Source organism: Oncorhynchus tshawytscha, linkage group LG04, assembly GCF_018296145.1.
Source record: "Oncorhynchus tshawytscha isolate Ot180627B linkage group LG04, Otsh_v2.0, whole genome shotgun sequence".
NCBI lineage: Eukaryota > Metazoa > Chordata > Actinopteri > Salmoniformes > Salmonidae > Oncorhynchus > Oncorhynchus tshawytscha.
This window is the reverse complement of record NC_056432.1, coordinates 37,026,514-37,098,602: the sequence shown is the minus strand read 5'-3', so window position 1 is coordinate 37,098,602 and position 72,089 is coordinate 37,026,514. Positions and strand designations below refer to the sequence as shown.

Genomic DNA, 72,089 nt, shown 5'->3' with positions numbered 1-72,089 from the left:
ACTGTCTACTGTATTTAACTTGTATGTCCTCATTTGCTATTATATACTACATCTGTACAAAGCTAAACCAAATATACCTATGTTTTCCTAGTACATTAGGTTTACAAGACATAATCGAACTATCACTGTTTTCAAACTGAAGCGAGACTTAAAATGTCTGACTGCATAATGTTGGAAGAAAGGTAAGGCAAACTGGGGACACTTCGTTTAGTCAATCATAGGCAAACATCACCCCATTGTAGAAACACAGACAGTTAACTACTGTAACTGTAGCTACATTATACAGAAAGTTATGTAATACTATGACAGTGGATACAATGCATTGTTCCTGGAAAGTTCATGTTTATAAATCCATAGATCCATATCCATATCCAATCCAAGTCCATAAATACCCTGGAAGGCCACCAGATGTCTTCATTGAGTCAATATTATAAGTTTGACTGGATGTAGCAAAAGGGCCTCAAGTCAATGAATTGCAACATGTTGGCTACTCTGTAGTCTCAGTGGTTGGGGAAAACAGATAGTACACTGAGAAATAAACCATGAATCATAGACACAGGAAATACGTTTCCCAGCACAATAGTCTAGTGTGTGAGTGTTGAGGCTGCCAATGACAAACATTTGGTACATTGTCCCCCCAAAAAAGGTCATCAAACCCCCTACAACCCACCCCCGTTTCCCCCATATCATTGATAGTCAGTTTAACACTGATAGAGGAAAAAATATATATATACACTTAAAAAAAAAACACTGATGGAGGAGATGAAAGTTAATAATAGTCCAATAGCAAAGCCCTGGCCAGCATAGAACACAGCTGGAATACCAAGTCTCCGTGCAGAGTGGCAATGTGCAGAAAGCTCCAGACTTCATTACACTCTACAGAAGTGCACCCACCAGAGCTCCTGGTTGAGCTGCGGCTGCTTACAGTACAGTACAGAACAGTAGTGTTTATTCCTGCTGAGGTGTGGCTCACCCCAGCTGTAATGAACATGGGTGGGAGTAGGAGGGGGAAGAAAAGGTTGGGGGCCACCCCTGGGGGATGCAGACACACACGTAGCCCATTGCCACACAGCTAGTCCACATGGCAGTGTGACTTCAGCACAGCTTCCTCAGGACAATTGGACTCTGGGGCTCTGCCCAAAAGCGTGCCAGCTATCTCCATGATCAGCACGGGCTGTGGGGCAGAGATCTGGCTGGATGGAGGGCAGCGTCCTTGACCCTACGCCACACCTTCCCCTGTCCCCATTACAGGCAATTAGTACATTTCCTCCCATGTAAATACCCACGTTTGATGGTTCCTCACATCTCACAGCTCCCTCCCTCTTTCTCTCTTGCTCTGCCTCTCTCTCTATCCACCTCTCTCCATGTTGCTCTCTTTCTCGCGTTCTGCCACTCTCTCTTGTATGAAACATATCTGCTCTTCTTTATCTGTGAATCTAGCATTTCTTCTCTTGTGCTTTGCCTATGAACATGGATAGATAATTACACAAAATGACAGCTGGAAAGAACACCCACAAACCCACACATGACCTGATATGGGCCTGAGGGATTCAGAGGGAGGGATATGATGGGAGCTATCCCACGTCAGAGCAAAGGCATGGCAGGATGACACATCGAAGCACCCTTTCCAGCATTATTTCAAACTCATCTGTAATGTCTAACCTATGCATAGCAATTTCTCAGTTATGACTAAGTATGTACCACATCCAGGAAAAAAAAGTGTTGCCACAAACTCTGGCATGAGCACAATGGGTAAAATACGTATTTTTATAATAGTCTTGACAAGGCAATCGATGCGTAATTACGAAGCATGTTTTGAGAGCCGTGTCATTTTGTAATGTGAGAAGTAGCCAGAGAAAGCACAGATTTTTCCACATTCATGTCCTATCATCAGCACAAACACTTAAGACTTCCTATTTCAACATGCTTCTTAGACTTTGGCATTAGTTGACAGTGGCCAGACTCATATTTTCAGCGGTTTCTGTAAATATTCAATTAGTGAGCTCCCACACTGAGGCTTGAATGCCAGCCTGTTGATGTCCAGTGTCTAGTAATTGGTTAGGGTCCTTGCCTTCTGGTCTGAGACTATTTATAGATGACCTCTGCTCTCATCTATCACGAGATGACAGAGGTCACGGATCTCATAGTTTACTTCCCAAAACATTGCAGTGCATTTGTCATTAGTATGGTAATGCCAAATAACTGTGTATATGGTTGTGAATAACTTGGTATATGGTATAGGACTCTTCAAGAAAAGTGGGTCGATGTGACTTAACTTTTCATATTTTGCAATTAATGAGTTTTTGACCTCAAGGTCAAATTGGTAGTGCTTATATTTGTCCTCTTTCACACATCTACAAGTGTGTGGTGAGAAATGGACATGTGTTTTTTGCACATCCCACTCCCCCTGCCCTCAGAGACTGGGGTCATGGCCAGGGATCAGCCATTATTGACAGCAAAAATGGAGCAATTAGGATTAAGTGCCTTTTTCAGGGGCAGATCGACAGATTTTTCAACTAGTCAGCTCGGGGATTCAAACTAGCAACCTTTCAGTTATTGGTCCAACACGCTAACCACTAGGTTACTTGTCTTTGATTAATGGTTTTGTCAAATCCAAATTTTATGTGTTTTGGTGAACTAATCCTGGTGTAAATATTTCATTTTGTGTAATTATCTATCTCATAGGAAAAGCACAAGTTAGCAGCAGAGAGAGAATAAATATTAGATGCATAGATAAAGAAAACAGAGAGGTTTTGTAAAAGAGAGAGAGAGAGCGAGGTAGAGTAAGAGAGAGAGAGAGTAGGGCCATGTCCTTTTATACAGTGGTGTAAAGTACTTAAATAAAAATGCTTTAAAGTTTTTTGGATAACTATACTTTACTATTTACTGTATATTTTTGACAACTTTTACTTTTTACTCCATATGTTTTCTCTGATACCCAAAAGTACTCGTTACATTTTAAATGCTTAACAGGACAGGAAAATGGTCCAATTCACAAACTTATCAAAAGAACATCCCTGGTCATCCCTACTGCCTCTGATCTGGCGGACCCATTAAAGAAAAGTGCTTCGTTTGTAAATGATGTCAGAGTGTTGTTGTGTGCCCCAGGCTATCCGGAAAGGATTTTTTTTTTAAGAAAATTGTGCTGTCTGGTTTGCTTAATACAAGTAATGTGAAATTATTTATACTTTTACATTGGATACTTAAGTTTAGTTTAGCAATTACCTTAACTTTTGATACTTAAGTATATTTAAAACCAAATACTTTTATTATTTTACTTAAGTATTATTTTACTGGATGACTTACATTTTTATGTGAGTCATTTTCTGTTAAGGTATCTTTACTTTTACTCAAGTATGACAATTGGGTACTTTTTCCACCACTGTTTTTATACTCTGTGTTATGTATTTCGTTTATCACAGGGTTTAAACTGGTAGTATGCTTGTCTCCTGGCAGTTTAAGGCATGTGGCATGCTGCTTGGGAAAGCCAATAGCTCCTCCATGTTTCTACTTATCTGTGTGTGTCCCTCCTCAATGTGTTGACATGGGTTACACTAGCTCTCTCAAAGAGGGAGACACCATGCCAACACAGTCTGGCATACAGTCAACTGGCCCTTGCACTGTGTCAGTGTTCTGGGTACTTTTTAGCTGGATACGGTATAGAGGTCGACCGATTATGATTTTTCAACGACCAAAAAAAGCCGATACCGATTAATCTGACAATTTTTAAAAATGTATTTGTAATAATGACAATTACAACAATATTGAATGAACACTTATTTGAACTTAATATAATACATCAATAAAAATCCATTTAGCCTCAAATAAATAATTAAACATGTTCAATTTGGTTTAAATAATGCAAAAACAAAGTGTTGGAGAAGTAAAAGTGCAATATGTGCCATGTAAAAAAGCTAACGTTTGAGTTCTTTGCTCAGAACATGAGAACATGTGAAAGTTGGGTGGTTCCTTTTAACATGAGACTTCAATATTCCAAGGTAAGAGGTTTTAGGTTGTAGTTAATATAGTATTTATAAGACTATTTCTCTCGATACCATTTGTATTTCATATACCTTTGACTATTGGATGTTCTTATAGGCACTATAAGAGTATACTGTAGTATACTATAGTATTCCATCCCTCTCCTGGCCCTTACCTGGGCTCGAACCAGGAACACATCGACAACAGCCACACTCAAAGCAGCATTACCCATCACTCCACAAAAGCAGAGCAAGGGGAATAACTACTCCAAGTCTCAGAGCAAGTGACGTCTGAAACGCTATTAGCGCGCACCACGCTAACTAGCTAGCCATTTCACATCGGTTAGACCAGCCATTAGGCTGATAGGCTTGAAGTCATAAACAGCGATGCGCTTGCGAAGAGCTGCTGGCAAAACGCACAAAAGTGCTGTTTGAATGAATGCTTACGAGCCTGCTGCTGCCTACCATCGCTCAGTCAGACTGCTCTATCAGCTCATAGACTTAATTATAACATAACACACAGAAATACAAGCCTTTTTTCATTAATATGGTCAAATCCGGAAACCGTCATTTACAAAGAAAAAACTATTATTTCAGTGAAATACGGAACCGTTTGGTATTTTATCTAATTGGTGGCATCCCTAAGTCTAAATATTATTGTTACATTGCACAACCTTCAATGTTATGTCATAATTACGTAAAATTCTGGCAAATTAGTTCGCAATGAGCCAGGCTGCCCAAACTGTTGCATATACCCTGACTCTGCGTGCAATGAACGTAAGAGAAGTGACACAATATCACCTGGTTAATATTGCCTGCTAACCAGGATTTCTTTTAGCTACATATGCAGGTTTAAAAATATATACTTCTGTGTATTGATTTTAAGAAAGGCATTGGTGTTTATGGTTAGGTACAGTCGTCCAACGATTGCTTTTTTCGCAAATGGGCTTTTGTTAAATCATCCCCCAGCGTTTCAGCGATTATATGCAACGCAGGACACGCTAGATAAATTAGTAATATCATCAACCATGTGTAGTTACAACTAGTGATTATGATTGATTGATTGTTTTTCATAAGATAAGTTTAATTCTAGCTAGCAATTCTAGCTGGCTCCTGGTGGAGTGCAATGAGAGACAGGTGGTTAAGAGCGTTGGACTAGTTAACTGTAAGGTTGCAAGATTGAATCCCCCAAGATGACAAGGTGAAAATCTGTCGTTCTGCCCCTGAACAAGGAAGTTAACCCACCGTTCCTAGGCCGTCATTGAAAATAAAAAATATGTTCTAAACTGAATTGCCTAGTTAAATAATAGGCATAAAAATAAATACAAATTTAATATTTTTTTTAATCGGCAAAATCAGAGCCCCAAAATACCAATTTCCGATTGTTATGAAAACTTGAAATCGGCCCTAATTAATTGGCCATTCCGATTAATCGGTCGACCTCTAGTAGGGTAGGCCTACAACTACATCCCACTACTACAGCCTACTACAGTACATAGCTACTGGATCCTCAAAAATGTCTACAGCTGCACCATTGCATCACCGCCTGGTATGGCAACTGCTCAGCATCAGGCGCCATTGATGTGCTGTAAGGCGCTACAGCACATCAATGGGGCAAGCTTCCTGACATCCAGGACCTCTATACATGGCGGTGTAAGAGGAAGGCCCAAGAAATTGTCAAAGACTCGTCACCTAAGTCATAGACTGTTCTCTCTGCTACCGTACCGGAGCACCAAGTCTAGGATCAAAAGCCCCCTCCCCTCCCTGTTGCTACTCACTGTTTATTATCTATGCATAGTCACTTTACAAATTACCTCAACGAACCTGTACCACCACACATTGACTCGGTACCGGCAAGAAAAAGTACGTGAACCCTTTGGAATTACCTGGATTTATGCATAAATGTGTCATAAAATTTGATCTTTGTCTAAGTCACAGCCATAGCTAAACACATTGTGCTTAAACTAATACACAAATTATTGTATTTTTCTTGTCTATGTCGAATACATCATTTACAGGACGGCCGGCAGGCTCAGGGTCAGGTCAGGCAAAGGTACAGGACGGCCGGCAGGCTCAGGGTCAGGTCAGGCAAAGGTACAGGACGGCCGGCAGGCTCAGGGTCAGGTCAGGCAAAGGTACAGGACGGCCGGCAGGCTCAGGGTCAGGTCAGGCAAAGGTACAGGACGGCCGGCAGGCTCAGGGTCAGGTCAAAGGTAAACGGCCGGCAGGCTCAGGGTCAGGTCAGGCAAAGGTACAGGACGGCCGGCAGGCTCAGGGTCAGGTCAGGTACAGGAAGGCTCAGGGTCAGGTCAGGCAAAGGTACAGGACGGCCGGCAGGCTCAGGGTCAGGTCAGGCAAAGGTACAGGACGGCCGGCAGGCTCAGGGTCAGGTCAGGCAAAGGTACAGGACGGCCGGCAGGCTCGGGGTCAGGGCGGGCAGAAAAGGTAAAAACCGGGAGAAACAGGAACAATCAAGAGACAGGAACAGAGGGAAAAATGCTGGTAGGCTTGACGAAACAAAACGAACTGTACACAGACAGCACAGGTATTAATACACAGGGGATAATGGGGAAGATGGGCGACACCTGGAGGGGGTTGGAAACAGAAAACAAAGGGCTGTGAGAAATGGGTTTACATCTAGACACATGTAAAATAGGAAGTATACGGAAGGTACGAGGCAACAGAGGACGAAGAGCAGAGGTGCTAATGATCTTGGAGCAGGGGAGAATGGTCTTGGCTTCCGGAGGTGTAGCCGCGGGGCTATAGCGGCGTGCCATTCAGGCTTGACATTCTTGGGTACCGGTCGGTGTTGCAGAAACAAAGTGGCCTGGGCCTTACTGAACCACTCCTGGAGTTCCTGGTACTTTGCGGGAATGGCGGAGAGGTCCGGGGCAGGAAGACGTCCCGAGGCAGGCAGAGCTAACTGCAGGCAATGGGTGTGGCAGAACGGGCTCCAGCCCACAATGGCACCAGTAGACCAGTCAATAAAGGGATTGTGTCACTGGAGCCAAGAGAATCCCAATACCATGGGAACCTGCAGACACTCAATTAGCAGGAATTGGATAATCTGGCTGTGGTTCCCGACACTCGTAGGTGGATTGGTTGGTTTGGTTACCCGGCCTATAGAGCGCCCGTCCAGCGCTCTAACACCCATGGGAATGGAGCGGGGTTGAGTGGGGAAGCCCAGCTCAGACGCCAGGGTAATGTCCATAAGAATCATATCGGCCCCCGAGTCGATAAGCATCTGTAGAAACTTGGACTTGTCGCCCCACAGCAGTGTGGCATAGAGAGGGGGGCGAGTAAGGGGAGAAGAACAATTATCTTTCAGACCCACTAGAGTACTCATTCCCATAAATGAGCTAGGTCTCTTGAAGGGACAGGTAGACACATAATGACCGGCAGTACCGCAATACAGACAACTCTGGGTGTTAAGTCTGCGGTCGCTCGGGAAGAGGTAAATCGTCAGTCTTCGGAGGCTCTTGGAGGAACTCGGGTAAGCACGGATCCTCTCGGGGACGTAGACGCCGGGGACTTCCGGAGTTCATCAGATCCAAGGTGGGATCCTTGAGTGAGTGATTGGGACCGCAATCAGAACTCTTCTCCCTCTTACGTTCCCGTAGCCGTCATTTTCAAGCTGCTACAGCTTGTGGAATTTGATAGGGTTTGACTAAGTATGACATTCACATTTGGATGATTTGGGCGAGGTCCAAGCTCCTCACCACCCTCTCCTGCACCTTCATCTTCGCCTGCCTGTCTGCTCTCTCTCTCTCTCTGTCTGTCATTGCCTCAAACTCACTCTCCCTGCTTGATTGTATTATCTGAAATACACACGAAAAGGCATACTTAAGAGGAATATCTCAGCTTAAATGAACATTAGGACTAGACTGCTGTGATGTCATTATTCGGTCTAAACCATCAATATGTGCTCCTTTTCTCACTCACCTCCATGTCACCTGCTCTCCCTGTCCTGTCGGCATCCTCGTGCTCTCTCTCTCCCTCTCTCTCTCACTTTACTCTAAAGCACCAGAGTGAACATGAAATAAATATTATCAGTAAACAAGTGGTGTTTCTTGCCATGATGTTCAGGAATGGATTACTAACCATTTCTGATCTGAATGGCAATAATTATTATATCAAGAAACATTGACTCATCTCTTCTACTACTATATACCTCTAACAGCTGACTGGTAATCATTTTCTCACTGCTCTCAACTTACTTTTCTTCTTTTCTGGGGCTGCCCAGAAAAATTGACGAATGTCACTGCCACCCTTCCTCTTGCTCATAATGACACTCACTGTGAATAAAAGCTGACTGTAATAAAACTGCTTGCACTTTAATCAAACAACCACTAATAATGCTATTTATCATAATCAAGTACAGCTATACAGTATACTATACGAATATGCAATAAATGAAAGCTACTACTGTCTACATAAATTACACATGCAGCGCAACATAAACGATTGACACTTTACTCAGACTTCACCTGGGCTTTCTGACAAATATAACGTAATACAGACATTAACGTTAGTTGAATACGCGGGGGAGCACCATTGTTGGTCGCTGGATGAATGTGTGGCTAATTAACTTTCCAGGTAAGTTAGCTATGATAGCTAACCTTAGTGATGGTTGATTGATTAGCACTCGCAAATCGGCCCGTTTTCACCAAAAACGTTTGTTTCCACTACATACATTTACTGAAACTTTTTAACTAAATATGACTTATTTCCACAATTACAGTTCCGGCGCAAAATGACGTGTTGACGTTAAAACTATCACAATCGACAGTGATATAGCCTACGTAACACTCATGAAAGTAATGAAATAGAGTGACAGTACAGTGTTTGACACTGATTGTACCTAGCCACAGCAGTCGAGCAACGGCTTCTGCTGGAGTATGGCCACTTCACTTGGACAAACCACACGCAGAACTGCAGTACACCGTAATACTGGAACCGGTAGTAATAATAATGGCAATTTGTTAAGTTTAGTTATGATTATGAACATTTGCTAATGGTTATTTCAGACGGCGGTGCGTGGTTGCCTGTCGTAGCATAGCAAAAAAAAATATAGATTTCTATTTTTTTATATCAATATATTGTGGGGGACATTTATAGCATATTTTAATATTGGGCTGTAGTAATATATATTATAATTACGGCCCTGTTTCACAGTAAGGTCTACCTACATCTGTTCTATTCAGCGCATGTGACAAATAACATTTGATTTAATTTGATTGACTACTACAGCCTACTACTACAGCCTACTACTACAGCCTACTACTACATCATACTACTACAGCCTACTACTACATCCTACTACTACATCCTACTACTACAGCCTACTACTACATCCTACTACCACATCATACTACTACAGCCTACTACTACAGCCTACTACTACATCCTACTACCACATCATACTACTACAGCCTACTACTACAGCCTACTACTACATCCTACTACCACATCATACTACTACAGCCTACTACTACATCCTACTACTACATCCTACTACTACAGCCTACTACTACATCCTACTACCACATCATACTACTACAGCCTACTACTACAGCCTACTACTACATCCTACTACCACATCATACTACTACAGCCTACTACTACATCCTACTACCACATCATACTACTACAGCCTACTACTACATCCTACTACTACATCCTACTACTACAGCCTACTACTACATCCTACTACTACAGCCTACTACTACAGCCTACTGCTACGTCCTGCTGCTACATCCTACTACTACATCCTATTACTACATCATCCTACTACTACATCCTACTACTACATCCTACTACTACAGCCTACTACTACATCCTACTACAACATCATACAACTACATCCCACTACTATATCCCACTGCTACATCCTACTACTACATCCTACTACTACATCTTACTACATCATCCTACTACATCCTACTACTACAGCCTACTACTACATCCTACTACAACATCATACAACTACATCCCACTACTATATCCCACTGCTACATCCTACTACTACAGCCTACTACTACATCCAACTACTACAGTCTACTACTATATCCCACTGCTACATCCTACTACTACAGGCTACTACCACATCCTACTACTACATCCTACTACTACATCCAACTACTACAGTCTACTGCTATATCCTACTGCTACATCCTACTACTACATCCTACTACCACATCATACTACTACAGCCTACTACTACATCCTACTACTACAGCCTACTACTACAGCCTACTACTACAGCCTACTACTACAGCCTACTACTACATCCTACTACTACATCATACTACTACAGCCTACTACTACATCCTACTACTACAGCCTACTACTACAGCCTACTGCTACGTCCTGCTGCTACATCCTACTACTACATCCTATTACTACATCATCCTACTACTACATCCTACTACTACAGCCTACTACTACATCCTACTACAACATCATACAACTACATCCCACTACTATATCCCACTGCTACATCCTACTACTACATCCTACTACTACATCTTACTACATCATCCTAATACTACAGCCTACTACTACATCCTACTACAACATCATACAACTACATCCCACTACTATATCCCACTGCTACATCCTACTACTACAGGCTACTACCACATCCTACTACTACATCCTACTACTACATCCAACTACTACAGTCTACTGCTATATCCTACTGCTACATTCTACTTCTACAGCCTACTACCATGCCCTACTGCTACATCCTACTACTGCATTCTACTACTGCATTCTACTTCTACATCCTACTACTGCATTCTACTACTACATCCTACTACTGCATTCTACTACTACATCCTACTACTGCATTCTACTACTACATCCTACTACTGCATTCTACAACTACATCCTACTACTACAGCCTAATACTACAGTGTAATACTACATCATACTACTACATCCTACTACTACAGCCTACTACTACAGCCTACTGCTACGTCCTGCTGCTACATCCTACTACTACATCCTATTACTACATCATCCTACTACTACATCCTACTACTACATCCTACTACTACAGCCTACTACTACATCCTACTACAACATCATACAACTACATCCCACTACTATATCCCACTGCTACATCCTACTACTACATCCTACTACTACATCTTACTACATCATCCTACTACTACAGCCTACTACTACATCCTACTACTACAGCCTACTACTACATCCTACTACAACATCATACAACTACATCCCACTACTATATCCCACTGCTACATCCTACTACTACAGCCTACTACTACATCCAACTACTACAGTCTACTACTATATCCCACTGCTACATCCTACTACTACAGGCTACTACCACATCCTACTACTACATCCAACTACTACAGTCTACTGCTATATCCTACTGCTACATTCTACTACTATAGCCTACTACCACGCCCTACTACTACATCCTACTACTGCATTCTACTACTGCATTCTACTACTACATCCTACTACTGCATTCTACTACTACATCCTACTACTGCATTCTACTACTACATCCTACTACTGCATTCTACTACTGCATTCTACTACTACATCCTACTACTGCATTCTACTACTACATCCTACTACTACAGCCTAATACTACAGTGTAATACTACATCCTACTACTACATCCTACTACTATGTCCTACTACTACAGCCTACTACTACAGCCTACTACTACATCATACTACTACATCCCACTACTGTATCCCACTGCTACATCCTACTACATCCTGCTACTACTACAGCCTACTACTACAGTCTACCAAGTAAAAGTCATGCATCTTTACACAGTGTTTTGGGGCACATGCTTTTTATTTACATTCACTATGTGTAGTGTCAACATTCCTTGGCACTGCTGCTGCTGTTGTTGATATAAGTCCATCAGGCATGTTTTTGGAAGAGCATTGGAAGTGAAGGAAACATGTTTATAGTTCATTTTTCTCCATTTTTTTAAGCGCTCAAAAAAAGGTAAAGAACAGGTTTTCCATCCAAAGCAGCTGTCTGCATCTGCAGTTTGTTATAGCGAGCAGCAGGCAGATCATCAGGAAGACCATCCATTGTGTTCATTAGCTGGGCTTCCAGTCAGTTTCCTACTGTGTTTGTGTGACGTGTGTAAACTATGGCCTGTGAGCTGATACTATGGTACACAACAGTCCTAACCTCAGAGTTATGCATCCTAGTCATACCCCCAGCCCGGAAAGCCCCCCCAGCTAGCACATAATGTTCTGAGAACCATATGTTTCTTAAAGCCTGGTGAGAGCATGGTTGTCCTATGGTTATTTTGCATACAACCTTCCCACAACTTTCTGAGAATGGTGCAGGATAATTCCTTGGCTTTAGCACATTCTCAGCACATATAAGGAACTTAACATAAAAAACGTTGTTTTTTTCTTCTTGGTATTTCAATAGAACGTTTCCTAATAGTTCAAACATGGCATGCTAGCTCCAGCCTGGATTATAGGTTTGAATCGCACTGATGACGTGTCACAATAGAAAATAAATGTGTTTGCATGATTAATACCTCAGGAAATTCATTTCCATGTGTCCTATCTGTGCTTGGAGTTCTAAAACGTTAACCCAAAATAAGTTACCAGTGTTATTAAAAGTGAGAAACGTTAAGGAAATTATTCAAAAGCCTCCGAACAACCTATAATTTCCATTCTCAGAACGCTAATAAAACCTTTCCCAGGAAAACTTTCAAATAACCAGAGTAAAATATTATCAGAACCTCCCTGCAACATAAAAATAAAAGTTGCCAGAACAGGCAACATTTTCACTTCTGTTCTCAGAACGTTTAAAAATCTTTCAGTTTTACTGGTCAGGAAACCAAAAACATACATTCCCGCAATTTACAAGGAACCAAATGTGCTAACTGGGCTCTTTTCTAAAGATAATTAGGCCTAGTAGGGAGGTTCAGTTTTGCAACCTGTTTATAGTTGCCGGGCCAGGAGAGAAATGAATTATGGTTTCCGATACAGATATTATTATGATAATATATGTACAATAGTCCTTTTTTAAAGTATTCATTGTATGAAAATATAATGATTTGTGAAGCCTATGCACACTAAGTTTAAGTTTCGCCTCTTCAGTATTTTACAAAAGGATTCACAAACGAACCACAACAACAGGTAACAAAATATAATATTCATAAAATATTTATAAATTAAAGACATATTCTACAATATGGTCAGGGTATGTACTGTATGTTCACCCTCTGTATGCATATCCATGTTGTACAATTTTACATAATCACCTACTTGTCATAGTAAAATCAATAAATTAATCAATAAATAGGCTTTCACGTTACCCAAGCAGCAGAGAACTGTATTACATTTGTATTACAAGAACACAGAACAACAAGAGAGGACTCCACACAGGACTCTCAGGGGATGGGAGGGGAGACATGAAGTGCCATACTCTCCACTCATCTTCTCAGCCTGTCCATGATAACAGGCCAAATATATGGAAATCTTTTCCTTAAACGTGAAGGATTTCAGGGCCAGGGGGAGAGGGATGTATGGAAGGTAAAGACACAAAGGGAGGGAGAGGAGGTTGGAGGGGCCACATGGTGGGGGTAGGTCAGTGAGTTGAGCCTGTAGAATCTGTTTCTATTAGTAACCATGGAATCTTGACAGGCCATCCCCCCCTCCGCTCCCCCAGCACCTCCAGTCCTGAGTGGTGGAGCACATGTTTCTCACCGCCAACACCTCCTTATCGGCACGGTGCGGAGGAGTGGGAGAAAGTGGCTCGCACGGCATGTGACTGACTCTGAGGCCGATGTGGGAAGGTGGGTGAGGGCTCGAGGGAGATAACCCAGCCCACCCTAACTGCTGCCCTGACCTCAGCCCACTGTCCTAAATGCCAGGGGGAGGTGGTGGGGATGAGGATGAGGGCAGGCCCCTTACCAGAAGTCCAGTCCAGTCAGGTTTGTATTTCCCTTGGGAGGCCTGTTGCTGTTAGGGAGACATGCTAAATGAGGTGTGGATTAGTGTTAGCGTCTAGGGAGGGGGAAAACAGAGATAAGTGGAGAGGAAGACAGGAGATCGATGTCAGTGGAGAGCTAACTGTGGAGAACCCTATGTGGTCCCACCAGCTAAGCCTATTGGACATCACTGTATGGCTGGTTGCTGTATTGTCAGACCCCTTTGAGAGACCTAAGGATAGTTTATTTTTAAAGGTCCAAACTTTTTTCCTCAAATTTTTTAGCAAATTCCAAATGTGTTACTTAGCTTCAAATGGCATCCAACTGATTCTATTACAGAATTATGAATTGGTATCATAGATATTTTACTGTACAAAACAAAATATACATTTTCCTGAAATACAAAATATACATACACAATGTACAAACTGTTTAGTTTAGATCCATCTTATATACACATACATGTCATAGCTGTTTTTCTTGTCAACTGTTCTCAACGGTGATTCTAGATTCATTTCAGAGTCCATCTATTCTAATACCAATCTTGCTTTAAAAATGTAGTCTTTGCTTTGTTCCATCCTCACCCTGTCATTTCTCTTCACGAATGTCTCTCTCCGTGTCCATATGAACAGCAGGGTAGACTAGCTATCTGCAGCCACACTCTGCCACCACCATGCCCTCAAACTTATACTTGTACGTGACTACTCCGGTGTCATCCATGTAAAGCAGGGAGATGGGATCCAGCTTGGTGGGCACACAGCAGGCCCGCGTCACCTTCTGTGGGCTCTTCATGCTCACCAGTGTCTGGACGATGGCGTGCTTGGTGGGCGTCACGTGTTTGGTCAGCGGGTATGTGCAGATGCCACTGCACTCAAAGGCCTCGTACCCGGCAGGCGCTAGGATCCAGCTGTCCCAGCCGATGTCTTTAAACTCCACGTACAGCGACTGCTTCTTACACTGGTTGACCTTGGCGTTACGGCGGTATCTGGAGGCCGTGTCATAGATCAGATTGGAGCGCATCTGGAGCAGGGCCTCTTCGTCCTGCTCCTTCTCCTCTTCCTCATCTTCCTGGCCCCCTGCCCGGCCCAGCTCCCCCCACAGCCTATTCAGCTCCAGGTCACCCTGAAGCACCGCTTCCGAGGTCTCGTGTCCAATCATCTCGTTCAGCTCCCGCTTGTCATCGCGGTGATCACCGCTCTGGTCGTCGGAGAAGATAATCATCAGGGGTTTGTGTCTGTCATCTGGGCTGGTGTCTATCTCCATGTCTCCCATGAATATCCTCCTCCCCTCTCCTTCTCCCTCACCGTCTGCTAGTGTCGGCCCTCTTTCCCCCTCAGAAGTCAGGCTTGCTATGTGGACCTCCAGCCTGTGGGTGGTGCTGTACTCTGACTTGCGCCAGTGTTGGACGGCAGCAGTTAGGTCAAAGGCCTCCCAGCCGTTATCAGTACCATAGACCTGCCGTGATGCCAGCTCTACTAACTCCTCCCGTCCTCCACCTCTTCCTACTGCTCCTCCTCTCTCGGTGTCCTTCGCTGTTCTGTTGTCCTCTCCTGTTCCGTCCTGCTGCTCCAGCTCGTAGATGGTCACCTTGCGGTCGACCCCAGCGTAGAGGTTGCGATCGGTCTGGACCAAAGTATAGAGACGCAGCTCTGCGGCGGTGATACGCTCATTGTGGGGTATGGATACGTTGAAGAGCAGAGGGTGTTGTCTCACCCCTCTACTACCCAAACTGCAGGGAGACGAGTCTGGGGGAGAGGAATACACAGAGATAAAGGCTGTTAATTAATCAGTAGTTCTCCATGTTGATGTTTTGAATACACTGCAGAATTGATAGTACAATAAAAGCCAAGATTTTGTCCAAAACACTTCCGAGGCAATTGTAGCATCCCAATTAACATTAAACTAGATCAAGTTGAATGAATATATTATTGTAAAAAAATCTAAATGAATAATGAGAAATTCACAGTTTCATATTCTTGTCCAAATAAATAAACAACTTTTTAAAAATTTGCAGGGCAGACTCTCAAAAATGTAAGGTGCTACAGTATTTGTAAGATGAAGAACAAACGTAAATGAAAATGCATAAATTATACTTAATTGTTTTTACACTATGCATGTTGACCTTCTACAGGTACATTTTGATACGTAATACATTTCTGATGAACAGTTCTGATATTAATACTCTCATTACACAGGGATAAAGGGCTTACAGTACTTTAATTAAAAAAATTCCAAAGCAAAGAACACCACAGCATAATGTGAAGCTAGTACGGCATAAGGATACAGAGTACAGTCTAGTGGCTCTCTACCTTCGTTCTTGAAGCTGCGGATGATGTTGGCGGTGGGCATGGCGGTGTGGTCGTTGGCGAAGCGGTTGTACAGCTCCATCATGTACTCGGGCGGCTCCACACGGACACTGCCAGGTGCCTGGGCAGGAGGGCCCAGGCCAGACAAATTGAAGGTCCGGAGGCTCTCCAGCAGGCTCTGCATGTCCACGTCCCTGTCCTGCTCCAACAGAGATGGGTCTATGACGCCCCCGTGGCCGTCTCCCAGACCTGGAGCAGGGCGATGTCTCTCTGGGGCCAGGGAGATGGGGCTGCCCTGCCCAGACAGGGGCCACATCAGGAGCAGCAAGGGGAGCAGGGGGAAGGGGGTCCTGGTGATAGAGGTAGCCTCTAACCTGGAGAGCCCATTGTCCGCCATGGAGAGGAGTGCTACTGTTCTTGTGTTGTATGGTATATCCACAGGGACTATCCAATGTTGAGATTAAACAGAATTATATCTATCAAATGTGTTAATCCAATGGTCCACTGGAGGTTGGATTCAGCTTGATGAAGGGTGAGAAACAACAACCGTGTTTTTCTCTTGCTGATCCGGGTGGTTGTCGGTTCTCTGGTGACTCAAAAGGTTCGGTTGACCCTTGGAGTTGACCAGTGAGGAGGTCTGTGTTCTGTAGCTCTCCCCGTGTGTTCCTCTTGCTGTGTGTGGAACCCTGATAAACGACTCTCATTCCAGATCTCACGCCATTTATCCTAATGCACACCTTTTGATGTTGTTTTCTAAAGAGTTGGAGTCCCAGCTAGAGGGTGGCTTTGCTGTGTCCAAAGGAGGCATCCCTTGTGTTTTTTCTCTCAGTTTCTCCCTCTGTTCTCTCTCTTCTCTCTCTCTCTCTCTCTCTCTCTCTCTCTAGCTCTCTTTCTTTCTGTCTGTTATCTATGATATGGTAAGCTCTGCATTTCTCAGTGTTTGTGTCCCTGTGTTTGTGTGTCCCTGTGTGCGTGTGAGTGTGTGTGTGTGTGTGTGTGTGTGTCTGTGTGTGTTATCTCACCACTTCCTTAATGAGGACTTTGTAAACAACGTCCTGTAGCCTGTTCCTTGTAAAAGGGATATTTTGTTTTGTGTCGGAGCACCAGGCAAAGACGAGATTGTTCATGTGTTTATTTGTTTGGTAAATGGGGGAACTGCAGAAACAGGAATTTGCTCCATTGACCATTTGTTTTTGACAAATCCATAAAGGGTCTATTGATGTTGAATGCTACATGATATGTCTGTTGGACAGTGCCTTCCCAAATTAAATTGAAATGTAATGAGGTGTGAGATGTAATGGGCAGTGATGAGAAATTATGGACTTCTGCAAGTCTGGAGAACACATAACAAACCAATTGAGATCAGCTGATGAGAACAGCACTGCGCAGATGACCGTGCATTTCATTAGTATTTTATGACATAAGTTGTAATATTTAAAAATAAAAACTTGAAAAGCAATATTTCAGTTGGAGAAAAAAAGTTATATTATGAGAGCAAGAATTTAAATTGTCTTCGTCTGTTGTGGAAACAAAGGCGACCACACAACACAACTTTTCCATAATCTACTCATTACCCACTTGTGTTTCAAAGTTTGCAGCACTTAAGTGCACTTCCTCTTTTCGTTGGCGAACACGTTGCAGATGTCACTGGAGTGTTTCAAATGGATTATCTCTGTCTGAATGTCTGACCAAGAGGCCCAACTGCCTATTGAATGCACAGGAGCCAAGACGTACAGTTTCCAGTGTGCTCTGTGCTATGCCATCACATGTCCGTCAGACATCAGTACAGTGGTTCTGAGGTCAGCTTTAGTCCAGATTCCACAGCCCAGAATGGAGTGCAGGAGGGAGAGGGCTTTGCAAGAGCAGACTCCATGCTTTGTAAGGGCAGACTAGTCTCCTTGCATTCCACTGTGATTAGGGAGACAGCATGGAGTCAAAGGTGACAATGGAACTAGAACCTGGATGGCTCAAGCTAGAACACATCTCCACTGACCAATGACCAGAGGAGTAATCTACACTAACCTCCCCTTTAAAGTCACGTGCCAACTCTCTCTTTTCTTTCCCTCTCTTTTTAAGATGAACGTACGAACTGTATTTTAATGAGGGATTCCAAAACCTGAGAATCCCCTCAATACCTCATCATAACACCTCGTCATCTCAGATTTGCCGTTAAAGATGGACTCCGCTAGATTCATTAATCTTACCGCCAGTTCCAGATTCTCAATTCGGACGTATAATTTAACTGCACTTTTAGAATCTGTATGGCTGCTACTGTTTGTTTCCACATGAATTCAGGGGTCCTCATTCCCGAGTCTCTGACAGTGACCTGCAAAGATACATTCTTGATAGTGAGGAGGAGATGACATGGGAAGGAACAGGATCTCCCCCCCCCTGTTACCCATCCTCCAGGGTGACAGTTGACAGACGTGCTGTTATCTCCCCTGCGGTCCCTTTTACGCAATGCCTCCTTTGTACACCGCCAGTCCCCATCTCTCTTCAATCTTCCTGCAATGCTGAAGAATGCTTGATAACACCAGTGTCCCACTTTCACTAGCTCCCTGTTTTTCTCACAAGCACAGACATGCCCGAACAAACGTGCTCCCACACGCACACACACAGAATGCACAAACAGACATGCACACACGCACACGCACACACATACGCACACATTCCAGCCATTTTCCCACTGGCCTTACACTATCTTTCTTCTGACCCCTTCAGTGTGTGACGACATTCTCTTTGGCCCTGATCTCATTCATTCTTTCTGTCTCTCTCACTCTATCTCACGTGCATATTTACACATATCACATGCAATCCCCCTTAAAAGGTTGTAGTTCAACCATAATAATGACAAACTGTGCAGATTGTTGGTCAGTCAACTTAATCTGTTGTTCTTTATTCATTTGCTTATCAAAGAAATTTAAACATGATTCGGACCTTAACAATTGAGCCGACATGCGCAGCGTTTTACCATGAATGCGATCTCCGCGAAAGTTGGCAAAATGCCTTTAAAAACCGTATTGTTGGCTGTCCAGCGCGCTGCGCTATGAATTGAATCCGCATCCATACTAATACAGTACATTATAGTCCAAGTGTCCTGGACATGATCTTAACCTGGACACTATGCACCAATAGCTATTGCATTTACATGCTGTAAGTTATCCAACAATAGAAGTGTAACAGCCCCTGCATGGTCAGCAACCATCAGCATTTTATATGATAATACACACATCACGTCCATAATCAGCTACACCAAGCAAAGGCCATTTACATACATTTGCAGAAATCCTCATTGTATGTCTATGAATGTGAAGTGTAGTCAACATCTGCTTTAGATAAAGAGTTTATACATGGTTTTTCCCACCAAACAAACTTGACAAGCTAGCAACATTTTTCAGGTCCCAGCCAGGGTTACAGCTCTGGCCAAGACACTGACTCTCTACCTCTCTCTCCCTTGTTAATAGATCTCTATGTTAAATATCCATATACTGTATTGAGGGATCTCTTTGATAACTTAAGGGTAAAGGCAGTTCTGGGTTCTAGGTTGGCCCTCGTGGTTCTCTGGTGGGGAACTACTGGATCTAGGTTGGCCCCTTTGTGGTTCTAAGTTGGTCTTCCTGGTTCTCTGGAGAGGAACTGCTGTATCTCCTGGTCCAGCTCCTGGTTGCGTCTCTGGGCCTCGTCTCGGCTGCGTTCTGCGTTCCTCAGCCGGATCTCCAGAGCGGACACACAGCGCTTCTCTGTATCCAGGGCTGACTGCAGCTCCGCTACTGTGGCATTCAGCTCTCTGTTCCTCTGCTGCAGGCTGCATGGGAGGGGAGAGGAGAGGGAGAGAGATTGCATTTATGAATGCAGAGTACAGTACACTTGTGTTGACATCGTGTCCTTTCCAATAAAATAGTATTCCGCATCCTAAAGGACACCCTATTCCCTATAGCCCTAGTCAAAGTAGTGCACTATATAGGGAGTAGATTGTCATTTGGGAAAGAGGCAGTATTCCATAATACAGACCTGGTAACGAGGTGCTCTGTGTCTCCCCGTCTGTCCTCCTGCTGTTCAACCTTACTGTCTGGTTGCTGGGCTGAAGATGAAACCCCAGCTCTTCTGGCCTCTGTCTCCTTCTCAGGGGTCGCTGGCTGAGACTTCCGCTGGGGGTCCCTGCTGGGTTTGGAATAGGGGACTGTGATGTCATCATAGGTGACTGTGATGTCACTTCCTCTCCTGGCCGTCCCTCTGTCCTCCCCGTCCTTCTTCTGGACCTCTCCGAACAGAGAGGTCCTCTGTAGGTCCAGGATCTTAAAGATGTCCTCTGAGAGAGTCTTCTCCCCTTTCTCCCCTTTCTCCTCGCTGCACTCATTGATGTGGCTCCAGCACTTTATGGCCTCCAGCTTGCCGGCCATCCCGGGGACTGGGCAGTTCAGGGTGGGCAGGGTCTGGGTGCGTTTGCGGGGGCTCCCGGACCAGGGGTCCAAGGCTGAGGATGAAGAGTGGGCGTGGGGCTGCTGGGGCCCTGCCTGGGGGATGGAGATGGTCACTGGATCTGGCTCCAGTGTGTCTGTGTCCTCTTCCTCCTCTGGAGACTCGGACAGAGACCCCTCACACTGCAGGGACAGACAGAATGGATTTAGACCACAGCACTAAAATGAGAGAGAGATATCAATTTCTTCCCCAAAACATTCTGAAATTGAATCAAGCTTTATTTAAAGTGTTCTTACACACTGCAACACACATTAACATTTACAGAAGTGTAGCTATGCAATGCTTACTGATATAATAATGTATCATAATATACACTGAGTATACATTGAGAGGGTGAATGGTCAAGACACAAGATCTAAGTGCCTTTGAGCAGGGCATGGTAGTAAGTGTCAGATGCACCAGTTTGTGTCAAGAACTGCAACGCTGTTGGGTTTTTCGCTCTCAAATTGTCCCGTGTGTATCAAGAAGGTGTTCCTAATGTTTGGTGTACTCAATGGATTACTCCTTTAATTGTGCATGTCTTGTACCACGTTCCCGGTATGAAATAAGAGAAGAACCTCTATAAGGTTGCGTCCCAAATAGTACCCTATTCCCTTTATAGTGCACCGCTTTTGACCAGAGCCCTATGGGCTGCGTTGAAAATGATTGTGTGATGTTGTTACCTCAGCAGACTCCCAGCCCACAAAGCTGCGTGGAGCGCTGTTCTTCTTCTTGTCACTCTTCTCGATGGGGGGTGAAGGAGCCACGTCTTTAGACGGCGGGAACAGAGCCTCGTGCTGCCTGATCATCACTGTCATCAGCTTCTGGATCTGAGGAGTACCTGTGAGGAGAGACACAGCCAAGCGCACAGTCGGTTCATACAAAAGACAGATCTGAGGGAACGAGGATACAGGGAACGAGGATACAGAAACCATTTGTTGACATAAATGATACCGTATCTATGCATCTTCATTTCATAAATAATCAAAGTGTACAGTAAGGTCAGTTTGTCATTGCGTCAAGCAGCAGTATGTCAAAATAAACGAATGACTTTCAAAATAAAGGCATAGGCCTACTGCGTGCTGATAATGACAATTACACCCCGTTACAGCATGCACTAAAGGCCTTTTCACACCAGGGTTGGGGTCAAAACCATTTCAATTCCAGTCAATTCAGGAAGTACACTGAAATTCAAATTCTTTCCAATGTTTTTCAATGAGGAAATGCTGGAATTCAAATTTGGTTTACTTTCTGAATTGACTGGAATTAAAATGGAATTAACGTCAACCCGGGTTTCACACTGCAATTTCTTAGCCCAAGTGGTCTGGTCTCACCCTTCATCATGGTGATGGGGTCCTCAATCTGGGGCTTGAGCAGGTTAATCCCAATGACCGTGGCCAGGTTTTCAACACTCATCTTGTTCACCTTGGAGTTCTGCTGCACTTCGAATAAGAACCTTCACAGACGCAGTTCACAGTTTAGACAGCAAAGTCACACAGGGTGAGTACCAAATTATACCTTATAACGTGCCCTAGTTAGGACTTAGAATCACTCACCATGCAGATGCTTTTATTTTTTGGGGTCAAACACAAAATGCTGTATGAGCAAAAGCTGTAGACTAATCATTACAGGGTAGTAATCAAATTGCTTTTCAAATGTTTCAATAGAAGCTCGTTCGTCAATAGGTTCTATGATACGTCATTGAATTGAATATTCCCTACCCTGATGTGTGATTGTGGAAGTATAAGCTCACCTGCATATGTAGCTGAGGAGGTTGTAGTTGGCTCTAGGAAGGAGGCTGATCTGCTTCTCCAGTCTCTCACGACCCTGGGTGGAAAGTGAGTTGGAATATACAAAGTTCAACTAACGCACTCTTACTCAGCAGGCCTGCATGTAGTCATTTTGGCACAGTTGATAGAAATAAAGCGAAATTACAAATGATTGTGAGAAGAAAAAAAAATGCCCATGAACATTTGGCTACGGTCATCATTAATTAAAGGAAGTCACAACACTTTGATTCAGTACATGCTCATTTTAGCACCGTGGACAGATATAGAGCTAAATCACAAATTGTAGCCTAGAGGAAATGTTTATTTATAAGAATATTTGTCTAACTTCTTTATTGAAGTAAATATTAGTTCCTACTGCAGCACTGTTGGGGTCCAGCATGGGGCTGCAGTCCAGGAAGTCTTGGTACTGTGTCCAAGGCACCACCGGCTCAGGCAGCTCCCGCAGGTACAGCTTGAGCAGCGACGCCACCGTGTGGACATCTGTGTCACTGCAGGGCACAAAACAGTCAGAAACAGTACACGAGCACACCCACACACAGTCGTACGTGCACACACATACATGCATACCCATGCACATGCACACACACACACACACACACACAAACAAAAACATACAGTTGTGCTGAGTGTATTTCTATTTTTGTGTTGAATCCAGCTACAAATCAGTTTGTCCCCCTTTTCAACAAATGTGTCACAATAGAGAGTTCCATGTGGGGAGAAGGTTCTTATAAAACTGTCTTTCTCTGTCTACTAGGACAGGATGTGGTGTAAGCCACAGAGCACTAACAGCAGAAAAGTGTATCAGGCATCTCTGTACTATCATCCTCACTGCATCTCTCTCATCTTACTATGCAACCTTTAGAAAAGAAGCCAACGGGATTTCAGTTTGTATAAAAAGGGCGTAATAATTGTCTGTTTGTACGTTAGCGCCCTTGAACGTTCCTTCAAACGCTCTTATGTAAGTTAGCTTAGCTTAGTTTAGCGCTGAGGCGTCTCACATTGGGAAGGAAGGTCTCTCTCCGGCATTGAACGCGTCCCTAAACTGTTTGACTGTGTTGTCTTGTCCCGGCAGTCTGAAGATGCCTTCCTCGCTTAGTCCGTGTTCTCTGATGAACTCTGCACACTTTTGCACCAGGATGGGCACCATGTGGGGGCCAAATCGCTGCTCGTAGGTTACCGTATCACCCAGGCCCTTGCCAAATATTGCTGAGAGGGAAGGAGAGCGGTTAGAGTAAGTCACAGACCAAACTGGAGAATCAGAGACAGGGTTTTTCAAGTTTGTGGCTAGCTCCTCATGGGTTGCGGCTTTATGTCATGGGCCCGAGGACAATTCGAAAAAGAGTCCTTGAACCAAAAGTCAAGAAAATAAGTTCAGATGACTAGAGACCCGCTTTTTCCTGACCATGTGACCTGACCAGGAAAAACCTATTCTGGGTCCTAGTTACATGTTTTGTTCCTGGTCAGGTCCCTTGGTCAGGGAAAACTCTTGTCCTTTAATGTCAGCAGACTATCTGTACCTCCACTAGAGGGTGCTCCAACCACCCTGCGCAGCGTGCGGACCCACTCCTCCATCTCACTGTGGGAGTTGGCCATGAGGACGTACGGGTGCCGCTCCCGATCACCACTGCTGCCTGGAATACAGAGAGGGTATGACTCTCCAACATACTGGGATACATCATACATAGATTGAAAGGTATATCTTTCATTCCTCTCTCAACAGAGAGACAAGAGAGAGACATGGTGAGGTGGAGGGCGAGAGAGAGACATGGTGAGATGGAGGGCGAGAGAGAGACATGGTGAGATGGAGGGCGAGTGAGAGACATGGTGAGATGGAGGGCGAGAGAGAGACATGGTGAGATGGAGGACGAGAGAGAGACATGGTGAGATGGAGGACTAGAGAGAGACATGAAGAGATGGAGGACAAGAGAGAGACAAGGTGAGATGGAGGACTAGAGAGAGACATGGTGAGATGGAGGACTAGAGAGAGACATGGGGAGTTGGAGGACTAGAGAGAGACATGGTGAGATGGAGGACTAGAGAGCGACATGGTGAGATGGAGGGAAAGAGAGAGACATGGTGAGATGGAGGACTAGAGAGAGACATGGTGAGATGGAGGACTAGAGAGAGACATGGTGAGATGGAGGACTAGAGAGAGACATGGTGAGATGGAGGACTAGAGAGAGACATGGTGAGATGGAGGACTAGAGAGAGACATGGTGAGATGGAGGACTAGAGAGAGACATGGTGAGTTGGAGGACAAGAGAGAGACATGGTGAGATGGAGGACAAGAGAGAGACATGGTGAGATGGAGGACAAGAAAGAGACATGGTGAGATGGAGGGCAAGAGAGATACATGGTGAGATGGAGGACAAGAGAGATACATGGTGAGATGGAGGACTAGAGAGAAACATGGTGAGATGGAGGGCAAGACAGAGACATGGTGAGATGGAGGACAAGAAAGAGACATGGTGAGATGGAGGGCAAGAGAGATACATGGTGAGATGGAGGACAAGAGAGATACATGGTGAGATGGAGGACTAGAGAGAAACATGGTGAGATGGAGGGCAAGAGAGAGAGACATGGTGAGATGAGGCCAAGAGAGAGACATGGTGAGATGGAGGGAAAGAGAGAGAGAACACACAGAGAGAGAGAGAAAGAGAGAGAGAACTAAGAATTAACAAAAAAACTGAGCAAACTAGAATGCTATTTGGCCCTACACAGAGGCAGAATACCTGACCACTGTGACTGACCCAAAATTAAGGAAAGCTTTGACTATGTACAGACTCAGTGAGCATAACCTTGCTATTGAGAAAGGCCACCGTAGGCAGACATGGCTCTCAAGAGAAGACAGGCTATGTGCTCACTGCCCAAAAAATGAGGTGGAAACTGAACGGCACTTCCTAACCTCCTGCCCAATGTATGACCATATTAGAGAGACATATTTCCCTCAGATTACACAGATCCACAAAGAATTCGAAAACAAATCCAATTTTGATAAACTCCCATATCTACTGGGTGAAATTCCACAGTGTGCCATCACAGCAGCAAGATTTGTGACCTGTTGCCACGAGAAAAGGGCAACCAGTGAAGAACAAACACCATTGTAAATACAACCTATATTTATGCTTATTTATTTTATCTTGTGTCCTTTAACCATTTGTACATTGTTAAAACACTGTATATATATAATATGACATTTGTAATGTCTTTATTGTTTTGAAACTTCTCTATGTGTAATGTTTACTGTTAATTTTTAATGTTTATTTCACTTTATATATTCACTTTATATATTATCTACCTCATTTGCTTTGGCAATGTTAACACATGTTTCCCATGCCAATAAAGCCCTTGAATTGAATTGAATTGAGAACACAGAGAGAGAGAGAGAATGAGCGAGAGAGAGAGAGCGAGCGAGCGAGCGAGACAGAGACAGAGTCAGAGACAGAGACAGACTGAGACCGTCTTCTGCTTACGTGGTATAATCTCAAAGAGGAATTTCCCTGGATCATCTTGATTCTGTGGGAGTTCGTTGACTTTACTGAACCTCAGCTGGATTACACCCTGGAGACAGAGAGACAGACTGTCACTGACATCTTAGTAAACAACACATACATGTCTAGGCTACAGGAAACACAGGGAAGGACTTCAATAAAGATGGAAACATGCTAACTGATAATTGACAGCAGTAGTGTTGTTTGGATGCTTGAAGGTTTTCCTAACCACATGACCAGATCAGGAAAAGCCAAAGTTAAAGGCTATAACTACAGCCCAGACCGATCTGCCTTCTTCTCTACCCCATCTCTCACCTGGACAGTTCCCTCCTTTTCGTCTTTATGGTAGGTCAGTGTGCTTCCTCTCAGCACAAAGTAGCGCAGCTGCCAGTTCTTTACGATGGACCTCTGCTTCTTCAGCCAGCCAGCCTTCAGAGGCCTCTCCATGGACCTCCTGGTGGAGCCGGGCGAGCCTAACCCTGGGCTGCCCTCTCCAGGCATCACACTCCTAGACCGCGCTGCCGCGGAGTGGAAACAAACAGAACAGCCGTACTGTTAACGAGAGCCTTATTAAGAGACACTTCAGTAAACACAGCCAGGATGTCAACAAGGCTCTCAACATCCGTCAAGTCAGGTCTTCCTCTTTTATTAGTTTGAACACGCATCAATCTGACTTGCGGCAGATAGAAGTGGTGGCCTGGCAAGAAACAGGCCGCCCCTGTCTGACCTGCCAAGCTTCCTGTTTAAGGTGCATGCTTCTAGATTCTAGTCGTGATTGTTCAATGGTAGGAAAATAGTGACCTACAAATACACTGTGCCTTCAACAATCATGTACAATAGACTACAGGGAAGGGCAACACAGGAACAATAACACAGTACATGGTCTCAACTAGGCCTAAATGTAGACACGGTTGAGTCATTTGTCCTTTACTAACAGGCCAGTCATTGCTCAACAACATGATGACTTACTGTCTAAGTTGTCTGTGGATAATCTCAGAAGAGAGCATGAGAGAGATAAACGGAAGAGTATGAAGGCTGGAGTATGAACGGCTGGAGATGGGGGTCGAGTTGTAGGCCACGTGGCACACGATGGAGAGAGAAAATCACGCATGGATTGGCACGCAGGGTGGTACTGTAGCTCGCCGGACAGATGGTGTGATTGGGATTGAGAGCGTTCGCTCACTTGTTGTGTAATTCACCGTGATCTCCCAGGCCAGATGAAAGAAGAGAAGAAGACGAGCCTGGCTATATAAACAGGAAGTGACTGCATCGATGGGGGAATGACTTTGAACGCAGACCCTTTGGTCTGTTTTAACAGCATCATCCCTTGAAGAGGGCCATGTCAAAGGACTCTGGACGAACCTCTGGCCCACACACAGTGAAGTATGAGACGCCACGAAAAAAGGAAAGCCGGACACAGACCCTTGAGGACATTTTCAACTGGACGCGGGACCTCCTAGACCCAGAAGTCCCAATGGAGGCATGAATAAGATGTTCAACTTCTCAATCAAACGGAGCTTGTTGCAAGAATGCCAGCTCTTTCACGTCAGTGGGAATAGTGAGGGGTTGAAAGTGCGTGGCCGTGGCACAATCCTATTGAGTGTACAAAGAGTCAGCAGAAATACATGTAGTTCCAAATAAGGATCTCAGTTACATGAATATTTAACCCCTAGAGACCAGTCCTAAATGGCACACTATTCCCTATGCAGTGCACTACTTTTGACCAGAGCTTTATGGGCCCTGGTCAAAAGTAGGGTACTAAATAGGGAATAGCGTTCTAACTTCAGCAGTTGAAATGACAAAACACACTGGCCCCATTCAGTTGCATGACTATACATATTCATTCTGTGTACATATTTCTTATCCCTATATAATGCCATTGACATGTATGGCTTTTGATCCTCTGATGAACAATTGAGGGTAGCCATGCCGTAGATAAAATGTGTGTACAGTGTACAGGTGTAAGAGAAATTATAGAAGTCATCAGGCCTTCTCAAACAGTCAGTCTCATACACAAACACACACACACACACACACACACACACACACACACACACACACGAGTCTGCAGAGTCACAGCTACTGTTCTGACATTTCATCAACTTCCTGCTGAAAGTACCCAAAGGGCACATAGAAAATGAGAAACGCCTTGCTGCCAGAACTATAGCACTACATTTTCTTGAGATGAGGACTGGGGTTAAGTTCTCAGGGTTGTGAGTAACTGACTGGTAAAGTATACCGTGTGATAAATTAAGCAACCATAGAAGTCAATCAATCAATCAATCAATGTATAAAGCCCTTCTTACATCAGCTGATATCAAAGTGATGTACAGAAACCCAGCCTAAAACCCCAAACAGCAAGCAATGCAGGTGTAGAAGCACGGTGGCTAGGAAAAACTCCCTAGAAAGGCCGGAAACATAGGAAGAAACCTAGAGAGGAACCAGGCTATGAGGGGTGGCCCTCGTAGCATAAGAAGTCACTTCTTTTCATAGAAATAACAAGAAACTTGTCTCCCAGCAATGCTGATGTGTATCCACTAAACTACATAAACCTGTTCATCATAAATAGAAGTATCCACACTGTTTTCACTGACAGGTTGAGGACAACTGCACCATTCCACTAATAGTTTCAGCATGAAGTCATGACATTGCCATATAAGGCTATAACGGCTATATATGTATTCACATGCACTCATGCACTGTTTTGTTAAGTTATAGGTGCACCACACCTGCTGTAATCAGGTGCATGATCCTTCTGTAAGCCAGGGCCCTGGACCACAAACACAGCTTAACACAGAAATATAACCAAGTATAAGAACAACAGTCTAAATAAAACACTCTCAGTATGCCGCTGGCACACACAGCGCCACAGTCAACCTCATGTCTAGGGATGGCTGGGTTACTTTGTAAATGTAATCCATTATAGTTACTAGTTAGTTAGCTGTCCAAAATTGTAATCACTGACGTAACTTTTGGATTTACCCAAACTCAGTAACGTAATCTGATTACTTTCAGTTATTTTGGATTACTTTCCTTTTAAAAAGCATTAGAAGAAGACAGAAGGGATCCATCAAATGCATTCGGTGTGTCATCATAGTAGTCTCTGACTTGGGGTCATACCCACTCAGATGGATCAAATTTAAAGGTCTAATGCAGCTGTTTTTATCTCATTATCAAATCATTTCTGGGTAACAATTAAGTACCTTAATGTGATTGTTTTAAATTAAACTGGTCAAAAATAAACAAAAGTAGCTTCTTAGGAAAGAGCCATTTCTCAAGCAAGAATTTTGCACGGACTCTGGGAATGGTCAGAGTGGGGAGGGGAAAACTGAACATTTGCTGTTATTGGCAGAGGTTTAGAACTCTCTTATTGGTCTAGTAGCTAATGTACTCCCTGGTGATATCACCAGGCAAGCCAAAACTCCATCCCACCAAAACAGGCTGAAATTGTAAGCGCTTCTTTTCTACATTCTCACAATTTCACAGCAATTGTTATTATTCCAACCACAAAGTGTTGAAATATAACTTTAGAAAATCCTATTTTTGACTGCACTGGGCCGTTAAACCCACAGGTCCAGTCTCTATACCTCTTCATAGACGCATGTAACACACATGCACTAGTGTACAATGCAACTGATGATACAACAACACATTTTCCTATTTACGCAAATGCAATGACTCCCAAGAATAGCTAAATGTTTAGGATAACATCCAGTAACTTACCTATTCTAGATGTTTCAGCTTTGAGGGTACTGAAGTCCCAGTTCCGAGGTAGCTTGAGAGACATTATTCCTCCTTCATAGAAAAGATCAGTATCTCACTTCACAACACACACACACACACACTCACACACACACTCACATATATACACACAGCACACACATATGTATGAGGGGTTTTGCTGTAGATCTCCAGTCTGTCTGTCACACTAAAACCTCTCTGTATCTGACTTCCTACTTCCTGTATAGCTGCTAATCTATCTTTTCATATATTTTTTTCAACATGTCAAAACACGTTCTTTCATGTTCCCTCTACTTCCCTCTAGATACATGTTCTGCTAATCTAATACTTCGCCGCACTGTAAATACCCCCTCTCCAGGTAGGTATATCATAGCAAGTGCTCTACAATAGAAGGTTTCAAACGACGAACCATTCACCAGTGTCACTTAACCACTGGTCTCCCTTTATTCTCTCTCAGGAGGAAGTGGGTTTTGTTTCTGGGTTGCAGTCTCTTCAAGCTGTGGCAATGTCGCTTAATGGCAACATGCAGCCTACGGTATGTGTTCACAGCCATACATTTCAATGAGATTTTTTAACATCTAAAATTGTAACATTGTGGCTTGCTGTTGGTGATTTGGTGATTTATTTTAGAAGTTGTGCACTGATTAATATACTACAAAACTGCCCCAATGAGAACCACAGCCCAACACACTCTGAGGAAAACTATAGTCAGGGGTGCAAGTAGACTATGGTGTTCCTGCCTCATTCAAAGATACAGCATTCATTCTTAAAAGTCTAAGCTATTGCGGGGGGTTCCAAGCTGACATATAGCATTGTTTTAAGATGGTCATACTATAAATCATTTAGCTACTTGATTTGACATTTTAGGATTTGATAAAATATTGAATTTGGCCTTTACTACTGTAGCCCAGAGAAACTCATTGAATAACATATTCATTAATGGCAAAAGACAGTCAAAAAATACACAATAAGGAACACGGTTTTGAAGTTTTGTCCTATATCTAGGAGATATAAAAAGATCAGAAAAATAAAATATATATATATATATATATATATATATATATATATATATATATATATATATATACACAGTACCAGTCAAATGTTTGGATGTTTGCACCTACTCATTCAAGGGTTTTTCTTTATTTTTTACTATTTTCTACATTGTAGAATAATAGTGAAGACATCAAAACTATGAAATAACACACATTAAATCATGTAGTAATCAAAGAAGTGTTAAGCAAATCGAAATATATTTTAGATTTTAGATTCTTCAAAGTAGCCAACCTTTGCCTTGATGACAGCTTTGCACACTCTTGGCATTCTCTTAACCAGCTTCACCTGGAATGCTATTCCAACAGTCTTGAAGGAGTTCCCACATATGCTAAGCACTTGTTCGCATACCGCCCCAAAAGATACACAGATGACATAATCTCAACCGCCCTTTCTCACCTGGACAAAAGGAACACCTATGTGAGAATGCTGTTCATCGACTACAGCTCTGCGTTCAACACCATAGTGCCCACGAAGCTCATCACTAAGCTAAGGACTCTGGGACTAAACATCTCCCTCTACAACTGGATCCTGGACTTTGACGGGCCGACCCCCAGGTGGTAAGAGTAGGCAACAATAAGTCTGCCACGCTGATCCTTAACACTGGGGCCCCTCAGGGGTGTGTACTTAGTCCCCTCCTGTATTCCCTGTTCACCCACAACTGCGTGGTCAAACACAACTCCAACACCATCATTAAGTTTGGGGCCAAGCTTCCTGCCATCCAGGACCTATATAATAGGCAGTACAGAAGAAAGCCCATAAAATTGTCAGAGACTCCAGTCACCCAAGTTATAAACTGTTTTCTCTGCTACTGCATGGCAAGCGGTACTGGAGCTCCAAGTCTAGGACCAAAAGGCTCCTCAACAGCTTCTACTCCCAAGCAATTAGACTGCTGAACAACACATAAAAACCGCCATCGGACAATTTACATTGACCCCCTCGTACACTGCTGCTACTCGCTGTTTGTTTGTTACCTTCACTTCGCCCCCACCTACATGTACAGATCACCTCAACTAGCCTGTACCCCTGCACACTGACTCGGTACCGGTGCCCCCTGTATATAGCCTCGTTATTGTTATTGTGTTCATTTTTATTATTACTTTTTATTTTAGCCTACTTGGTAAATATTTTCTTCTTCTTGAACTGCACTGTTGGCATTTCACGGTAAAGTCTTCACTTGTTGTATTCGGCGCATGTGGCAAATCAGGTTTGATTTGATTTGATTTGTTGGCTGCTCTTACATCCCTCTGCGGTCCAACTCATCCCAAACCATCTCAATTGGGTCGAGGTTGGGTGATTGTGGAGGCCAGGTCATCTGAACAGCACTCCATCCCTCTCCTTCTTGATCAAATAGCATTTACACAGCCTGGAGTTGTGCAGGGTCATTGTCCTGTTGAAAAACAAATGATTGTCCCACTAAGCGCAACCCAGATGGGATGGTGTTTTGCTGCAGAATGCTGTGATAGACATGCTGGTTAAGTGTGCCTTGAATTCTAAATAAATCACAGACAATCTCACCAGCAGAGCACTCCCACACTATCACACCTCTTCCTCCATGCTTCACAGTGGGAATCACTCATGCAGAGATCATCCGTTCACATACTCTGTGTCTCACAAAGACAGGGCGGTTGGAACCAACAATCTCCAATTTGGACTCTTTCCACTAGTTTCCTTCCACTTTCCACTAGTTTCTTTCCACTTTCCACTAGTCTAATGTCCATTGCTCATGTTTCTTGGCCCAAGCAAGTCTCTTATTATTATTGGTGTCCTTTAGTAGTGGTTTCTTTGCAACAATTCGACCATGAAAGCCTGATTCACGCAGTCTCCTCTGAACAGTTGATGTTGAGATGTGTCTGTTACTTGAACTCTGTGAAGCATTTATTCGGGCTGCAATTTTTAAGCCTGGTAACTCTAATGAACTTATCCACTGCAGCAGAGGTAACTCTGGGTCTTTGTTTCTTGTGGTGGTTCTCATGAGAGCCAGTTTCATAACGCTTGATGTTTTTTTGCGACTGCACTTGAAGAACATTTTCCGCATTGACTGATCTTCATGTCTTAAAGTAATGTTGGCCTATCGTTTCTCTTTGCTTATTTAAGCTGTTCTTGCCATAATATATACTTGGTCTTGTACCAAAGAGGGCTATCTTCTGTATACCACTCCTACCTTGTCACATCACAAATGATTGGCTCAAACGCAATAAGAAGGAAAGAAATTCCAGAAATTTGATTTTAACAAGGCACACCTGTTAATTGAAATGCATTCCAGGTCACTACCTCATGAAGCTGGTTGAGAAAATGTCAATAGTGTGCAAAGCTGTCATCAAGGCAAAGGGTGACTACTAAGGGTTTCCCCTTTCCATAGAGTGGTCATAATAGTAGTAGATAATAATATATTTTTCGGGATGTCTCACGGCTCTAGCTCTGCCTCCTTTCATCGCAGATGCGGAAGTGCGACATCGGTGGATGCAGTGGATTGAGACGCCTCCGACGACAAAGGGGAGATTCTTTTATTATGTTTCTTAGATTGATGCACCAATGCGTCAATCGACTCTAGAGGGCTAATGATAACTGGAACTGTTAGCAGATAAGAAAACGGGGAAGTTCAGAGGTACAGGGAAGAACACACAGATCATGCCATTTAACATGAACAGGGTATTTACTGAAAGGCAAAGCACATTTTCTGGCATTATCAAGAATGTACAACTTCAAACGGTTTCCTAAATCAAATACAATTTAACACAAATCATTACACAATATACAATGATAATGATAACAAAACATAGAAATCATAAAATATCAATATCTATCACAGCAAAAGCAAAACAACACCCACAGGAGGGGTATATGCGACGTGTGAACAGCAAAACATAGCAGGTACAGTTGAAGTCGGAAGTTTACATACACTTAGGTTGGAGTCATTAAAACTTGTTTTTCAACCACTCCACAAATTTCTTGTTAACAAACTATAGTTTTGGCAAGTCGGTTAGGACATCTACTTTGTGCATGACACAAGTCATTTTTCCAACAATTGTTTACAGACAGATTATTTCACTTGTAATTCACTGTATCACAATTCCAATGGGTCAGAAGTTTAGGTAACTAAGTTGACTGTGCTTTTAAACAGCTTGGCAAATTCTAGAAAATGTTGTCATGGCTTTAGAAGCTTCTGATAGGCTAATTGCCATAATTTGAGTCAATTGGAGGTGTACCTGTGGATGTATTTCAAAGCCTACCTTCAAACTCAGTGCCTCTTTGCTTGACATCATGGGAAAATCAAAAGAAATCAGCCAAGTCCTAATAAAACAAACATTGTAGACCTCCACAAGTCTGGTTCATCCTTGGGAGCAATTTCCAAATGCCTGAAGGTACCACGTTCATCTGTACAAACAATAGTACGCAAGTATAAACACCACGAGACCACGCAGCCGTCATACCGCTCAGGGAGGAAACGCGTTCTGTCTCCTAGAGATTAATGTACTTTGGTGTGAAAAGTGCAAATCAATCCCAGAACAACAGCAAAGGACCTTGTGAAGATGTTGGAGGAAACAGGTACAAAAGTATGGTTTGCAACTGCACATGGGGACAAAGATCATACTTTTTGGAGAAATGTTCTTTGGTCTGTTGAAACAAAAATAGAACTGTTTGGCCATAATGACCATCATTGTGTTTGCAAGCCGAAGAACACCATCCAAAACGTGAAGCATGGGGGTGGCAGCATCATGTTGTGGGGGTGCTTTGCTGCAGGAGGGACTGGTGCACTTCACAAAATAGATGGCATTATGAGGGAAAAAATGTTGTGGATATATTGAAGCAGCATCTCAAGATATCAGTCAGGAAGTTAAAGCTTGGTCGCAAATGGGTCTTCCAAATGGACAATGACGCCAAGCATACTTCCAAAGTTGTGGCAAAATGGCTTAAGGACAACAAAGTCCAGGTATTGGAGTGGCCATCACAAAGCCCTGACCTCAATCCCATAGAAAATTTGTGGGCAGAACTGAAAAAGTGTGTGCCTCCAAGAGGCCTACAAACCTGACTCAGTTGCACCAGCTCTGTCAGGAGGAATGGGCCAAAATTCACCCAACTTATTGTGGGAAGCTTGTGGAAGGCTACCTGGAACGTTTGACCCAAATTAAACCATTTAAAGGCAATGCTACTAAATACTAATTGAGTGTATGTAAACTTCTGACCCACTGGGAATGTGATGAAAGAAATAAAAGCTGAAATAAATCACTTTACTATTATTCTGACATTTCACATTCTAAAAAAAAGGGGTGATCCTAACTGACCTAAAACAGGGATTTTTTTTACTGGGATTAAATGTCAGGAATTGTGAAAAACTGAGTTCAAATGTATTTGGCTCAGGTGTATGTAAACTTCCGACTTCAATAGTATGCATACACGTTCCATAATGTCCTGGCTAGCTTGGTAAGATTCATACACTACTAAAATAGAACTGTGTGATAGGAAATTGCACAATGATAGCCTATTTCATGAGCTGCATAAAATAGGTATGCTCAATATTATGATTCACCTATTGCTGAGGGAAATTGTCATTTATGTAAGAGCAAGTCGCTAAGGATGAATAATGATGCCCATTTCCCCCTATAAGTGATTTCCTTTCAACCTTCAGGAGATGGAATGCATCGAACTGCAGTGATGCAGATGGAATAATAACCTTGCTGCTTTTAAGTGCAATACTGGCAGAGGCTCAAAAAAATAGGCCAAAGAGGACTCTCAATTAAGAAAAAGCTATTTTAGCCTTTAGCGCACTCTAGTGGCAGCTATCCGTAATACAGACATGGTACTGGCACAGTACTGTTAGTACCACCAATGAAGTCCAAGGGAAATGTACCCCCTTCTCACTAGTTGGGTTCTGACTTTACTTCTATTAATACCTCCCTTAACTACACATCATGAGACATCGCAATAGGTTCCCTTTCTTGAGCGCATCACACAGATAGCACATACTCAGTAAGTACTTCTATAGACAGACAACACCAGCCAATATCAGGAAATACAAGACTAGCTAATGCACCAGATACCACAGCAATAAGAGAGAAAATAGCAACACGCGTATTTGAACAAAGTCTCTCCTCTAGTCCTATATTACCTGAATATTTCTCTGAACATTAGCTAAATGTGTGAGTTATGTAAATGTACAAAACAGAAGAATATAGAGAATATAATTTCTAAACTGCTGGATTTGGATGATATAATAATAATAATATAGAAAAACAAAGGTAAGTTTAATACCAGTACACTAGAGTATACAATTCACAGAATAACAATAACAGGCAAGGTAGAGAAGACTGACATAACATCAAATAATTATCACAACAATGTATAGGGGGAAAAAATCATGTAACATGTGGGTACTGTGTGTTTAAAGTAGGCATTTCAAGGAGTAGAGCTGCATGGTTTTTGGAGTGTATAGAGGTCTCCCTCTGTCGAGGGGCTTTCCATATCAGTGGAGACAGATGAGATGGAAGGTGAGGATGTGAAGCACAGAGACATAATGGTAGTGGAGGTGTAGAGTAATGCAGACGATTGCCCAATACGAAACATACCTCATTGTCTTTTTAGTCACCGGATTCCCTATTATCCCTCCTTCCTGTAAGTATAGGATCCTACACGGACTTTTCACAGCCTACATTTATACTTGATATTGCTTTGTTTCTTTTCCTGTTTACATTCACGGAATAAAACGTGATACTTATGATTCTCAATCGTACATAAAACATTTTACTGACAGAAACGGAGGTACCTTTTCAATATTTTTGTAGCTAGTGATTGTTCAAGTTCAAGATGCATGAGGCTTGGCTTGATATAATTAGACCTAGGCTACTCCAAATAGAATGTATCAGTCTACAACATGGGGCCAATCCCGAGTTACTGTACACATATGGCATCAATTGATGATCGACTGGTTATACAGTAAATCAGCATTGGGCCCTATGTGATCAGTCAGAGTGAAATATAATCTGTATGTGGGTCAGTCAGCCTGCAACACACCCATCTATTCAATTAAAAACATCAAATCCTAATATTCATAGATAGATGAGCCTCGGGCCGTATTCGTAAAGCATCTCAGAGTCGGAGTGCTGATCTAGAATTTTGTCCTCGCTGTTCATATAATTTTATCCACTATGATCTTAAAGGCTTATCTGATCCTAGATCAGACTGCACTACTACTCTGAGACGCATAAAGATGTAGAAATTGCTTCACCATTTCCTGGTTGCTAAAATGCTAATAGTTCGCCTAATTTCAGTTTATGTTGCAAAACAAGCAAGTATAGTGTAGTAAAAAATCATTGTACCATCTAAACCGCTGTGAAATATATTTTCCATAAACAAAAATATTGTATTTTCAGTTGTTTGAAGCTGGTTTACAAAACTTAAAGTAAAAGACCCAAAAACAAAACTTAAGAACGCGAAGAATAGAAATAGATAGAACATATCTACCGCTTCTTAGACGTACTTTCAATGAGAATTAGACCTATGACTCACATTTCGATGTGAATATGGTTGGGTCGCCCAAAAAGTTACATATTGTAGCTTTAAAGAATACAGGCCCTAGTTTCCCCACTAACACCATTAATGTCATATCACACTCAGATTGGTCTATAGACTGGTCCTTGTAAATGAACACTTGACACCAGGTACAACCAAGGAGAAGAGCTTAACCATTTATGTTCATGTGACCACAAAAGCCCCTTGGTGGTGATCTCACAATGGCAACCAGGAGGAAATACATCAACAGCATCTGTAGCTTTACAATATATTCTTAGTTCATCTGGTGAGATTGATTATGAAATTGGTGTTACTACTGTTCTCGACCCACAGGAGGGGTGTGTAACCATGAGCACTATCTGTGAGCCTGGGGATGCACCCCAAATGGCACCCTATTCCCTTTATAGTCCACTACTTTTGACCAGGGCCCACAGTGCTCTGGTCAAAAGCAGTACAGTATATAGGGAATAGGCTGCCATTTGGGACACACTGCCAGAGTTTGTACTATCAGGCTGTGGTAGTGTGGTCTGAGAGGGAGCAGACTTGGCAGTGCAAAAATCGTTAGCATGAAATGCTAGCAAAGTGATTATGTGACTCCATTACTGTCCCATAGCTTTGGAAACTGTATACAGCATGATTCATTCACTCCACCAGCCTGGCACTTCCTATATAACACTCTATAACAGCTGAAAACAAGTGTGTCTGCCTCTTAGAAGATTAAAACATATTTTTTTTAAAGTATGGTGGTCATTTGTAACTATTCTTCAATTACAAAAGCTGATGTAAACATGGACGGTGTCCCATCTCACTCATTCCTATGAGAACCTCAACAATGGCCATCAGAGCCAGAAATACATGGCGCATATAGAGAGAAAGAGATACAGTATATATACACTGAACAAAAACGCAACATGTAAAGTGTTGGTCACATTTTTCATGAGCTGAAATAAATGATCCCATAAATGTTCCATATGCACAAAAAGCTTATTTTTCTCAAACTTTGTGCACTAATGTGTTTACATCGCTGTTAGTGATAATTTATCCACCTGACAGGTGTGGCATATCAAGAAGCTGATTAAACAGCATGATCATTACACAGATGCACCTTGTACTGGGGACAATATAAAGCCACTAAAATGTGCAGTTTTGTCAAACAACACAATTCCACAGACCCAGTTTTGATGGAGTGTGCAATTGGCATGCTGACTACAGGAATGTCCAACAGAGTAGTTGGCAGATAATTGAAGGTTAATTTCTATACCATAAGCCACCCTCCAACATCATTTTAGATCATTTGGCAGTACATCCAACCGGCCTCACAACCGCAGACCACGCCAGCCCAGGACCTCCACCTGTGGGAGCGTCTGTGTGGAAAAACACATTCTGATTGGCTGGACCTGGCTCCCCAGTGGGTGGGTCCTACAGTATGCCCTCCCATGGCTGCACCCCTACCCAGTCATGCAAAAACCATAGACTATGGCCTAATGAATTTTTATAAATTGACTGATTTCCTTCTATTAAGTGTAACTCAGTAAAATCTTTGAAAGTGTTAACTTCATATTTCTTTTCAAAACAGCTTTGGCTGTCATCCACCATGAACTGATCTTTGATAACGGAACTTGATTGGCAAATAAATAACCATTGCTAAAACCCTAACATATCAATCCCACACAAAAATAATCATTTTACATAAAACCTCTTACATTAAGGCAGACAACTGTGTAGTAAACTATCAGAAATGGCAATTAAATATTTTGTGAAATACCAACTAGTCTTCCTATACTATTCATTTGTCATTTTACAACTGTGTACTCCATCCAGTGCAGGAAACAGTTTGACCTTGACCTCCATTCCGTAACACTAATGACATACTCAATAATCCGGTCAAATCCCTAGTGGTGTTTTGTTCCTAATATAGACAGTCCACTTCCTCTAATGGTTCTACCCCCACATGACATCACACACACCATTTGGCTGGATGTGAACGAAGCTGCAGGTGAAGCATGAGTGGCTACAATGACACCCTTTATAGTGCACTACTTTTGACCAGGGAGCCAATAGGGCTCAGATCAAAAGTAGTGTAGTGTATAGGAAATAGAGTGCCATTTGGGAACCAGAGAGACACACACATATGCAGCATGACATATGCCATTAGCAGAGTGAATCTCTGCGGGGTAAAATGCACATAGACAAAACACAGATTTAATGGAAGATACCAATGTAAAAACTTAACCACCAATATTATAAATACAAACAATTATTACAACGAATGAAGTGAATAAAACAGGCAGGGTGACAGGATGAGGACAATACAGTGTGAGTATGTTGAGCAGTGCATTAAAACATATATGTATCATGAAATATTCTCACACACACTAAAGGTATAGAATATCCTGTATACGTGTGGAAATGTACATCTGACCTCATTGTGGTACACAAAGTGACATGACTGTTGTAGATAATATGGCTGACATGACTAAATAAACAGGTACAGTAACTCAGACAACCTGAAACACTGAAGGAAAACAGTTTAGGACACACTGTCAATGTACACATCCTCTGTCACACCCACACAAAATGGAATGACCCAAAGGCTGGAGTTATTTTCTCACACAAGCGCCACACTACTTCTCCCACATCTCCAGGGCTTTCTGGTGCCAGGGGGCTGCCCTCCCGGCCCCAGTAGGGTGACCCCGGCCCTGACCGTGGGGGTCCTAGGCTTCCTCCTCCAGCAGACCCCTCTCTGTCAGGTGGGTCTTAAGCGAGTTGAAGATGTGGAGCTGCTGGTCCAGGCGCAGGGCTAGAAGTTGCTGGACCACCTTGGCAGGGTTAGGGCCCCTGGAGACAGAAGATTACACAACGGATCACATACAGGGCAATATTTTGACAGCACAAAGGGGTCTCCAAGAAAGGCCTGGTTAGTCAAACTGGTTGAGGCTGCAGCTCATGTCTCTATACAATAGCAGATCCACTGGGAGAGAATCACAAATTATAAACTGGGTGGCTGGAGCCCTGAATGCTAATTGGTTGACATCCGTGGTATATCAGACCATATAGCACAGGTATGAAAACCTTTATTTTTACTGTTTTATTTGTATTTATTAAGGCAGCACCTACTCTTTCTGGGGTCCAGCTAAATTAAGGAAGTTCATAAAATTTAAAAAACATTACAATAAATTCACACACTGTGCCATCAGGCCCCTACTTCACCACTACCACATATATACAGTACAAAATCCATGTGTACGTGTCTATGTTTGTGTTGCTTCACAGTCCCCTCTGTTCCAGAAGGTGTTTTTGAAATTTTTTTATCTGTTAAAAAAAGAAATAAAAAAATCTAATTTTACTGCTTGTATGAGTTACTTGATGTGGAATAGAGTTCCATGTAGCCATGGCCCTATTTAGTACTGTGCGCCTTCCATAGTCTGTTCTGGACTTGGGGACTGTGAAGAGACCTCTTGTGGCATGTCTTGTGGGGTATGCATGGGTGTCCGAGCTGTGCGCCAGTAGTTCCAACGATGGTAACCAGTTTATAATAGCAATAAGGCACCTCGGGGGAGTTTGATATGGCATTCAGAAAGTATTCAGACTCCTTGACTTTTTCCACATGTTGTTACATTAACGCCATATTCAAAAACTAAAAACAATTCTACCCCCATAATGACAAAGCAAAAACTGGTTATACATTTTTGCAAATGTATTAAAACATAAAAAAACTGAAATATCACATTTACATAAGTATTCAGACCCTTTACTCAGTACTTTGTTGAAGCACCTTTGGCAGCGATTACAGCCTCGAGTCGTCTTAGGTATGATGCTACAAGCTTGACAGACCTGGATTTGGAGAGTTTCTCCCATTCTTCTCTGCAGATCCTCTCTGTCAGGTTGGATGGGGAGCGTTGCTGCACAGCTTTTTTCAGGTCTCTCCAGAGATATTTGATCGGGTTCAATTCCGGGCTCTGACTGGGCCCCTCAAGGACATTGAGACTTGTCCCAAAGCCACACCTGCATTGTCTTGGCTGTGTGCTTAGAGTCATTGTCCTGTTAGAAGGTGAACCTTCCAGTCTCAGGTCCTGAGCAGGTTTTCATCAAGGATCTCTCTGTACTTTGTTCTGTTCATCTTTCTCTCAATCCTGACTAGTTTCCCAATCCCTGCCGCTGAAAAACATTCCCACAGCATAATGCTGCCACCACCACACTTCATTGTAGGGATGGTGTCAGGTTTTCTCCAGACGTGACGCTTGGCATTCCGGTCAAAAAGTTCAATCTTGGTTTCAACAGACCAGAGAATCTTGCTTCTCATGCCTTTTGACAAACTCCAAGCGGGCTGTCATGTGCCTTATACTAAAGAGTGGCTTCCATCTTGCCACTACCATAAAGGCCTGATTGAGGAACTCTGGAGCTCAGAGTGGACATCTGGTTCTTGGTCAATTCCCTAATGAAAGCCCTTCTCACCCGATTGCTCAGTTTGGCCGGGCGACCAGTACTAAGAAGAGTCTTGGTGGTTCCAAACCTCTTCCATTTAAGAATGATGGAGGCCACTGTGTTCTTGGGGAGCATATACCACACCCCCTCGCGCCGTATTACTTATTTTTATTTTTTAATTTTTTATTTCACCTTTATTTAACCAGGTAGGCTAGTTGAGAACAAGTTCTCATTTGCAACTGCGACCTGGCCAAGATAAAGCATAGCAGTGTGAGCAGACAGCAGAGTTACACATGGAATAAACAATTAACAAGTCAATAACACAGTAGAAAACAAAGGGGGGAGTCTATATACAATGTGTGCGCAAAGGCATGAGGAGGTAGGCGAATAATTACAATTTTGCAGATTAACACTGGAGTGATAAATGATCAGATGGTCATGTACAGGTAGAGATATTGGTGTGCAAAAGAGCAGAAAAGTAAATAAATAAAAACAGTATGGGGATGAGCTAGGTGAAAATGGGTAGGCTATTTACCAATAGACTATGTACAGCTGCAGCGATCGGTTAGCTGCTCAGATAGCAGATGTTTGAAGTTGGTGAGGGAGATAAGTCTCCAACTTCAGTGATTTTTGCAATTCGTTCCAGTCACAGGCAGCAGAGTACTGGAACGAAAGGCGGCCAAATGAGGTGTTGGCTTTAGGGATGATCAGTGAGATACACCTGCTGGAGCGCGTGCTACGGATGGGTGTTGCCATCGTGACCAGTGAACTGAGATAAGGCGGAGCTTTACCTAGCATGGACTTGTAGATGACCTGGAGCCAGTGGGTCTGGCGACGAATATGTAACGAGGGCCAGCCGACTAGAGCATACAGGTCGCAGTGGTGGGTGGTATAAGGTGCTTTAGTGACAAAACGGATGGCACTGTGATAGACTGCATCCAGTTTGCTGAGTAGCGTGTTGGAAGCCATTTTGTAGATGACATCGCCGAAGTCGAGGATCGGTAGGATAGTCAGTTTTACTAGGGTAAGCTTGGCGGCGTGAGTGAAGGAGGCTTTGTTGCGGAATAGAAAGCCGACTCTTGATTTGATTTTCGATTGGAGATGTTTGATATGAGTCTGGAAGGAGAGTTTGCAGTCTAGCCAGACACCTAGGTACTTATAGATGTCCACATATTCAAGGTCGGAACCATCCAGGGTGGTGATGCTAGTCGGGCATGCGGGTGCAGGCAGTGATCGGTTGAAAAGCATGCATTTGGTTTTACTAGCGTTTAAGAGCAGTTGGAGGCCACAGAGGGAGTGTTGTATGGCATTGAAGCTTGTTTGGAGGTTAGATAGCACAGTGTCCAATGACGGGCCGAAAGTATATAGAATGGTGTCGTCTGCGTAGAGGTGGATCAGGGAATCGCCCGCAGCAAGAGCAACATCATTGATATATACAGAGAAAAGAGTCGGCCCGAGAATTGAACCCTGTGGCACCCCCATAGAGACTGCCAGAGGACCGGACAGCATGCCCTCCGATTTGACACACTGAACTCTGTCTGCAAAGTAATTGGTGAACCAGGCAAGGCAGTCATCCGAAAAACCGAGGCTACTGAGTCTGCCGGGTACAGCGGAGGTAAGCCCAGGCACTGGGTGATGATGAGAGAGGTTGTATCTCTGGACATGCTGGTTGTAATGGGTGAGGTCACCGCATGTGTGGGAGGTGGGACAAAGGAGTTATCAGGGGTATGAAGAGTAGAACTAGGGGCTCCATTGTGAACTAGAACAATGATAACTAACCTGAGCAACAGTATACAAGGCATATTGACATTTGAGAGAGACATACAGCAAGGCATACAGTAATCACAGGTGTTGAATTGGGAAAGCTAGCTAAAACAGTAGGTGAGACAACAGCTAATCAGCTAGCACAACAACAGCAGGTAAAATGGCGTTGACTAGGCAACGGGGCTGACAGATAAAACATAAACAAGCAGAATGGAGTACCGTGATTAATGGACAGTCCAGAGTGCATCAGCTATGTAGCCAAGAAATCAGTGTCCAGGGGGCAGCGGTGGATGGGGCAGGGAAGCTGGACTGGCGAGTGTTATCCAGGTTGAAAAAAAGTTAACAATGACTAAATAGCTTGTAGCTAGTTAGCTGGTTAGCTTCTGGAGGTTCTTGAGTGCGTTCTAAAAATTAAAAATAATAGCGATTCCGTATCACATTGGGTGAGGCAGGTTTCCGGAAAGGTATAAACAGATTAAAAATCAAGAAGAGATAGAAAGTAAATATGGGTCCGGTGAGTGTTTGGGACGCAGCGATTCAGACGGTTAGCAGGCCTGTGCTAACAAGCTAACAGTTCGTAGGCCCGGGCTAAACAAGGTAGCAGTTAGCGGACCGGGGCTAGACAAGCTAGCAGGCCGAGTTTAGCAAGCAGGGAGATAGCGAGGGCTAGAGAGTTGGCCTTTGGGGGACGTCGCGATGGGGTGAGTCTGTTTATTCCTCTTCATGCGGTGACATCGATAGACCGGTCGTGGGCCCGGGTATTGTAGCCCAGGAGTATGCTACGGTGGTAGTACAGGTGCGCTGGCCGGGCTAGCTTCACGCTAAGTGGGTGGAAGCGCTAGCCAGGAGTAATCATCCGGGGTTGCGGTTTAGCTAGATAGCTAGTTGTGAAGATCCAGCTGAAAAATGTTCCGTTTGCGGTGGGAATCCGGGGATGAAAAATAAATAGGTCCGTTATGCTCTGGTTAGAGTCGCGTTGTTCGAGCTGGCGAGAGCTTTCCGAGCTAAAGGTTAGCTTAGCTGATGACCGGTTAGCTGAAGACCGCTAGCATAGCTGGTGGTTAGCTGGCTAGCTTCAGTTGAGGGGTTCCGGTTCCGAAGTAAATATAAATACTTTAGGAAAAATAGCTACATTGGGTGAGGCGGGTTGCAGGAGAGTATTTGGAAGCTTAGGTTTAGCAAAATGTTTTTGAAGAGATATGCGAAGAAAAATATGTAAAAAACGAAAAATAGACGATATATACAAGGGACACGACGAGACAGGACGACTTACTGCTACGCCATCTTGGATCTTACTTAAATATAATTCTATATGTTTTCACCTGTTAACACATCAGCATTGTACGCCAAAGCAGTTAATAAGCCTGTGGTGTTCTAGCTAGTTACCTGATGAAGCTGGCGATGTAGACGTTGACGAACGTAGCCATGAGGTACTGGCAGTCGAAGCGGTCCATGATGCCACCGTGGCCGGGAATTGTGTTGGCAAAGTCCTGGAATAACAGGCCAGACGGACATGGTGACATCAGGGCAATAGTGCATCAGAGCAGAGGACAACATAACACACAGCTGGTGCACTGCAGAGACCCTTTGCTCAAGCAAAGTCAAAAGTAAGGCAATGCAGAGACTGCGTGAAACTGCAGTGGATCACAAACTACGGTGAAACAACCAAGTGGTTCCGGAAGCATAGGTCATGAGCACGGCCAACTAAGGCTACGCAATTCTAGTGAGTCCACCGGGCCCAGTGATAACAGTGGTGAGGTGTTCTGACAGTCACCTTGATCTTGAAGGCCCTCTTGAAGCCGCTGGCAAAGAAGCCTCCGAAAGGTCCCATGAGGGAGGCAAAGGCAGACAGGGAGATGCTGTGAATCTGGAATGGGTAGAGGCGCAGTGTGGGCTGGAGACAGAGAGAGAAGAGAGACGTTAAACTGGTCTCACATATGGTCAAACAGTTTAATAGGACAAACAAAATAGGACAAATAAGGAGACATTTAAGGACAAGGAAGGGACACTGTTTTGAAGGCCCTCAGATCAATGTATTGAGTCTGGGTCTCAACTTACTGTTGGGAGTTAGAATAGTAGAATGCATAAAGTGCCATTTCAAAATGTGGTTGTGTATCAACAGTTTCTCTCTTGTCATGTCGGTCACTGATAGCCGACATGGGCTGAGTGACTAACATTTTTTCAGATTGGTAATTTAGTCTAGAGGCCAGCTTTCTAAACTCGTAGTAATCAAGGTCAAATGAAAGCCTGTGGGGCCACCATTGATTTTGTTAGTCAGTCTCACTCAGATATCATATTAAAAACTGCAAATCTCCTCTCTGCCCAATAGCAAAATGTGTATAATTGGAGCAAACTAGCTTTAAAACAGCAACATTCTCTCTCCACCCCATGGCAAAAATGTGTAGACTTGCACAAAATTCACTCTAAAAATGTTTTTTTTTATTTTTTTAATTTTAAAACATTCTCTCTGGGGCACCTTAGACCAGACAGCGATCATAAGCAGAGACCAGCCAATCAGACCGAGAGAGAACAGACTCACCCATCCAGTGAGGGACTCGAGGGCGGCAGGCAGGGCATAGTCCTGCAGCTGGAACAGGTCAGAGGGTTCACAGTCCACCTCAAAACTGTTACGGTCGCTGTTAAACTCCACCGGACACACAAAGAAGCTGTAGCCCGCCATCACATAGGACAACTGGATAGAGCAGGAGAAAGGGAGTAAGATAAGACTAATAGACATTTAAAAACAAACTTTTGCACTTAGTTATGGCAATTTCTTACCAGGATCCCAAACACAACAGTCGAAAAGAATCCACCAATGAAGCCCTCCCAGGTTTTCTTAGGAGACAGCTGCACGGAACACAGTCACGTTAACACATTAAAGAGTGTTCAAAGGTATCCCTTTGGCAAAATGCCACAAGCCTTGGAAGATGCAACATACCCATGACATATTCATAGGATCGCTACGTTGCCTGTTGACCATAGCTGTGTGACTGACAGTGCCAGTCTTGCTAACCTTAATGAGTGGAGTACGTCCAAAGAAGAAGCCAAACATGTAGGCCATGATGTCATTGCAGATCACACAGGAGATGGGCACGATGAACCTAGACAGAGAAGGAGAGAGGAACTGGTATCAACAACTGGGGCATATTCAATGGAGTGTTGTACGTTGTGCATAGAGCAGACAACTATTTACTCTACAAGAGACAGAGCATGTCTCTTCTACACAGTTCATTTCCCTGAATGTTCTGTAACAAGCCCCTGCCATGGCGCAATTACATCAGCTTATAGTATTTTTCACTCTGCAGTCGGCTCTCCCACTAGAGGTCTTCACGGATCCACCGTACCCGAATAACCGAGAACTGGCCTGGGACCCGAGCGGGTCCGGATCCAGAATTCTAAATAAATGTCATGGATCTGGATCGGATCTGATATGATTGTCACTGGTATGTGTAAATTGGACTGACCGTACAGATCTGAACGCGACTGCTGCAGTAGAGAAATGTTATAATGTATGCTGCTGCTATTGCTTTTCATGAGAGTGGAGGGTGGCGCGTGTTGCCGTCCAATCACAAAGCGGTCAATAGGCTACAGTCATAGATCCACCGTGCGTGGCGAAAGTTAGGAGATATCTAATCAATGGAAGACGGAATTAAAATGACAGAATTCAATGTTAAAGGAGGAGGATAGGCTACAATGACGAAAAGCCAACCGGTAGGCTGCTACTTTATATTCTGAATTAAGTTATTTGTAACGGTAGGATGAGATGGTGCATGAACTGCAACCTCAATTAGCCTAACGTCAGCTAGCTTAACTAACTTCTCCCGGTTTGATGCTACTATAGTGCGAGTCGGCTTGTTGCAGTCTCCTCTCTCCATGCCTGCTCCCCAGGATCACTCACAGTACAGCCTCTCCCCAGCATGCTTAGAGCCGCACCTCTCTCGTCGCTCCCTCCTCACAGACTTTATTAGCTCCGGAACTTCTTATGGATAGGCGTTCAGTCAACAGGACAGTTGTAAATCATGTAGCGCCATGTGTCATGATCGCACATTTTAGAGAAACAACAAATGTCGGTACATAGAAGTGTCTTATATCGGCTGAAAGCTTAAATTCTTGTTAATATAACTGCACTGTCCAATTTACAGTAGCTATTACTGCGGAAAAAAACGCCATGCTATTGTTTGAGAGCTCCTAACAACAAAACACTTTTCACGTGATAGGTTTGATAAATTCACCTCCGAGAGTGAAATGTGTACTTAAATCAGAGCAAGATTTCAGAATGTATCATCCCAAGGGTCCCAGAGATAAGTGTCATTTTGTTAGATACAATCCTTTTTCATATCCTAAAAAAGGTCCATATAGCATGGATGACCAATTTTGTATTTCCACTCGTTCAATTTGCAAAGGAATCTGTGAAAATCTAACCCGAAATGTTGTTTCAACCAGTCAAATTACCTTTGTATTTATTTCTGAGAGATCCTAGAACCTGACTTCACTATGTCATTAGGAGTGTAGTATATCCTATAGGACACCATATTTGGTCAGAGAGCGATGCCTTCATGGCGTGCCGATGACACCGGCGTTCTTCACTTGATTGACTGTAAACTTTGTCAAATAAGCACCAATCGGTTCAAACACAGCTAGCTAGATAGCCAATGAGCTGGGCTTCACAGGAGTATGCGACAGCAACCTTGTGCGAGAGCAAGCCTTTCCTTTTGGACAAAAACTGCAAGAATATGGAGAGTTATGAAGTTATGAAAACGGGGTGTTTTGCAAATGCTGAACTTACAATATGGCTACTAATACTGGAAAAGCTAAATCAAAGTATACAGATTTGACGGTATTCTTGCAGAAGAATGTAATATAAATGTGTCCTTCACAATTTTCCAAAATGTACCTGGGTGACTTCACACTAAATGTCATGTAGCTTGCTCATACTTCAAGTTATCAGTCTGAAACTTGGCACATACACTGCTGCCCCCTTGTGGACACCATCGGAATTCTGATGGCTAGATTTGGGACCTTTCTGTTGCATTTCAAAGATGGTGGTAGAAAAAGGCTTTTTTTTTTCCTTTGTATTTTCTTCTACCAGATCTATTGTGTTATATTCTCGTACATTCAATTCACATTTACACAAACTTCAATGCGTTTCCTTTCAAATGGTACCAAGAATATGCATATCCTTGCTTCAGGGCCTGAGCAGGCAGTTCGATTTGGGCGAAAACTTTATAAAAAAAAAAAAGAAAAGAAAAAAGGGGGGCTATCCCTATAAAATTGCTTAAAACATGCATTTTCTACTGTTCCATCACTCAGATGCGATTGGACCAGGTCTGGATCCGACCAGGTCTGTTCAGGAACGGGCCCGTGAAGACCTCTACCTCCCACTTTACAGAACGGAAAGAGTGGGCTGAGTGAAAACACTCCCATGTATTAACCTCTGGGTATGTCCCAAATGACACCCTAGTCCCTATATAGCCCATTTTAGACGCAACCACTGAATTTGCCCTCCCATACAGTGGAAACCAACTAGTGGTCAGAGATCTGATTAGCATTGCTGTTTACAATAGTTATGTTCTCTGTGTGCCATGTGTTGTGGGCTGTGTGTGCGCATGTGAGAGGAAGAGACAGGGACATTCCTTACCAGATCATTCCCTCAAACAGGTTGTGGATGATGAGGTGGGACTGGGTCACAACGATCAGCAGAGTTACGTGAGTCCAGCCAAACTGTCAGGTAGGAAAAACAGAATTACACACACACACACACACACACACATATATATACACACATATATATAAGGTCATGTAGTATAGGATCTCTATAGAAAAGTGATATTAAGGAACCCAAAAGTTGGAATAAAATGATTCAATTACTGTGGTATTTACACATTGGCCACATCTCTGCTTATTTCTAAGTGTTAATGACGTGAATGACATTTGGCAGAGCAATCCTTACTTATAGGCGTGTCATCATTGCTCTGTGGTCTTTGCAACAACACAAACATATCCTAGAACCACTCACATTCAAATCTGGACCTCGAAGCCAGTTTCACTGCTTAAACCCCCCCTCCCATTCTTGTCCACTAATGAGTCTGATTTAGACCTGGGACACCAGGTGGGTGCAATTAATTATCAGGTAGAATAGAAAACCAGCAGTACTCTGGACCTCATCTGACCCTAATGGTCATCTATGAATGTTTGAACATCTTGCCCATGTTCTGTTATAATCTCCACCCCGCACAGCCAGAAGAGGACTGGCCACCCCTCATAGCCTGGTTCCTCTAGGTTTTGTCCTTTCTAGGGATTTTTTCCTAGCCACCGTGCTTCTACATCTGCATTGCTTGCCGTTTGAGGTTTTAGGCTGGGTTTCTGTACAGCACTTTGTGACATTGGCTGATGTAAAATGGGCTTTATAAATAAATGTGATTGGGTAGAATTTAAATACCGCTGTAGACGAAGTCCTCAGGCCAGTCAGTGTGTGGCAGTTTAGCTTCAATGCAGTGTTTAGAGCTCACTCCCTATCACTGATTGATGTGTTACTGCAGTGTACAGTGCATTCGGAAAGTATTCAGACCCCTTAACTTTTTCCACATTTTGTTATATTACAGCCTTATTCTAAAATTGATTAAATACATTGTTTTCCTCATCAATCTACACACAAGGACAGAGCGAAAACAGGTTTAGAAATGTTTGCAAATAAAAAATACCTTATTTACATAAGTACTCAGACCCTTTGCTATGAAACTCATATTTGAGCTCTACAACTTGGAGTCCACCTGTGGTAAATTCAATTGATTGGATATGAATTGGGAAGGCACATACACCGGTCTATAGAAGGTCCCACAGTTGACAGTGCACGTCAGACCAAAAACCAAGCCATCAGGTCGAAGGAATTGTCCGTAGAGCTCAGAGACAGGATTCTGTCAGAGCACAGATTTGGGGAAGGGTAGCAAAACACATCTGCAGTTTTGAAGGTCCCCAAGAACACAGTCTTCTCCATCATTCTTAAAATAGAAGTTTGGAACCACCAAGACTCTTTCTAGAGCTGGCCGCCCGGCCAAACTGAGCAATCGAGGGAGAAGGACCTTGGTCAGGAACGTGACGAAGATCCCTATAGTCACTGACAGAGCTCCAGTTGCTCTGTAGAGATGGGAAAACCTTCCAGAACGACAACCATCGCTGCAGCACTCCACCAATTCAGGCATTTATGGTAAATTGGCCAGACGGAAGCCACTCCAAAAAGGCACCTAAAGGACACTGGACCATGAGAAACAAGATTCTCTGGTCTGATGAACCCAAGATTGAATGCTTTGTCCTGAATGCCAAAGGTCACACCTGGAGGAAAACTGGCACCATCCCTATGGTGAAGCAAAGTGGTGGCAGCATCATGCTGTATGGATGGTTTTCAGTGGCAGTGCCTAGGAAAATAGTCAGGATCAAGGGAAAGATGAACGGAACAAAGTACAGAGAGATCCTTGATGAAAACCTGCTCCAGAGCACTCAGGACCTCAGATTTGGGCAAAAGGTGTACCTTCCAACAAGACAACGACACTAAGCACACAACCAAGACAACACATTAGTGGCTTCGGGACAAGTCTCCAAATTACCTGAAAATAGCTATGCAGCGATGCTCCCCATTCAACATTTGTATTTATTAATGGATCCCCATTACTCTTCCTGTGGTCCAGCAAAATGTAGGCAGTTTATACAATTTTAAAAAGCATTACAATACATTCACAGATTTCCCAACACACCATGTCCCCTCAGGCACCTACTCCACCACTAATCTACAGCACAAAATCCATGTGTACGTGTGTGTATAGCGGGTGTGTTATCGTGTGAGTGTATGCATGTGTCTGTTCCTATGTTGGTGTGGAATCACGGTCCCCGCTGTTCCATAAGGTGTATTTTTATCTTATATCAAAATTTTACTGCTGGCATCATCAGTTACTTGAAGAGACCTCGTGGCATGTCTTGTGGGGTATGTATGGGTAGCCGAGCTGAGCGCCAGTAGTTCAGACAGCTCGGTGTACTCAACATGTCAATACCGCTCATAAATACAAGTAGTGATGAAGTCAATCTCTCCACTTTGAGCCAGGAGAGATTGACATGCATATTATTAGATCTCGGTGTACGTCCAAAGACCAGCCGTGCTGCCTTGTTCTGAGCTAATTGCACTTTTCCTAAGTCCCTTTTTGTGGAACCTGACCACACGACTGAACAGCTGTTCAGGTGTGACAAAACTAGAGCCTGTAGGACCTGCCTTGTTGATAGTGCTGTTAAGAAGGTAGGGCAGCGCTTTATTTCGGACAGACTTCTCCCCATCTTTTAGCTACTGTTGTATCAATATGTTTTGACCATGACAGTATACAATCCAGGGTTACTCTAAGCAGTTTAGTCACCTCAACTTGCTTAATTTCCACGTTTTATTACAAGATTTAGTTGAGGATTAGGGTTTAGTGAATGATTTGTTCCAAATTGTATTTACTACTTACAATGCTTTTAGAAATAAATTAAATTACTTTAACTTCCCTCTAAGACTGGGGGCACACACTTTATAGTAAGTAGGCTTAAATTGAACATATGGCAAATAGGAGTGGCAATATCGTCCGCTATTATCCTCAGTAATTTTCCATCTAAGTTGTCAGACCTCGGTGGCTTGTCATTGTTGATAGACAATGACTTTACGGAATTCAAAATTACAATGCTTGTCTTTCAGAATTTGTTCAGATATACTTGGATTTGTAGTGTCAGTGTTTGTTGCTGGCATGTCATCCCTAAGTTTGCTAATCTTGCCTATGAAAAAAATCATTGAAGTAGTTGGCGATATCAGTTGGTTTTGTGATGAATGAGCCATCTGAGTCAATGAATGATGGAGCTGAGTTTGCCTTTTTTCTCCGAAATGTAATTTAAGGTGCTCCAAAGCTTTTTACTATCATTCTTTGTTATTTCTTTGTTTCATAGTGTAGTTCTTTTTATTCAGTTAAGTCACATGCTTTTGCAATTTGCTTGCCATTTTGTTTGAACAGCCAGCTTATTTGCCATTCCTTTTACCTCTTCCCTCAACCATACAAATGTTCAATACTTCAACAATCCAAGGGGATTTAAGTTGTTTTCACTGACATTTTCTTAATGGGTGCATGCTTAGTAGTTACTGAAATAAACAATTTCATAAATGTGTCAAGTGCAGCGTCTGTTTGCTCCTCATTACACACCACGGACCAACAAATATTTACATCAACATAGGAATCACTACAAAACGTATTGTATGACATCTTATACACTATATTAGGCCCAGCATGATAAACTTTGGTTTTCCTAGATATGGCTACTATATTATGATCACTACAGCCAGTGGATCTGGATACTGCTTTCAAGCACATTTCTGGTTCATAGGCACATGATTACAGTATACAATAGCTGTAGGATCTGCAGAGACATTCAGGGCAGTTAGAGGGACATAAATTAGGTTAGTTACATTGTATCTACCAACGCCCCTGGTGTAATGTACATTTGCTGAAGAATTATGGCAATTCTGCGTCACAAATGGTAGGGATTAGCTGAGCTGGGCTTGGGTCATTGACTCAACACAGCCTTATAACGCTGTGAAAGGATAAAGGAACCCAAATGATTTGGGTGGATCCCATCCTCCTTATAAAATGTGTTTTGTTTCCAAAAGGTATTGAAATTGTCAGAAGTTACACTCACTGAGCTGCAATAATCACATAGCCAGTTGTGAGGAGAAAGAATCCTGCTAAAGCATTCAATGCCACGATTGAGAGGGCACAGGTCCAGATATGATGGATCTTTTGTTAGTGTCTAGCAGAGTCAATCAGCTCTTTTAAAATCCAGTTTCAACTGTTCAGAACTGCCGTTCATAATGTCATTAAAAACCCACATTGACTACGATAGAGTCGATTTCCATGTCCTGACGTAGTACATTCGGGAGCAGCTTAGTAATGTAATTTACTTGAGCTCCGGGATAGGACATTGTTTTTGCACCAGGAGCGGTCACATTTCTTACCATGGAGCTGCCCAAAAATCAGAGCTGGCGAGAAGGACGAGGAAATCTGCCCACTCTCACGGTTCACAGGAGTCGGAAAACCTTTTATGGACGGGCGAGAGGCAGGATAACTTGAGCCCGTTGCAGGCGTCTGACAGATGGAGAAGCCCCGTTCGATCCAGAGCAGGGCTGAAGGTTGTCGACATCGTAGTAGTAGGCACTGCGGCCGCAGACACAGGCACCCGAAGCGATGAAAGTGCAGGAAGCTCAGGCTCCAGGAGAGCGAAACCATTCCTTGTTTGAATCCACTCTGGGCCTCTAGTTGGGAGTTTTAACTGCTTTGCGGGAGGCCGCGGTCTTCGACTTCCACGGCTTGTGACATGTGACCATCGTTGATTGCCTTGCTCCTCTTGCTGTGTTCCTTCAACTGAATGGGGAGCTCCGGGCAACACCGGCAAGTCGGATAACGACAAACAAGGAATCCAACAAGCGTGAACGCCATCCAGCCACCGGCTTAGAAAATGTACACATTCCACTCTGCGTTTTCCCAGTTTCTTACGAAGGCTGGCGACCTGCGTGATCAAGGAAGCAATTGCTGCATTGGAACTATGAGTGATCCGGATTGTCCCAAAACAAAGCATAGTAGATACAGCTCCTACAGCGCTGAAACCATTCATTTATTTCTCCAGACAAAAAAGGGCTCCATTGCAAAACTCATTTAGTACCAACTTCGTTAGCTTGATGGCTAGCAGCTTAGCATCTATCAAGCAGGCTTCAACCTTTGTTAAGCAGAATTCTGGGACAAGACATAGCGGTCCTAGCTGTTAAAAGCTAACCGAGTCTCGGAATCCAAGCAGAGCTTGAGAGGATTTACAGAGAAGAATGTGAGAAACCCTCCAAAAATAGGTGTGCCAAGCTTGTAGCATTATACCCAAGAAGATTTGAGGCTGTAATCGCTGCCAAAGGTGCTTCAACAAAGTACTGAGTAAAGGGTCTGAATACTTGTGTAAATGTGATAGTTATTTTTTTAATATATATTTGCAAACATTTCTAAACAAATAACTGGTTTTGCTTTGTCATTATAGGGTAGACAGGGTAGCCTAGTGGTTAGAGAGCTGGACTAGTAACCGAAAGGTTCTGCCCCTGAACAGGCAGTTAACCCACTGTTCCTAGGCAGTCATTGAAAATAAGAATTTGTTCTTAACTGACTTGCCTAGTTAAATAAAGGTAAAAATAAAATAAAAAAGATTGATGTTTTAATCCATTTAGAATAAGGCTGTAACGTAACAAAATGTTGAACAAGTCAAGGGGTCTGAATACTTTCCGAATGCACTGTGTTTCCTTGCAGCGCTCAGCTCTTTCACCGCCTTACATGGTCAAGCCAGAGCTCAGAACACAAAGCCTCGAGCTGTGTGTGTGAGAGAGACAAAGGCAGCAGATGAAGTGCCTTCAGAAAGTATTCACCCACCTTTTTTCCTCATTTTGTTGTGTAACGAAGTGGGATTCAAATGTATTTAATTGTCATTCTTTGTCAACGATCTACACAAAAAACAAACGTCTAAGTGGAAGAAAAACGCAAATATATCTTCACTAGATAACTATTCAACCCCCTGAGTCAATACATATTAGAATCACCTTTGGCAGCAATTACAGCTGAGAGTCTTTCTGGGTAAGTCTAAGAGATCTCCACACCTGGATTGTGAAACATTTGGCGAGCAAAATTCTTCAAGCTCTGTCAAATTGGTTGCCGATCATTGCTAGACAACCATTTTTTTTAGGTCTTTCCATACATTTTCAAGCAGAGTTAAGTCAAAACTAACTTGGTCTGTGATTAGCATCATTCAGTTTCCTATTTCCAGTCCTTAATGATTACAAGCATACCCTTAACATGATGCAGCCACGACTATGCTTGAAAATAGTGGTACTCAGTAATGTGTTGTATTGGATTTGCACCAAACATAAGACTTTGTATTCAGGACAAAATGTGAAATGCTTTGCCACATTTTTTGCAGTATTACTTTAGTGCCTTGTTGTAAACAGGAAGCATGTTTTGAAATATGTTTTATTCCGTACATGTTTCCTTTTCACTCTGTCAATTAGGTTAGTATTGTGGTCATTTAACTAACTGTTTTAGAGTCCCCATTGGCCGCGTCTCGAGTGGCGCAGCAGTCCAAGGCAAAAACCATAGAAATCACAGGAGTATAACAAAGTCATAAAACAGCAAATTAAAAACATTGACAGGTCAAGGAATCAGCCTCAACTATTTATTAAACACCAATCAGGGCAAGTTATTCCAGTTTAAAAGTATTTTGTAAGGTGCTCCAAACCGATGGAACAGAGTACATAAAAGCCCTTTTACCAAATTCAGTTTGGACATTTGGAACAGTTAGCAGGATTAAAGTCCTGAGAACGAAGAGAGTACCACCACATTTCTGGAGAATAAAAAGGTCCCCATAAAATGGTAGTAAACCCAAAATGGCTTTGTAAATAAAAGTATACCATTGACTACAAGTGACTACAAGTGACTAGTGAAGACCAGCCAAGCCTGGTATATAAAGTGCAGTGGTGCGTAATGGTTTTACAGTTTAAAATAAATCTCACTGCTCCATGGTAAAGGGTGTCAATTGATCTCAAACACTGAGCAGAAGCAATTATATATAAAATATCACCATAAGTCTAGTATAGGGATAAATGTAGCTGATACTAGCCGCCTCCTGACTCAAGACATTTCAGCTTTTAATTAGTACAATTTTCTAAAAACAATTCCACTTTGACATTATGGGGTAATGTGTGTAAGCCAGCGAAAAAAATTAGATAAATTAAATACATTTTAAATTCAGGTTGTAACAACAAAATGTGGAGAAAGTCTAGGGGTATGAATACTTTCTGAAGTTACAGTAGATCTGGGGTTCCCAAAAATGTTCCCTCAGGCCCCCCTTACAGCATTGGGGAACCTTGTGCATTCTGCTATTACAACTTTCAACAGTAAGTTGAAAGTAGGAATGTGGTGGAGAGAAGAACCCTTACTGTGGATGAGGCCCTGGTCTTATGTCCTGGAACGGACCCAGAACACTGTTGGAGGGCTTACACGTTTTTAGGCCGGGCCACATCAATAACATAATAGTAGCCAAGAGGAAGAAGGCTCATATAATACAGAACACACAAACACTATGCCCAGTACACTACACATGCATACAAACTCACCATGTAGAACTGCAGGCGATAGTGTTTCTTCACCAGGCTCAGCACAAACATGCAGAAACCTGCAAAAAAAACAAAGAAGAGGGGAAACAAGTCAACAAAGCATTTGTGTCACCCTGTTTTTAGTAGTTATTGTCATTCTTTGCTTTCAAACTGAGGACCGGTAACTGCATCCTTGTATATCATCCTGAAAACTCAATCTTCAGTGACGCATAAATGCCAATTTGGTTCTGTTTTCCGAGGTTAAAAGCCTGCCAAAGTCAGTAACAGATAAAAAGACAATCACGTGAATGTGCAGCATCGAACTCTTCATTTCTTACAGTTCCAAGAATTCTATTCTTGCCCAAAGCACAGTAAGAAGACAGCCTTCTGAGTAAGAGGCTTTTACTGAATCAAACAAATTAGATCAAGCCAATGTGACTATAATCCAGTTAGGACAACTTGGACATCTGAATATTGGATGGCAAGACATCCATCCAATTCACATTATTTGGTTAGATGGGCTTCATCAGAGAAGAACAAAGCTAGCCTGGTCCCAGATCCGTGTGTGCAGTCTTGCCAACTTTATGGTCATTGTGGCGGCCACGTCACAAACAGATCTGGGACCAGGCTAGAACAAAGCACACAGTGTTCTGCTAGTGTATCTTTATAGAACTAGCTGACCCTGTGAGCTCATTCTATATTATCTGGCAGTGGGGAGATGTCCCGATTACCTTAAAAGCCTTTTCCTATCAGCATTTCCACAGTAAACGACCTGGCCTGGTTTTAATATGTACCCAAAGGGAGGAGTGAATGAAGGAGGGGTGGGTATTTACTTTCCTCTCACCTTGAGGCACGGAGTCGAGGTGTGATCATGCAGTCTAAAACAGCCGTTAGCAAGTCAAGTGCTGCCTGTCTACCACATCCTGCTGCCATTAACTGCCATACTGCTGCACCAACTGACTGAAAGCGGGAGGAGCAAGTGAAGCACAGTGGATCTTCCGTTTGAGACTTGTACCAAACCCGTAGTCAGGTAAAAACTGATAGAAATTGCAGAAGCTCCAATAGTGACTAAAGCAACACTAAAAGTTGAAGAAGACTGCCCGTCTCCCTCCCTCCTGTCTCACTCAATACTCCCTGAAAGCATATATCCATATATCCTGCCTGGCCAGATCAGTGATCAGGAAGGAAAACACAAGAACTTGAGCCACAGCCTCACCAGTGAGGTACATGGCAAAGGAGATGAGGCGGTGGTATTTGCTGAGGATGCGCAACGGCTCCTCCCTCTGCACCAGATTAGAGAAGTAGTCCGTCACCGTCTCGCCGTAGAAGAAATAGTTCACACACAGTAGGAAGTACCTGAGGGGGAGGATGAGGAGGGGAAGGAGGTAGGGGAGGTCAGAACTGTTGCAACACAGAACACAGATCAACTGCACTATGCACTCCAGTCTAGAAAAGTCTGGTGTAAAGGCGAACTTTGGGGTTTGCATGCATCTGAAGCCATTAAGGGACATTATGGGTTCAATATTTACATCAATAATGTTAAGAGCTTTTCACAACATAGTGCAATGTGAATGGCAGGAGACCACAATCATACTACAAATACCATCCCCACTACGTTGGTTAAAAAACTACACTTCTATATACTCAATTTGATCAGCTAACAAACATGATATAGTCTATCTGCTGATTGGTTTAATAAGCTAGATAAACACTAAAGTGGGTAAACATTACCAAGACCAACCAATCTCAGGAAGTCTGCAATGAAATAAAACATGCAATTCATTATTTTGGGTGGCCAAATGGTTAGTTGCAGTTTAACCTTAAACACAGACATAGAACTGTGTGTGTGTGTGTGTGTGTCTCACCAGCTCAACGTTCTGAACCAGGGCAGGTGGTAGGAGTGGTACACACTGTAACCGATGTGGATGATTTCTTGGAAGCATTTGATCTGCACACACAGCACCTGGGCAAAGACAGATAATCCAATATTACTGCAAATATACAACAGGTCTGTAATAAATTACTGAGGTTTGCTGATGACTGTCTGAGTGTTGGTATCATCTACATGGAATTCCCCTACCACACATTTGATATCGCTCTGACAACAGCATCTGGTCTGTGTATGATTCCTCATTGCTCAAAACCATCTAATTTAATCATACACATTTGGACATGTCTTGTGCTATGACCATTTAGAGTTTTTTTGTGTTCTCGATTTAGTTCCTGCAGTGTCTGGAATATGGCTGCATGCTTTCTCCTTCCCAACAAGCCCAACAGACCATTAAAGCAGAGCAAAGAAAAGCATGTTATTTCCACTGACTTACACTCTGAACCTGAAACTATTAAAGGAAAGACCCAATTAAATCCCTCACCCAACGCTTTGTTTCTGCAGATCTGTAAGGTGTGTTAACAACATGGTAGAAGCGCCACCGATGTACTGCTTTTACCTATCCTGAACCTACTGATCTGGAAACGGCAAGGAGCGGGGTAGGGAGCGATTTGGGATCGGCTAACAAACTGGACTGACAGAAGGCTTAGGGAGGGAGGAGGAGCACTCACAATCAGCATGAGCACCATGGGGCCCAGGTAGATGATGAAGAAGAAGAAGGAGATCATGGCCAGAGTCAGGATCCCTCGCACCCACCAGTTCTTCCATCTGAGAACACACAGTTAATACCCGTATGCGGTGTTTAATAGATTGTGAAATTAACACAGTGAAATGAAGAGGGGAACAATAAGCATCCAAAATATTTGTTGACCAACACATTCCTAAAGAATGTCAATACAGGCCGACACAGATCAATAGGAGTTCTATTGAGTATTTCAGGTGCGGTTTCATAAGCATTCAATTATCCATGACTGAACAGCAGGATGTTGTTAGGAAGGAGGAGCAAACAGAAGACAGTACAAAAAAAATGCTAGGCTTCGTGTGTCCCAAATGGCACCCTATTCCCTATAAAGTGGCACTACTTTTAACCCGAACCCTGTGGGACTCAGGCACCGTGTGTTGTGAAACTATGATCTTTCCCTTGCTCTAAACAATTCCCAAACTGGATGTTGAGATTACCATGAGAAGATCGTAAATAGAAATCTGTTACTTTGGTAGTGTTTACCGTGAGGACAGTCCAGACAGGGCTTTGTTGAGGACTTCGGGGGTGTCATCAGCAGGGACAGGCACCCCCGGGGGTCCTGTATCAGGCTTGCTCTCACTGTCAGACGCCCCATCCTTCTCTGCTTTCCCCTCACTCTCAGATCCCTAGAGAGAGACAGACAGACGGGGAGAGAGTGAGTCAGACAATGTAAATAAACACAGCTAGCTACCTATGAGGAATGCTCTCCCACTTCCTTTCTAGCTCTATTTTTTTGGTCAATGAATAAAAACATTGCAAGGAATCTTGTAGAGCTTTCCTGATTTGGTGTTAGGATATTCTGCATGATAAATGTAGGTCTGATAGCGACAGAGAAATCAATATATTTCAGTGTCTGTCTGCCCCTTGATGCTCAGAGCTTTTGTTGTGAAACTGCATTAATCTGGATGACCCTCTACTTTTCCGTGGTAACAGTCACCAAAATGTGTTATCAGGAGACAGCAGACTGCTGTAAAGTCCTCCTTGTCGCTCCCCCCTGGGCGCTACCAAAGTAACACTTTTGTCTAACCTCCTAATAACACAACAGATAGCTGTTAGCCTACACTATTTCTATCTTGGTTGCAAACACACACACACAGCAGTAGTCATCAAGCTGATGGATCCTCCAGGCTCGCTGGTTTCCATGGAGACCATATCAAGTCAGTCAGGATGCCTTGGTTAAAAATAGCCCCTCCTTTCACACAAACAACACTCCCGCTACTGAAGAGACCATTTTCATGCTTCCTGTGTAGGAAAGAGTACCACTACACTCTTCCCCGTTTCACATCAGAATCAAAAGATTTATTCAACCATGTTAAGTAAGTAATGTAGGCCTATGCTATTTCTACCTTGTCTTTTGACTCCTGTCAATCATGCAAGCTTAGGCCTACTCTTCTAAATTTGACTCATATGGTTTCAACAACAACAAAATTAAGGGTGCAGATGACAGACAAATTGTTTTCCATGGAAAGTTGCATCTGCAGTCAGGGAACTCCTACAGTGACATATGACTACACCGAACCATAGACAGCACAGCACCACAGCTCTATACCACTAGCACAACACAGCTGCATGAGGCCTGCCTGACAGTTGTTAACACTATCCTTCTCTTCAGCAGTCAAACCCAGATTGGGGGTAATGTCAATTACTGATCAAAAACCACAATGCAAGGCCCTATGCCAAGCCACCCAGGACTACATTCTACTGAAGCAGGAATGCAAGGCGAAGTGTAGGGACACTGGAAATCTAATAAAGCCCCAAAGTGGAACTGTGTCAAATTAGAGAACAGGCAATACACACCAAAGCTGGACACTATCTATTTTTATTAGAACTTATGAACACCCTTGACTTTAACATATAACTAATGTTTCTTTCTTCAAAAGAGCCCAGAACTGGCATCAAATCACATTTTATTTGTCACATGCGCCAAATACAACAGGTGTAGACCTTACAGTCAAATGCTTACTTACAAGCCCTTAATCAACAATGCAGTTCAGAAAATATATATATTAAAAAATGAAACAAATAATTAAAGAGCAGCAGTAAAATAACAATGAAGAGGCCATATACAGGGGGTACCGGTACAGAGTCAATGTGCGGGGGCACCGGTTAGTTGAGTTATTAAAGTGACTTATGTATAGACTTATACATAGATAATAACAGAGTAGCGGCAGCGTAAAGGGGGGCAATGCAAATAGTCTGGGTAGCCATTTGATTAGATGTTCAGCAGTCTTATGGCTTTGGGGTAGAAGCTGTTTAGAAGCCTCTTGGACCTAGACTTGGCGCTCCGGTACCGCTTGCCATACAGTAGCAGAGAGAACAGTTTATGACTAGGATGGCTGGAGTCTGACATTTTTTAGGGCCTTCCTCTGACACCGCCTGGTATAGAGTTCCTGGATGGCAGGAAGCTTGGCCCCAGAAATGTACTGGGCCGTACGCACTACCCTCTGTAGTGCCTTGCGGTCGGAGGCCAAGCAGTTTCCTGGTTGCTCTCGATGGTGCAGCTGTAGAACCTTTTGAGGATCTGATGACCCACGGCAAATCTTTTCAGTCTCCTGGGGGCGAATAGGTTTTGTTGTGCCCTCTTCACGACTGTCTTGGTGTGCTTGAACCATGTTAGTTTGTTGGTGCACACTAGCTAAGTTGAGGCAGTCGTGGAAGTCTATTTGTATGTGGCTACAAATGTGTATGTGGGTTGTCCTTCCTGCAGAGTTGATTGGCCTTTTCATTTCAGCCTAGCTAACTTATGAGTTGAAATCCAACACATACATTGGAAAAACTAGGCAGAGTTTATGACTAAATTGAAGGTCGTTCCACCTCAAAAAGGATTGACACCCACCATCAGATTGTTCTGAAATAGTTTCTGTTGATAGAAAGTAAACCGATAAGATTATCATTCCAGCAACATTATTTTGTTTAAATATAATTTGATCAAGTGCATTGATTTCTCAGAGATCAAATTATATTTAAACAAAATAATCTTGCGTGAATACTAATCGTACCTGTTTCTAACTACAGAAACGATTTCAGAACCATCTGAGATGGTGGGTGTTATGGCCTGCTGAAATGACATAGAACGATCTTCGATTTAATCAATTGAATACCTAACTTTAGCTGCCCTCTTTGACCTGGCAACACAGGCAAACGTTAACGTTAGATAAGATAGCTAAACAGCTAACCACTGAAGTAAACGAGTGCCTTTCATGTTAGAACTAATGTTAGCAGCAAAGCAGCATCCATATCATGTTAACATTTTATCTATGTTTTGATAGCAAGCTAGCGCAAATGTATTAATTGCAGACGTGGCTGGTCAACTAGCTAACTTGCATTTTACACTAGATATAGTTAACTAGCTAAAACATGTGCTATAATTACTATATCATAATGTGTGGAAGGGTCTCGCTGCATCATGTGCATGTAGCGGATGTTTCTCTTCCCTTGGCTAGCTAGCTAGCGGTCTGTCCAAACGGCAGTCCATAAACACTCCGTACCTTGTCTTCGGATTGTTGATGTTGTAGGTCGTTTTCCGTCGTTCCGCGGTGCCGTAGCTCTGTCATTTGTGCAACTCTTGTCCAGGCTACTACAGAGGAGTGTATGTTACGGCTTGCTAGCTATTTTATTACCTTTGCTAGCTTGCTAAATAACAAATACGCCCGTTTGGTTCGACAGAAATGATTATTTGCCCCAGATGATGCACGTTCCTTTCACTGCGTTGCCCCTCCCACAAAGTCGTTTCCCGAAGTTGCATTCTGTATCGCGACGTTTTGTAACGTTGCTTTGCAATTGGTGCGAAACACTCTTTAAAATCCACTTTCTCTTGTCTGTTCTAATCTAGACTTGAATGAATTCCAGAGTTGGTCTGCTGGTTGTGGTTTTTGGGTTGCGTATTTCATATACATTAATGTATATATCACTCTGCTGGTAGTGGGTTAATTTATATCTAATCTATCCCGGCTGACCTTGGAGGCATTTTGAAAATGATATATTTTTGTTTTGCAATTGGAATTTTTCACGCTATGTGGCAGCAAAGGCCCACAAATGTATTGAATGAGTACTGTGTAAGTGTGCATGTGTGTGTGTGTGTGTGTGTGTGTGCCTCTCCCTCCCCAGGAGCACAGGGATGTGTTCAGCCCTGTGGCGTGATAGGGGCACAGAGCTGTATAAATAATTAATGGCTTCCTGCAGAGTCAGAGTGAAGGGAGAGCAGCACTGCAGACAAAACATAATTCTACGTTTTTAAGCTTCCCAGGGCGTTTCCCCTCTTTTCTCCTCTTAATAGTCAATGTGTCATCTATGTGTCATCCACAGAGCTTCAAAGTCTGAAAAGTAGGCTAATAAATAACTACAATTTCTACAAAAACATCCGTGCTCATGTGAAATAGGTCTACTGTGAAGTAATGTCTTTTGTTTGTTACTTCATTTGATTCTTGCGTAAGTCCATTGAGACCCCTCTCACCACTGTAGCCCATGCTGGAGCACAGCACTGAGATGTATGACTCATCAAATACCCCTGTAGTGCTGAAAGAGATAAACCAATCTATAGCGATACAGGTGTGCAGCATGTTACATTTCATTTTTGGATTATGACTGCAGTGTTGTGTATGTGATCTGTGGTATGTGGCGTTGCTTCCCCTGCAATTTGTGGCACCCGACTTTGCCCAGTCATGCTATATTACGTATTGGGTGCACGGTGGTGTGATGGCTTGCTCTACTGAATTTGGCTGGGATTCCTCAGGAGCTCCAACACGACTGCAGGGCTCTGGGACATCTGCAATGCAGAAGTCTATATAAATAGCGGTGGAGAAAGGGTGCCAGAGAAACTGAAAGAGAGGGGGTGAGAGAGAGAGTGTGAGAGAGAGAGAGAGAGAGAGAAAGAAAGAAAGAAAGAAAGAAAGAAAGAAAGAAAGAAAGAAAGAAAAGAGAGGAAGGGAGAGAGAGAGAGCAAGAGATAGAGAGAAAGAAAGAAAGAAAGAGTGAGGCTGAGAGGGTGTGAAAGAGGAGCCGCTGAATTGTGGATACATGAAAACAATTATTGTGCAGAAAAAGCAGAAACACTTGGAGGAACACATTTTTGCTGTAATTTTACCCTCAATTTGCCCATTTTCGTTTTTGACCTGCTGTTTTCTCCATCATCAATATGTTGCTAAAGAAAAGTTAAGAAAGCCCTTGGATGATTTGAGAAGCCAAAAAGCAGGACTCATCAGTGGATAAAACTGCCCTAAGGGGCAGACTGAAAGACTGTTAAGTTGGTAACTTCGCTTAGATATAATCAGCTTCACCTGCCACATGTGCTAATGAATTCTGTAGTACAGGAGTATGCAAAAACCACAACTAAGCCCAATAAGAGATTGTATTTGAAAATAACAATAATTTAATACCTTGATTACATTAAGACACGATCACATATGTCTATTTGTGAGACTACTTGGTAACAGATTTCCTAAATGTAAGTAATTATTTTAGCTGAATTCCTGGTGGTTTTACAGTCTTTTTTACTTTGGGGGGGCGGCATAAAAAAAAAAAACCTGCAGGGCCGCTGTTGCGGCCCATTGTAACGCTTGTCTTTGTCCTCCTCAGGCGAGGAGTAAGAAATGTCAGACCAATGAGCAGCGTGGTAGGTGTCCATATTGTATTTAATACGAATACTGAACACTTGAACAAAAACAATAAAAAGACAAAAACGAACAGTCCTGAACGGTGAAGCAAAACACAGAACAGAAAATAATCACCCACAACTCAAAGGTGAAACCAGGCTACCTAAGTATGGTTCTCAATCAGGGACAACGATTGACAGCTGCCTCTGATTGAGAACCATACCAGGCCAAACACAGAAATCCCAAATGATAGAAAAAAGAACATAGACTGCCCACCCCAACTCCTGCCCTGACCATGCTAAAACAAAGACAAAACAAAGGTCAGAATGTGACACCCATGATGTAACACTGTTCCTGGATGCAGAGGAGTCTTTTCTCTGATTAGCAGGATGTCTTGGTAAGCTCATTACCTTATTGTAATGTAGTGCCTTCGGAATGTATCCAGACCCCTTCACTTTTTCCACATTTTGTTACGTTACAGTCTTGTTCTAAAATGTATTCAATCTTTTTTTTCTCAGCAATCTACACCCCATAATGACAAAGTGAAATCTACACCCCATAATGACAAAGTGAAATCTACACCCCATAATGACAAAGTGAAATCTACACCCCATAATGACAAAGTGAAATCTACACCCCATAATGACAAAGTGAAATCTACACCCCATAATGACAAAGTGAAATCTACACCCCATAATGACAAAGTGAAAACAAGTTTTTAGAAATCTTTTATTAAAAATATTCATTTATTAAAAATAAATTACAAATGTACATTTATTAAAAATAAAATACAGATACTTTATTTACATAAGTATTCAGACCCTTTGCTCTGAGACACGAAATTGAGCTCAGGTGCATCCTGTTTCCATTGATCATCCTTGAGATGCTTCAACAACTTGATTGGACTACACCTGTGGTAAATGCAATTGATTAGACATGATTTGGAAAGGCACACACCTGTCTATATAAGATCCCACAGTTGAGCAATGTCAGAGCAAAAAAATCAGAGAGAAGATCAGACAGAAGATTGTGTCGAGGCACAGATCTGAGGAAAGGTACCAAAACATTTCTGCAGCATTGAAGATCCCCCAAGAACACAGTGGCCTCCATCATCCTTAAATGGAAGAAGTTTGGAACCAACAAGACTCTTCCTAGTGCTGGCCGCCCGGCCAAACTGAGCAATTGAGGGAGAAGGGCCTTGGTCAGGGAGGTGACCAAGAACGTAATGCTTCTTGGTCACCTCTGTGGAGATGGGAGAACCTTATAGAAGGGCAACCATCTCTGCAGCACTCCACCAATCAGGCCTTTATGGTTGAGTGGCCAGACAGAAGCCACTCTTCAGTAAAAAGCACATGACAGCCCGCTTGGAGTTTGCCAAAAGGCACCTAAAGACTCTCAGACCATGAGAAACAAGATTCTCTGACTTCGGAGCAAGTCTCTGAATGTCCTTGAGTGGCCCAGCCAGAGCCCGGACTTGAACCCGATCGAACATCTCTGGGGAGACCTGAAAATAGCTGTGCAGCAACGCTCCCCATCCAACCTGATAGAGCATGAGAGGATCTGCAGAGAAGAATGGGAGAAACTCCCCAAATACAGGTGTGCCGAGCTTGTCGCGTCATACCCAAGAAGACTCAATGCTGTAATTGCTGCCAAAGGTGCTTCAACAAAGTACTGAGTGAATGGTTTGAATACCTACTGTATGTAAATGTGAAATTTCAGATACTTTAGCAAACATTTCTAAAAACCTGTTTTTGCTTTGTCAGTATGGGGTATTGTGTGTAGATTGATGAGAAAAAACAACAATTTAATCCATTTTAGAATAAGGCTGTAACTTAGCAAAATGTGGAAAATGTCCAGGGGTCTGAATACTTTCCAAAGGCACTGTTTAATAGTAATAGCATTTCATATAATTAGGCTACTGACCATTTCCCAATGTCTCGGTGAACCGTGCTGGTGATAAAGGGATAAGCAGTGGCAAGGTCAGAGAACTGTCTCCCTGCCAGTAACCATATTTAATTTAGTTTCTAGTGGAAATGTAATTATTGGACCATCAACATGGTTAGCGATTACTGAAGCCAAGATTTACGACCTTATCGCAACAGGTCTTGGGAGTGCAGTAAGAAGAAGATGCAATTAAATTATGTATTCATCTCAAGAACAGCAAATTTGCTGACAGCATATCTACCCACGCCGTGCCAAGCTGCATGGCCGCCAGACAAATCAACGACAGCTCCACCACGGCCCAACCACAGACCACAGAAAGGGATTGATCACATTGCAAAATTATTTTATCAATCTGTCCGAATACTGTGCTCTGTTTTGCTGTGTGCATGTCTTTTTTTTACTATCCTTGTAGGGACCATAAGTCCTCAGACAAGTGAGGACATTTCGCCGTTCCCCACAAGGAAGAAGGCTTTTTTAGGCTCATGGGTTAAATTTAGGGTTAGGGATTAGGGGTTATGTTTAGGGTTAGGGTTAGGAGTTATGGTTAAGTTCATGGCTAGGGTATTATTTAGGTTTAGGGTTAGGTTAAGTGTGTGTGTGTGTGTGTGTGTGTGTGTGTGTGTGTGTGTGTGTGTGTGTGTGTGTGTGTGTGTGTGTGTGTGTCAAAAACAGGTTCTCATATCCCAGGCCACCATAAATACGAGGCTATAACAGTTTAAATGTGTTCTTCATCTCAAATTATTCACAGCAAACTATAGGAAATCATTCAAAGTATCAAATAAGGCACATACTATCTTAAATAAGTGATCACTCTGTCTCTGCTTCTTCTTGTTATTTTCTGTCACTCGGTTTGTCTGTGCTTCTCCTTGTTCTCCTCTATTGTCACTCGGTTTGTCTGTGCTTCTCTTTGTTCTCCTCTATTGTCACTCGGTTTATCTGTGCTTCTCCTTGTTCTCCTCTGTTGTCACTCGGTTTATCTGTGCTTCTCCTTGTTCTCCTCTATTGTCACTCGGTTTGTCTGTGCTTCTCCTTGTTCTCCTCTGTTGTCACTCTGTGTTTATCTGTGTCTTTTATCTGTGCTTCTCCTTGTTCTCCTCTATTGTCACTCGGTTTATCTGTGCTTCTCCTTGTGTCCTCTCCTTTATCTGTGCTTGTCACTCGGTTTATCTGTTCTCCTCTGTTGTCACTTTTGTCTGTGCTTCTCTTGTTCTCCTCTATTGTCACTCGGTTTATCTGTGCTTCTCCTTGTTCTCCTCTGTTGTCACTCGGTTTGTTCTCCTCTGTTGTCATGGTTTATCTGTGCTTCTCCTTGTTCTCCTCTATTGTCACTCGGTTTGTCTGTGCTTCTCCTTGTTCTCCTCTATTGTCACTCGGTTTATCTGTGCTTCTCCTTGTTCTCCTCTATTGTCACTCGGTTTATCTGTGCTTCTCCTTGTTCTCCTCTGTTGTCACTCGGTTTATCTGTGCTTCTCCTTGTTCTCCTCTATTGTCACTCGGTTTATCTGTGCTTCTCCTTGTTCTCCTCTGTTGTCACTCGGTTTATCTGTGCTTCTCCTTGTTCTCCTCTATTGTCACTCGGTTTATCTGTGCTTCTCCTTGTTCTCCTCTGTTGTCACTCGGTTTATCTGTGCTTCTCCTTGTTCTCCTCTATTGTCACTCGGTTTATCTGTGCTTCTCCTTGTTCTCCTCTGTTGTCACTCGGTTTGTCTGTGCTTCTCCTTGTTCTCCTCTATTGTCACTCGGTTTATCTGTGCTTCTCCTTGTTCTCCTCTATTGTCACTCGGTTTATCTGTGCTTCTCCTTGTTCTCCTCTGTTGTCACACTCGGTTTATCTGTGCTTCTCCTTGTTCTCCTCTGTTGTCACTGTGCTTCTCCTTGTTCTCCTCTGTTTCACTCGTCTGTGCTTCTCCTTGTTCTCCTCTGTTGTCACTCGGTTTATCTGTGCTTCTCCTTGTTCTCCTCTGTTGTCACTCGGTTTATCTGTGCTTCTCCTTGTTCTCCTCTGTTGTCACTCGGTTTATCTGTGCTTCTCCTTGTTCTCCTCTATTGTCACTCGGTTTATCTGTGCTTCTCCTTGTTCTCCTCTGTTGTCACTCGGTTTATCTGTGCTTCTCCTTGTTCTCCTCTATTGTCACTCGGTTTGTATGTGCTTCTCCTTGTTCTCCTCTATTGTCACTCGGTTTGTATGTGCTTCTCCTTGTTCTCCTCTTCTGTCTGTCTGTCACTCAGTGTGTTTGCACTTCTTGCTCTCCTCTGCTTTCACTCTTGTCTGCCTGTGCCGAGCCCAGCCACATCCTCGTTGTGAATGAATAAACACATATATACCGTATGTTTTATTGTAATACATGACTTGTGTTTAAAAAAAGCACTGTATTAATGTCTAGTAGATGTTTATTGGCTTCTGTGTTATAAAACTACTTTTTAGGCTATATTGCATGTTAGTGCCTGTCATATGTGTTCCTCTGAATCCCCCCTTCCTTTATTAAGTGTTAATTAGCCTCCTATTTCTGTCACGTCCTGACCTTAGTATTCTTTGTTTTCTTTATTGTTTTGGTTAGGTCAGGGTGTGACATGGGCGATGTATGTGTTTTTTACTGTCTAGGGGTTTTATAGGTTTATGGGGTTGTTTACCATCTAGGTGTTTATGTATGTCTATGGTTGCCTAGATTGGTTCTCAATTAGAGGCAGGTGTTTATCGTTGTCTCTGATTGGGAACCATATTTAGGCAGCCATCTTCTTTGGGTATTTCGTGGGTTATTGTCTGTCTAGTTGCCTGTGTCGGCACAGGTGTAGCATAGCGGCACATTTTTTTTGGTAGTTTGTTTAGTGTCCATCTTCATTAAAATATAACATGTATTCAAATTACGCTGTGCCTTGGTCTCCTACATTCGACGAACGTGGCAATTTCATACAATATACAGCCAAAATATGAACTGGCAGCAGTAGGCTACATCTGTGTCAGTTTGTGTGACAGTGTGCCTCCCGCTGTTTTCTTCCTATAGTGACTGCACTGTCCTCTGCTGCCACAGCAGCTGATGATCTGTCTGTGTGATAGCCTGGCATCATTTCTCACAGTCACAGCACTCAGCAGAATAACCAGAACTTTTAGAAAATAAGTTGTTTAATTTTACACACTCAGCAGAGTTGGCTTCAATAGATATTTTTTGGTCTCTAACTTTTTTCGACATCACCTTTTACAATCCATGATCTTGGCTGACTAACTGATGTCAGAGTGGGTCTCTTTTCTGATGAACTGTTTGACTGAATGTGAATTTCTGCAACCTCAATTCAGTCAATCAGAAAACCGGAGACCAGTCGTTGCACACTGATCAGCCAAATGCTCATTATAGATTATTATGACAACAGCGAAAATGCACAAAAATCATTTTAAAAATCTTAACAGGCCCTTGGGCCATAGGAAATGTCACTTGTTTTTGCCGGACCAACTGAAAGATGGTCCGGCCCATCGGGCATTTGCCAAAATTGCCAGGTGGCTAATCGGCCCCTGTGTGTGTGTGTCTTCTATTTCAATCCCACTGCAGAGTGATGTGTCGCTGGACTCTCCTCATTCACCCCACCGGCCCTGCCAACCCATAACTCTCTCCATGGCACACGGACAACAGGGAATCAGTCATTCTGTGCCTTGGCTTACATACAGATGCGAAGGTTGACGTTTGCATGGCCACACATGCACTGTATACACACACATGAGGAAGCTACTCTGCAAATCTAGTTTACCAAGCTACCAATTACTTCACACTGGAAGAAGTTAAACTACACTAAAGCTACCCTTAAGAAAATTATAGTAAACTTTACTAAAGTTACTTTTAAAAAGTAGTTAATTACATCCAAACTACTTTGTAAATATTTATCATTTGTAAATCTGAAATGTCATAGATGACCAATTGCAAGAACAGTTCACTTTGGGGTCATAATCATAGATGACCAATTGCAAGAACAGTTCACTTTGGGGTCATAATGTTAACAGAATGTGTAATACAGCCAATTAAAAGTGAGAGAAAGGAAGGTGTGATGCTAGAAAAGAAAAAGTTTTCTGTTTCATTGATCTGGCCTTTTTGCTGATGGCCTTTGGTCAATGCGCTGATGCCTATTTGCCCACACAGTATTACTGAGTGGCTTTGCAAAGAGTAAAGATTTCCGTTCTGAGATAAAGTATTTGCTTCTGACAGCAGTGCTGGTGGACACTCTACTACTGTCATCCATCTTGCATTCTCCTCCCATCCTATACCTTTGAGTCAGACAGGCAGCAGAGAAAGAGAGTGCTGAGATGGGGAGATATCGTCTGCGTCCCAAATGACACCCTATTCCCTATAGGCCCTGGTCAAAAGTAGTGCACTAAATAGGGAATAGGGTGACATTTGTGACAAAGACATCCAACTCATCTAGAGACCCAACTGACTTCATACAATACATCACTTTAGGTGTGGTGGGGCAGTTTGTTGAACTTTCCCCCAACTAACTACACTACAGTAATACATAATTTCTACTTCACATTATCATAACAACCTGTCTGATATAATGTAACTGTGATGTGTTATTGTATGGTATAGTCATTACTGGTTGGACAACCCAAATTGCTATATCATATCAGCTATTATAGTTTATTGTTTATTCTAGGTTTGCCTATTGCTCTCAGGTCAGTGAGTTGGTGAAATTAGTTGTCAGCGGTATGACTGCCAATAATATATGCTATGTCATGCTAATGGTTCAGCAAAGCAGGATGGGCAGGCAGTTTAAGTAAAGTCCATCTATTGATTTGTTCTTTTTGTGGACTATTATTTATCTCTTTTGCCATGTCCATTAGTGAAGTAATGAGTTGATATCACAGGATGTTTCACTTTACAGCTAGAATCCTGAGTTGCTACATCCATTTTTTGACTTTTAAATTAATAATATAGTACATACCCATCTATTCTTGAAGAATATAACTTAGAAATGCCTCATGAGTTGAGAACCTACTCATTCAAGGGGTTTTTCTTTATTTGTACTATTTTCTACATTGTAGAATAATAGTGAAGACATCAAAACTATGAAATAACACATACGGAATCATGTAGTAACCAAAAAAATGCTAAACAAATCAAAATATATTTTATATTTGAGATTCTTCAAAGTAGCCACCCGTTGTCATGATGACAGCTTTACACACTCTTGGCATTCTCTCAACCAGCTTCACCTGTAATACTTTTACAACAGTCTTAAAGGAGTTCCCACATATGCTGAGCAATTGTTGGCTGCTTTTAATTCACT

At 42.9% G+C, this 72,089-nt stretch overlaps 3 protein-coding genes across 3 annotated transcripts; all 3 read right to left on the bottom strand.

Annotated features, from left to right (window-relative positions):
* Positions 1–13,136: 13,136 nt before the first annotated feature.
* Positions 13,137–17,116, bottom strand: bmp10 (bone morphogenetic protein 10). The gene is made up of 2 exons (XM_024417867.2): positions 16,245–17,116; positions 13,137–15,680 (listed from the first exon to the last, which is right to left on the bottom strand). The coding sequence occupies exons 1-2, from the start codon at positions 16,636–16,638 to the stop codon at positions 14,581–14,583; spliced, it is 1,494 nt and encodes a 497-aa protein (XP_024273635.1). The 5' UTR covers positions 16,639–17,116; the 3' UTR covers positions 13,137–14,580.
* Positions 17,117–19,105: 1,989 nt separating this feature from the next.
* LOC112248654 (rho GTPase-activating protein 25-like) lies at positions 19,106–30,141 on the bottom strand. Its single transcript, XM_024417866.2, has 11 exons — positions 29,704–30,141; positions 26,296–26,498; positions 25,963–26,050; positions 24,007–24,120; positions 23,488–23,695; positions 22,845–22,977; positions 22,453–22,526; positions 22,034–22,155; positions 21,383–21,540; positions 20,253–20,842; positions 19,106–20,046 (listed from the first exon to the last, which is right to left on the bottom strand). The coding sequence occupies exons 1-11, from the start codon at positions 29,765–29,767 to the stop codon at positions 19,845–19,847; spliced, it is 1,956 nt and encodes a 651-aa protein (XP_024273634.1). The 5' UTR covers positions 29,768–30,141; the 3' UTR covers positions 19,106–19,844.
* Positions 30,142–37,434: 7,293 nt separating this feature from the next.
* Positions 37,435–63,006, bottom strand: LOC112248653 (phosphatidate cytidylyltransferase 2-like). Its single transcript, XM_024417865.2, has 13 exons — positions 62,772–63,006; positions 59,767–59,909; positions 59,213–59,309; positions 58,519–58,616; positions 57,870–58,009; positions 56,675–56,733; positions 49,112–49,194; positions 46,487–46,574; positions 46,252–46,320; positions 46,013–46,165; positions 45,248–45,367; positions 44,860–44,963; positions 37,435–40,122 (listed from the first exon to the last, which is right to left on the bottom strand). The coding sequence occupies exons 1-13, from the start codon at positions 62,835–62,837 to the stop codon at positions 39,999–40,001; spliced, it is 1,344 nt and encodes a 447-aa protein (XP_024273633.1). The 5' UTR covers positions 62,838–63,006; the 3' UTR covers positions 37,435–39,998.
* Positions 63,007–72,089: the final 9,083 nt, after the last annotated feature.

Excerpts from the sequence above, each read along its gene's own strand:
- bmp10 (XM_024417867.2), bottom strand. The coding sequence starts at position 16,638 with ATGGCGGACAATGGGCTCTCCAGGTTAGAGGCTACCTCTATCACCAGG. Across the intron at positions 15,681-16,244 it reads CCGCAGCTTCAAGAACGAAG|ACTCGTCTCCCTGCAGTTTG; the intron begins GTAGAGAGCCAC and ends CCTCTCCCCCAG.
- LOC112248654 (XM_024417866.2), bottom strand. The coding sequence starts at position 29,767 with ATGTCTCTCAAGCTACCTCGGAACTGGGACTTCAGTACCCTCAAAGCT. Across the intron at positions 26,051-26,295 it reads AAAAGGAGGGAACTGTCCAG|GGTGTAATCCAGCTGAGGTT; the intron begins GTGAGAGATGGG and ends CTCTGTCTCCAG. Across the intron at positions 21,541-22,033 it reads CCCCATCACCATGATGAAGG|GTACTCCTCAGATCCAGAAG; the intron begins GTGAGACCAGAC and ends CTCTCCTCACAG.
- LOC112248653 (XM_024417865.2), bottom strand. The coding sequence starts at position 62,837 with ATGACAGAGCTACGGCACCGCGGAACGACGGAAAACGACCTACAACAT. Across the intron at positions 59,310-59,766 it reads CTGTCTGGACTGTCCTCACG|ATGGAAGAACTGGTGGGTGC; the intron begins GTAAACACTACC and ends GTGTGTTCTCAG. Across the intron at positions 44,964-45,247 it reads AGAGGGCCTTCAAGATCAAG|GACTTTGCCAACACAATTCC; the intron begins GTGACTGTCAGA and ends CTGTTATTCCAG.